This window comes from Suricata suricatta, chromosome 13 (genome assembly GCF_006229205.1).
Source record: "Suricata suricatta isolate VVHF042 chromosome 13, meerkat_22Aug2017_6uvM2_HiC, whole genome shotgun sequence".
Classification (NCBI taxonomy): Eukaryota; Metazoa; Chordata; class Mammalia; order Carnivora; family Herpestidae; genus Suricata; species Suricata suricatta.
The window spans coordinates 21,247,820-21,319,670 of NC_043712.1; the positions used below are offsets into that span (position 1 = coordinate 21,247,820).

General features: G+C 41.7%; 3 protein-coding genes across 8 annotated transcripts in view; 1 reads left to right on the top strand and 2 right to left on the bottom strand.

The window, feature by feature from the left end:
• Window positions 1-731, bottom strand: part of LOC115276189 (dnaJ homolog subfamily C member 25) — a 19,995-nt gene extending 19,264 nt beyond the window's left edge. For both annotated transcript variants that reach the window (XM_029920076.1, XM_029920075.1), the window contains exon 1: window positions 360-731. In XM_029920076.1, the coding sequence (XP_029775936.1) occupies window positions 360-692 (333 nt within the window). In that variant the 5' untranslated portion in view covers window positions 693-731. The remainder of the gene's footprint in view (window positions 1-359) is intronic.
• A 20,089-nt stretch (window positions 732-20,820) lies between these two features.
• Window positions 20,821-47,520, top strand: PTGR1 (prostaglandin reductase 1). Of its 4 annotated transcripts, none has more exons than XM_029920078.1 (10): window positions 20,821-21,270; window positions 23,868-23,983; window positions 25,395-25,440; window positions 27,331-27,387; window positions 31,579-31,746; window positions 35,619-35,736; window positions 36,453-36,608; window positions 39,406-39,514; window positions 43,200-43,318; window positions 47,254-47,520. In XM_029920078.1, exons 2-10 carry the CDS (start codon window positions 23,878-23,880, stop codon window positions 47,362-47,364), a joined length of 990 nt encoding a protein of 329 aa, XP_029775938.1. In that variant the 5' UTR covers window positions 20,821-21,270; window positions 23,868-23,877; the 3' UTR covers window positions 47,365-47,520. The 4 variants fall into 4 exon arrangements, with proteins under 4 accessions (XP_029775938.1, XP_029775937.1, XP_029775940.1 ...); XM_029920077.1 differs by lacking the exon at window positions 20,821-21,270 and adding an exon at window positions 21,684-21,852; XM_029920080.1 differs by lacking the exons at window positions 20,821-21,270; window positions 47,254-47,520 and adding exons at window positions 21,732-21,852; window positions 46,850-47,011.
• A 6,874-nt stretch (window positions 47,521-54,394) lies between these two features.
• The window catches only part of ZNF483 (zinc finger protein 483), a 20,408-nt gene continuing 2,951 nt past the window's right edge, over window positions 54,395-71,851 (bottom strand). For both annotated transcript variants that reach the window (XM_029920073.1, XM_029920074.1), the window contains exons 3-6: window positions 70,635-70,723; window positions 69,537-69,663; window positions 69,060-69,155; window positions 54,395-64,456 (exon numbers count right to left, since the gene is read on the bottom strand). In XM_029920073.1, the coding sequence (XP_029775933.1) occupies window positions 62,907-64,456; window positions 69,060-69,155; window positions 69,537-69,663; window positions 70,635-70,723 (1,862 nt within the window). In that variant the 3' untranslated portion in view covers window positions 54,395-62,906. The remainder of the gene's footprint in view (window positions 64,457-69,059; window positions 69,156-69,536; window positions 69,664-70,634; window positions 70,724-71,851) is intronic.

Here is a 71,851-nt window from a genome sequence, read left to right on the forward strand (position 1 = left end):
GCCATCATAATCATTCAACATTGGAGACTTTCGTGTGTTCTATCACAGATCCTGGTAATAATAATCACCTTGCTTTCCAAGTGTGAGCTGCACGTTTTTAAAGCGCTTTCATTAAATCCTTAGAAGCCCAAAGCTTTGCAAAACTGTCACAAAAAGGAGAGGGCTAACTGCCCCCCAAGGCCCGAAGGGGCTCCTATCTTGTCAGTGAGCCGTATGGGTTCTTCCGCTCAAGGCCACGTAGGAAATCGGGAACATCCTAGATAGGAGTCGTGGCGGTGGCCGCGCCCGAAGTCGGGGTCACCGAGAACCCTGCTCCGCCGGCCAGGACTTCGCTACCCATCCACGCCCCCAGACCTCACCTTAAGTGTCTCGTAGGCGGTCGCCACCAACAAGAAGGCCTCTTCGGCGCCCTGCGGCGTCAGTGCCGGGCCCTCGTCTCCAGGCTCAGGCCGGTAGCGGTCGGGGTGGTAGCGCCGGGCGAGCTGGCGGTAGGCCCGCGCGATCTCCGCCTTGCCCGCCGTGCGGCTCACGCCCAGCACCTCGTAGCAGTCGCGCGTGCCGCAGTAGAGCCCCTCCACCAGGGCCCCCGCGGGCCGCGCCAGCAGCAGCGCCAGCAGCAGGGGCGGTAGCAGCAGTAACCAGCGCCGGCCGGCAGGCCCGGTTCCCCGGCGCGGAGCGAGCGGCGCCGCCATCCCGGCCTCCGCCGCGGCTCCACCACACCAGCACCTCTGCCGCACACCACCGTGCGCCGGGCTCCGCCCCCCCGACCTAGCTCCACATCAGCAGGCACCGCCTCCGCGCAGGCGCACTGGGCACGGCTGCGACAACCCCTTCTTTCGCGACCGTTGCTATGGGAGAAGGACGCCTCATCCGCCGGGCCGTTTCCGGTATGTAGCTGACTGCTTTCCTAGCCTTAGCTGCCGGAGGATTTGTTCTTAGACTTAAAGGATGTCTCAGTGTGGCACGTAACCAGTGTGCGCAGAGCGGTTTACGTAACCTCCACAGTACCCTTCCCACGCTATCTTTTCTACATCATTACTGCACCTGCGTCAATTGGTAGTTTGGCTCTCCGCGTCTCTTAGTTTGTCTCTTACCGTCTGGTTATCCGCGTGAAGATGTGTGTACAGGGTTTTACGGAGTTCCAAGCCCCGAACGCCTTCCTTTCCCTAGTCCCATGCCGTCTTTCCCAAAGGAAGATGAACTTAAAGATTCTATGCCTGTCTGCCTGTGGCGACCCCTAAAGGGTTTTTCAGCCTCCACACTGGTAACATTTTGGACCAGATAATTATTTGCCAAGCAAAGATGGGCCAAAGATCTTGATATCTCACCAAAGCAAGTATATCAAGGGAAAATTAGTATATGAAAAAATGCTCCACATCATATGTCATCCAGGAAATGCAAAATAAAACAACAATGAGCTATCACTACATACCTATTAGAATGGCCAAAATCTGGAACACTGCCAACACCAAATGCTCGCAGGATGTGGAGCAACAGGAGCTCTCAATGCTGGTGGGAATGTAAAATGGTACAGTTGCTTTAGAAGACAGTTTGACAAATTCTTATGAAAGTAAACACACCCTGGGCACTGGCTGGCTCTGTTGGCAGGGCATGCGACTCTTGATCTCAGGCTCATGAGTTTGAGCTCCACACTGGGCACAGAGATTACTTAAAATAAACTGGGGTGCCTGGGTGGCTCAGTTGGTTAAGTGTCCATCTTTGGCTCAGGTCATGATCTCATTGCTTGTGAATCTGAGCCCCTCATTGGGCTCTGTGCTGACAGTTCAGAGCCTGGAACCTGCTTCAGATTCTGTGTCTCCTTCTCTCTCTCTCTCTCTCTCTCTCTCTCTCTCTCTCTCTCTCTGTCCATCCCCCACTTACAATCTCTTTCTCTCTCTCAGAAATAAATACACATTAAAATTTTGTTAAACCCCCCCAAAAACCCCACTAAATATACTCTTACCATGTATTCCAGCAATTGCATTCCTTGGTATTTACCCAAAGGACATGGAAATTTATGTCTATGCAAAAACCTACAAATAGATGTTTATAGAAGCTTTATTCATACTTGCCAAAACCTGGAAGCACCAAGCTGTCCTTCAGCAGGTGAAATGGATAAATTGTAAGTGCCTCCAGACAATGGAATATTACTTAGTATTACAAAGAAATGCGCTGCCAAGACATGAAAAGACATAGAGAAAGCTTAAATGCATATCATTAAGTGATAAAAGCCTATCTTAAAAAAATCACATATTGTGTGATTCCAACTAAATGACATTCTGGAAAAGGCAAAACTATGGAGACAGTAGAAAGATCAGTGGTTGCCAGGGGTTAGAGGGAGGGGTGAAAGGAGAGAACACAGAGAATTTTTAGGGCAGTGAAAATACTCTATATGACACTACAGTACAGGCACATGTTATTATACATTTGTCCAAACAAATAGAATGTAGAACACCAAGAATGAGCACTAGTATAAACTATGGATTTGGGGCGATTATGATGTGTCAGTGTAGGCTCATTGCTTGTAACAAATGTACCACTGTGGTGGAAGATGTTAATAATAGGGGAGGCTATGCATATGTGGGGCCAGGGCCGTATGGGAACTCTCTGGACCTTCCCCTCAGCCTTGCTGTGAACCTAAAATTGCTCTTTAAAAAATGTCTATTAAAGGGGCGCCTGGGTGGCTCAGTTGGTTAAGTGTCCAACTTTGGCTCAGGTCATGATCTCATGGTTCATGAGTTTGAGCCCCGTGTCGGGCTCTGTGCTGACAGCTCAGAGCCTGAACCCTGCTTCAGATTCTGTGTCACACTCTCTGCCTCTCACCTGCTCACACTCTGTCTCTCTCTCTCAAAAATAAACACTAAAAAAAATTTTTAAAGAATTTTTTAAAAGTCTATTTTAAAAAAGCACTAAGGGGACACCTGGGTGGTTCAGTCAGTTAAGCATCTGACTTTGGCTCAGGTCATGATCTCATGGTTCATGAGAGTTCCAGCCCGGCATTCTCTGCCTGGGATTCTCTCTCTCTCCTCTGTCTGCCCGTTCCCCCTCCCCAAATAAAAATTAACTTTAAAAAAAAAACCCACTAAGGCCATGCCTTATAATTCTTTGTATTCTTTTAGTATCTTTATGTAATTAGCATTCAATAAATACATTTCAACTGATGCACAAAATGACTTACCTACCAGGTGAATAATCTGGGTAAAATAATTTAGAGTTGATTGGTTTTTTCAGTGTATCCAATGATGAAGAGGAACGATAAGAAACTGCCCTAACCGTGGATTTTAGCCTAGTGGATCTACACTGTCGAACTAGAGCAGTGGGGTGTTATAATTCACACTCCCAGATGGCTGACATTTGTACCACTATGCTGGGTGACTACTGATCAGTATGATCAAAAGTCATCTGAAGTAAGAGAAAACCTTATAATTTCTGGTATAAGACTTTTAAAGGGTCTTTCCATTCAGATTGAGCATAGTTTGAATTGAATTATACACTTACATTGAATTGCTTGGCTCAAAAGTTGACTTGAATTAAGTGAATAAAAGTTACATCACATCTATATACCCACAAACTAATAAGTGGTTGAAAAACAAGCATTTTATATACAACTTGGGATATTATAGTATTTTAAAATTCTCTCTACTTAGAAGGCAAGGAATTGGTACTATAACATCTTTTTTTTTATTGAAGAATATTATAAAACTAGGAAGAAAAGACTAATTCAAAACCAGCATTGCTCTTTTTTAAATTTTTTATGTTTTATTTATTATTGAGACAGAGAGAAACAGAGCATGAGCGGGGCAGGGTCAGAGAGAGAGGGAGACACAGAATCCGAAGCAGGCTCCAGGCTCTGAGCTGTCAACACAGAGCCTGATGCAGAGCTTGAACTCAAGAACCATGAGATCATGACCTGAGCCAAAGTCGGACACTTAACTGACCGAGCCCCCTAACCTCCCCAAAACTAGCATTGCTCTTGAGCTTCCTTTTCCTTGGTCATATCTATTACCCCAGAGGTCTGGTTGTTTGAGTGCAATTGGAAAACCACTAATTTCATTGCCAAACCCACTTTTAAATTTTCTCAGACTCTTACGAATATAACCTCTCTCCAGCTTTCTTTGTATATGTCTATCTTTTTAAAAGTTAATATGTTTCTTATCTCTTCTACCAGCCATCCACTTGAAGAAGGAAGGGGGGCAGTAGTATCTGACTGTATTAGTTCTTGTTTTGTTTTGTTTTGTTTTGTTTTTCCCCACATCCATTTTCCTTTGAAATGTTCGTACCACTCAGTCACTTCCGTGGAGAAACTCATTTTACAATTCTCCCCTCCCCTGATATTCTTATTTTTTTAATTGTTTTTCTGTTTATTTATTTTTGAGAGACAGAGAGTGAGCAAGGGAGGGTCAGAGAGAGAAGGAGACAGAATCTGAAGCAGGCTCCAAGCTCTGAACAAGCGTTCAGCACAGAGCCCGACACAGAGCTCCAACCCATGAACCATGAGATCATGACCTGAGCCAAAGTCAGACACTTAAACTGACTGAGCCACCCAAGTGCCCCTCTGGTGCTCTTATTGAAGGCAAGGAAAAAAATTACACAACTCACACCCCCCACTCCTACTGGGTTTATATCCTGGACCTGCTAGGTCATCAGGCAGACAGAAGCCAGTTGTTTACTTGCTGACCATCAGAGAACCACAGATAAAATCTTGAGCAGAAATTCTGGAGAGAACTCCACCTGGCCTTGTTTCCAAAGCACCCAACAGAGACTATGCCAGTTCCAAATTGTTTGTCCACCAGAGGGTGCTACCCACTTCTGCACAGTCTGCTATAGATGTCTGATGGATAAACTCTGTAATTTACCATGGTTTCTGTTTTTTAGCCTTCCCTCAGAATTCTTGAATGAAGCACTTTTTAAAACCAAGCATCTAATAAGGGAAAAGAAGCCTGATCGGTTGCATAGACAAAAAGGGAAAGCTAGACATAGTTCCAGTGCCCACTCCCTGGCCGGCTTCATAAGGGATGGCAGTTATGAGGATTTTGCACCAGCCATATAATTTAAACACTGGCGTTGGCTCTGTTTTTAAAGGAAGGAAAAACATTTGCAAAGAAATATCTCCGATGTACAAACATGTATCTATTTACTTTTTTGTTGAAATAATGTGTAAAATTAGGTAAACAGTCATTTCAGAAATATTCTCCATGGCAAGGTTTTACAGAAGGACATATGAATTTACTAATTAGCATAATGCCCACTCAGATCTGTCTGGCTCCTGAGTGGGGGCAGGAGATATACATCAAGAGCCTTTAGTCTTCAGTGGTTTTTGTCTTTTTATTTATTGTGGAAAGTACTCTGGTTGATACAGAAGAGCTTGATTATGCGGGAGAAGAGAAATAACCTAAGTAGCCTAAGAAGGTTAAAAGGGACGCAATCCAAGTTCATCAACCTTCAGTAGAAGGAGAGGACTTCCCCCATCATCAGAGGAAGAAAAGGGGAGATGTGTACGGATGCAGAGAAATGTGTAACTTTGACCATGAAAAGACAAGGTCTCTGATCTAATGGTTTCTATTTTCTCAATGAAGCCCAAGGTAAGATTATCTCTTGATGGCTAAGGCTTGAGAAGAGAAGTGAAAGTATAAAATGGTTATCACACTGTATGAGAAAGCAAATTTGCTGGAGAATGAGTGGGATTGCTGGGTGGGGCTGAGCATGCCAAAATGTTGTTTGTGATCACTGAAGTAAAACTGGTCAGTCTGGTTGTGTGGTTTTCTCTAGTAATGTTCAGCTGCTCATGAGCAGATGTGAAAAAGGCAATCGTTTTTATTCAGGGTTAGTATTATGCCAAGGGGACTGATAAAGGAAGAGAGAAGCAAGGAAGTTGAAGGCATTTGCCAGGCAGTAATTATAGTGAAGCACCTTGGAATCTTACCTGAACTAAATTGGACTAAAATTCATTCCCACTATGGTAACGGTAATGAAAAGCCAGAAAGTCAAAACCAGGGAAAGAAAAGCACATAAATAAAAGAACCCATGTGTTACTAAAATTGAGCTTTATGCCCTGCCAACTCTGCCAGTGCCTCATCCCTTGTTCCCTTCCTGTTAAGAGGCTTTCCGCAGGTCCTGACAAGTGTAGTGAAGGCAGTAGCAAACACCAGCATTGCATTTCAGCCTCAGCCAAAACAAGCATGCTCAGAAGTGTCTAGTTAGAGCCCTCACCCTCTGCTGTGGGACCCAACCAAAAGATGTTTCTTCTCCTAAGCCTTCCAGAAAGATCAAAGATCATAGACATTTTGTTTGTTTGTTTTTAATTTTAGAGAGAGAGTGAACACAAGCAGGGGAGAAGGGCAGAGAAAGAGAAAGAAAGAAAGAGTGAAAGAGAGAGACCCAAGTAGGCTCCATGCTCTAGCCTGATGTGGAGCTCAATCCCATGACCCTGGAATCATGACCTGAATCGAAATCAAGGTCAGAAGCTCAACTGACTGAGCTGCCAGGTGGTCCTATAGACCACTTTCTTACTGCTTCACTTTTTCCTGGCCAAAGTCTTCTAGCTGGACATGTAGAACTCTAGCAGGGAGGTGGGTGCGTGTCGTTAAACCCCACTCCCACACAAGAAGAATTTGGGAGGTCTAACATGGGGCTTGTGAGATGCAGGCAGAATGAGAATACCCCATGGCTGTATGGAGGTGAGGACGCAAAGGTGGAGCGGACAGTTAAGCATCAGGGAGATGATAACGCAGTACAAGATAAGGAGATAGCAATCAGAGACCCCAGAACAGATTATGTGGCTTGAGAATGCCAGACAGGAGTGGGAGACAGTTCTTGGAATGATGGAGCATAGCCCACAAGGATGTGTCAAGAGTAATAGGGGCCACAAGGCCATTTAGATGACAAACACTCTCTCACATTCAGATCATCGTTAACAAAGCAGAGCTTGTGTTTCTGTGGGTTTCCCACATAGAAAGCTTTAACAACACTTTTCAGTCTGTGAAATGTGCACCTGAATCACCCAAGGATCTTGTTGAAAATGTAGTTTCTGAATCAGTAAGTCTGAAGTGGGACCTGAAATTCTGGATTTCCAGCAAACTCATAGCTGGTGCTGATGCTGCTCATCCAGGGATCACATTTGAATGAGCTGGTGATTCATTCCCATGACCATCCTCTGTGGTCGTGGACTTGCCTGGAGTCCAGCCTCTCTGGAATGACATTCTTTTGTTATCTATTCTGTGCCCTCATTAAACCTGGCATGACAAAGAATAGTAAAAGAGTAAATACACTTGATCCAAAGGGCTTTGCCTGACAACTTTCATCATGTAAAAAAATGTTTATTCATTTTGAGAGACAGAAAGAGAGTGCAAGTGGTTGGGGGAGGTGGGAACAGAGAGGGAGGAAGGAAGAGAATCCCAAGCAGGCTCTGCACTGTCAGCACAGAGCCTGACATTGGGCTGAATTTACCAACCGTGAGATTATAACCTGAGCCAAAATCGAGAGTCAGACCCTTAACTGACTGAGCCTCCCAGGTGCCGCCAACTTCCATCATTTTGAGAGACCTCAAGTAACTGTGCTCCCATCTTCAGGCTTGAAGATATGTAAATCATGGTGAAAGAAGCAGGCAGTGTCCACCACTTGGGTTTTCTGTCTGGAGCTAGTACCACTAATCATTGTTCCAATAGTGTTTCTCTCTGTCTCTCTCTCTCTCTCTCTCTCTCACACACACACACACACACACACACACACACACACACACAGTTTCCTAGATGTCCTTCTTGGTGACCTGTATTGCTTTTAGGGATGGGTCAGCCATCAGGATGTCAATGGTACTGAGTGGACTGAGAAGTAACAAGGACAAAACTATAATTTTGCTCTGAAAGTGGGTGTTTGGAAAGAAGATGGTAGGAATTGTGCATCATACACCAGGATCAATGAGTAAGGGGCCAGTTGAGATATTGGAGGGAGTTCAGAAATGCCAATTCTCTTAAAGCACTCTTTACCCCTTGGCCACCGATCAGTGGTTCTGGATAATGGCCAGACAGATTTAGATTCCATGGGTCATTTGTAGTATCTTTCAAACCAGGGGATAAATTGGGGACCATAACTGTATGTGGAAGAGGCTGGATGGTGCCATGGTTGCACAGTAAGATAATTATGAATTGAATCCTTTAAATATTCATTTAGAGATAGGAGTGAAAAATGAAATTACTTTTTATAATCAATTTGGTTGCCATATTGTGCTTCCTTATACATGACTGCATGATTTGTACTTTGTAATTGTCGGGAACTGTGAAGGTGTTGAGATGTTTGCCTTCTTTTGCAAGCTAGCAAGTTAGCCTGCCACAGTTTCACAGATGCTGGAGAAGACACAGACTCCTTGGTCAGAGGAAAAGGACGTTATTACTCGTAGCGCAACAAGCAGCATGAGGTTCATGTTCACGCTGACTCCCCACCTGCACCCCACCCCAGCCCACGGGGGCAACACAGGGAAGCCCAGGTGAATATACTGTGCGTGCAGCGGCTGGTATCACAGCAGAGGAACCCTGAGCTTAGGGAACCCAGCTCCATGCTGAGTGCGGAGACTGCTTGGGATTCTCTCTCTCTGTCTCTCTCTCTCTCTCTCCGTCTCCTCTCTCTCTCCCTACCCATCTACGTTTTGCACCTCTCCTCTGCTTGCATGCTCTCTCTAGAACAAAAGTAAAAAACACATCAAAGGAAATAATCAACACCGTGACAAAGCAGTGTATCAAATGGGAGAAATACTTGCAAATCATATATCTGATAAAGGGTTCATAACTGAAACATATAAAGAATTCCCACAATCAATTTTAAAGGAACAGATACCTGATTCACAAAAGGGCAAAGGGCTTGAATAGACATTTCTCTGAGGAAGCTATACAGATGGCCAACTAGTATACGAATGTTCAATAACACTATCATTGGAGAAATGCAAATTGAAACTAGAAAGAGATATCATCTCACACATATTTGGATGGCCACTATAAAAAAAAAAACCACAAAGAGCACTGGGTGTTATATGGAAACCAACTTGGCAATAAACTATTTAAAAAAAATAAACAATAGTAACAAAAAAACACACAAAAAACCCACAAAATATGTGTTGAGGATATTGGAAGCCTTGTGCACTACTGGTGAGACTATAAAATGGTGAAGCCACTCTGGAAATAAGTATGAAGTTTCCTTAAAAGATTAAAAATAGAATCCAGAAGAACTGAAAGCAGGATCCCAAAGAGACATTTGCATGCCCATGTCCACTGAAACATCATTCACAATAGACAAGAGATGGAAGGAACCCAAAATCTATGGATAGATGAGTGGATAAAGAAAAGTAGTATATACATACAATGACTTATTATTCAGCCTCTAAAAAGAAGGAAATTCTGTCACATGCTACAACACAGATAAATCTTAAGAAAATTATGCTAAGTGGCGTGCCTCGGTGACTCAGTTGGTTAAGTGTCTGACTTTTGCTTTTGGCTCAGGTCGTGATCTCACTGTTTTTGGATTTGAGCCCCCACATTGGGTTCCGTGCTAGTAGCAAAGAGCCTGCTTGGGATTCTCTCTCACTCTCCCTCTCTCTCTGCCCCTCCCGTGCTCAGTGTCTCAAAATAAATAGATGAAAAATTTAAAAACATTTTAAAAAGAAATTGATGCTAAGTGAAATAAGCAAGTCACAAAAAGACAAAAGCTATATGACTTCACTTATAGAAGACATCTAAAGAGGTCAGATTTGCAGAAATAAAAAATTGTGGGTACCAAGGGCTAGGGGGAGATGGCAGTGGGCTGTTGTTGTTTGACGGGTATGGAATTTTAGTTTTCCAAAAACAGTTCTAGAGATCTGTTATACAGTGTGTGAATACAGTTAACACTATGGAACTGTACACTTAAAAATGGTTTAGATGATAAACTTTGTGTTTTTTTCCCATAATTTTTTAAAATGTAAAAAACATTCTTTGCTTGCCAGCCATAGAAAACTTGTAGGCCAGATTTGACCAAAGGGTCGTACACAGTTTGCCAGCTCCTGCTCTAACCAATGTGACACATTCAGATCTCACCGGCTGTTTCAATCATGCACTTAGAGCCATCCTGCAATCTCCATTCCAACCCATTTCCTGACTGCATCTAAGTGTCATGTCTCTTAGCCTTCTTTAATCTAGAAAGTCAGTCTCTCAGGCTTTCTTTGACATCCATGACCTGGATGCTTTTGAAGATCACAAGCTAATTATTTTGTAGAAGGTCTCCTTTCAATTTGAGTTTTCTGTTTCCTCATAGTTAACTCCAGGTATGCATTTCTGTCAGGATACTGCAGAACTGGTGCAGTGTTTTTCTCAATGGATAATGTCAGAAAGAACATGATAACATCTGTCCCATTATTGGTAACGTTAACTTTGATCACTTGCCTGCTAGGTTTTTATACTGTAAAGTTACATTTTCCCCCTTTAATAAATAATGTGTGAAGAGATACTTTTAGGTGTATTCTTTTCTAAAACAAACTTCTACCTATTTATTTTAGTGTACATGATTTTTGTCTGAACCAATGATTAAAACAATGGTTGCAGAATGGTGACATTCTAATTTTGTCATTACAACCACATTTATTTAAAAATTTTTAATGTCTATTTCTTTTTGAGAGAGAGAGAGAGAGAGAGAGAGAGAGAGAGAGAGAGAGAAGAGAGAGAAAGAGAAACAGAGCATGAGTGGGGAGGGGCAGAGAGAGAGAGGAAGACCCAGAATCTGAAGCAGGGTCTAGGCTTTAAGCTGTCTGTGCAGAGCCTGACTTGGGGCTTGAACCCTTGAGCAGTATCATGACCTGAGCCGAAGTCAAACACTCTACCAACTGAACCACCCAGGTGCCCCCAAACCACATATATTAGTTGACATTCCTACTATAAAGAAGATCTGTCTCTTTTTTTTTTTTTAAGTTTATTTATTTATTTTGAGAGAGAGAGGGAGAGAGAGAATCCCAAGCAGGCTCCACGCCATCAGCACAGAACCCAAGGCAGTGTTCAATTCCAGGAACCTCAAGATCATGACCTAAGCAGAAATCATAGTCAGGTGCTTAACCAACTGAGCTGCCCAGGGGCCCCAAAGAAGATCTTTCTTTACCTCTACATTTATAAACTCATGGAAACTTATTTTATGAGTGATAAAATATGTTAATTCCATTAAGGTATTAATTGTTTTTGTTAATCATATAGGTCCTAATCTGTTAATTTCATCACTTGTTTTGATGCTCAAATTGTCTTAGAACTGGCTGAAGGAACTTCTTTGAGCATGTCCCCTGTCCTTTTTTGGTCAAATCATAACTTACGTGTTTTCTTACTTACTGGTTCCAGAAGGTGTTTCCAGTTCATCTTGTGTTTTCTCTGTCTCTGTCCCAGCCACAGCCATTATGAGACAGAAAGGAACTCTGCCCCAGAATTACATTGGACACCAGCCAAGTGTAGAGGAGAGTGGGAAGAGGGACTAAGAGAGGAACCCAAGATGAGAGAGTGACATTCCAAGACATTCAGTGTATTCGTATGTCCAAAATAACATCGCTAATGGTTGTTCAAAGAGATCCCAAAGTGTGATCTTTCCTACGTTTGTTCTTACCTACAAGAGGAACCCGTCTTACCTGTATTGGAAGTTAACATGGAACAGTGAAAAGTACAGGGCTTTGGAGCATGTTAACTCAGATTCAAATCTCAACCCTCCTACTGACTAGCTCTATGAGCTTGTCTAATTGATTTTACCTCTTAGAACTTCAGGTTCCTTAGGCTTCTGAGGAAGATAATAATAATATTTGCTTTCCTGGACTGTTATGAGGATTATAAATGGTAGATACTGGGGTGCCTCTGTGGCTCAGTCAGTTGAGCATCAACTCTTGATTTCAGCTCAGGTCAAGATCCCAGAGTTGTGGAGAATAAACTCAAAATGGGTGAAAAACCTAACTGTGAAACAGGAAACCATAAAAATCCTACAGGAGAAAATAGACAACACCTCTTTGACCTCAGCTGCAACAGCTTTTTACTTGACACATTTCCAAAGGCAAGGGAAATAAAAGCAAAAATGAACTATTGAAACCTCATCAAGATAAAAAGCTTCTGCACAGCAAAGGAAACAATCAATGAAACTAAAAGGCAACTGACAGAATGGGAGAAGATAGTTGCAAATGGCATATTGGATAAAGGGTTAGTATCCAAAAATCTATAAAGAACTTAACAAAATAATAAAAACAAATAATCCAGTGAAGAAATGGGCAGATGACATGAATAGACACTTCTCCAAAGACATCCAGATGGCAACAGACACATGAAAAGATGCTCAACATCACTCATCATCAGGGAAATACAAATCAAAACTACACTGAGATACCACCTCACACCAGTCAGAGTGGGTAAAATGAACAAATCAAGAAACAACAGATGTTGGTGAGGATTGCAGAAAAGGGAACCCTCTTGCACTGTTGGTGGGAATGCAAACTGGTGCAGCCTCTCTGGAAAACAGCGTGGAGATTCCTCAAAAAATTAAAAATAGAATTACCCTATGACCCAGCAATAGCACTACTAGGAATATATCCAAAGGATACAGAAATGCTGATGCATAGGGTCACACGTACCTCAGTGTTCATAGCAGTGCTATCAACAATAGCCAAATTATCGAGAGCCCAGATGTCCATCAATTTATGAATGGATAAAGAAGATGTGGTTTATATATACAATGGAATACTACATGGCAATGAGAAAAAATGAAATCTTGCCATTTGCAACAACGTATATGGAACTGGAGGGTATTATGCTAAGTGAAATGTCAGTCAGAGAAAGACAGATATCATATGTTTTCACTGATATGTGGAATTTGAGAAACTAACAGAAGACCCTGGGGGAAGGGGAGGGAAAAAATAGTTTCAAACAGAGAGGGAGGCAAACCATAAGAGACTCTTAAATACAGAGAACCAACTGGGGGTTGATGGGAGGGGTGATGGGCATTGAGGAAGGCACTTGTTGGGATGAGCACTGGGTGTTTGTTGTATGTAAACAATGTATCATGGGAGTCTACTCCCGAAGCCAAGAGCACACTGTGTACACCGTAAGCTAACTTGACAATAAATTACATTTTAAAAAAAAGATCCCAGGGTTGTGGGACTGAACCCGACATTGGGCTCCCCACTGAGCATGGAGTCTGTCTAAGATTCTCTGTCCCTCTGTCCCTCTCCCCCACTCGTGCTCTCAATATCTGTCTCTATCTCTTTCTCTAAAATACGTTTTTTTATTTTAAAAAAAGAAAGAAGTACTAGATACTAAAGGCTCCTAGTTGGTGCTGCACCAGCCACATCTCATACTGTTGTGTGGGAAGAGGCATAATCGTTCTCTCCCCAAACGTAGTGTCTTATGTGTAGTAAGGGATTCTTTCACTTATGAGACTAATATTACTATCCTGTTTTCTAATTTTTCACAAGCCTTATCTCACCAGACCAATGCAATCAATGGAAGTTGCAGAGAAGAAAGGGAAGACAGGTCTGTCTATTTTTAAAATGCATTGCCACAGAAAGCCATCAGGTGTAATTTCCACGAAACAGATAACAACTTTGCTTTTTATGCCGTACACATCTGTATTATCTGAATTATTTGCCCAGATACATTCTCTTATTATTTGTGTGATTGTATTGTTTCAAGTGGAGTGATTCCTCAGCTCGCTAGATCAGAGCTCTTTGAAACCTAACATCAGAGCACTGAAATGAGTAAGATTTTGTCCTAAAGCAAACTAAGGGGAAATCTTCCTTGACCCTTTAATCCATATATTAACTAACTCTGTGTGATGTTGTAACAGCCTTGATTCAGCTTAGTCATCATGACACTCATTTCTTTCATATGCCTGAGTCACAATGACTGACTGAGAAAGAGATCCTAGTTGGCCTGGTGTAGTCACATCTTAACAATATCTTCCATTTAATGTCAAGCAAGAAAGTGTTCAAGGCAGACTTTGTTCCTGGCACTTTCTTTCTATAACTCTTATTTGCTTTACAAAGACTTTTCATACCTGTGATTTTATTAAGTCTTCCAGTATTCAATACCAAAGAGTGTCTTTCTCATTTTTGAACTCTGATGTACCTGAAAAATGCTTTGTTCACAATAGATGCTCACTAAGTAATTTTTTTACATTAGTTTTATGAGTACAGTTTAGTGATTTGACATGCTTGTATGCCAGAGTCCAGCTCCAGCAGGTCCAGGGTTCCCTGAAGGATGGACGGTGTCAGCACAAGAGAGATGAGAATTGGCGAAAGGGGGAGGGAATGAGAGAGCCACAAGTTTCTTTCTGATCAGCAGGCAAGCATCTCTGCACTGACCAGAGAGTCAGCTTTATTTATTGAAAAAATGGGGTACAAAATAGAAGTCGCAATTTCCTTTGACAATGATTTCTGATGAAAAATTCTTTGGTATGTAAAAATTTCCCTGAACGTAGATTGGTAGAAGACACATGCATAATCTTTATCAACAGTGACTGATGTAGGTGACTTAGATGCTTATCATATGGGGGAGGAAGGTATCTTTAGCATTCAAATACAAGGCAATGTTTTTAGCATAGCAAAGGCAAAAGTTAGTTCTTTTAGTTCTTTGTAGACATCAGGTCGTCTGAAGGTGGAAGCCTTGCAAAACCGGTCTTACCTCACAAGATTTTCTCAACTTCGTGAGTTCAGAAACTGGCTTCCAGCACTTATACATTATGATGTGTTCACTGCAGGTATGATACAATATCATTAACTCTATTCCTTATGCTGTGCTTTGTATTCCCATGACTTATTCATTGCATAACTGGAGGCCTGTATCTCCCACTGTCCTTTACCCATTTTGACCAATTCCCACCTCCCTCCCCTCTAGCAACCATTTATCTGTTCCTCTGTATTTATAGTTCTGATTCTGCTTTTTGTTTGTTTATTCCATTTTTTTACATTCCATTTATGAGTGGAATTATATAGTATTTGTCTTTCTCAGTATGACTTATTTTACTTAGCATAATACCCTCTGGGTCTATCCTTGTTGTCTCAAATGGCACAATCACATCCCTTTTTATGGCTCTGTAATATTCTGGGTGTGTGTGTGTGTGTGTGTGTGTGTGTGTGTGTGTGTGTGTGTGTAACATTTTCCTTATACATTCGTCTATTGATGGACACCTAGGTTGCTTTTATGTCTTGGCTATTATAAATAATGCTGCAGTAAACATAGAGGTGCATCTGTCTTTTCAAGTTAGTGTTTTTATTTTCATAAATGCCCCATAGTCGAATTTTTGGATCATATAATATTGCTATTTTTAATTTTTGAGGAACCTCCATACTGTTTTCCACAGTGGCTGCTCCATTTACATTCTTACCAACAGTGCATGAGGGGTCCTTTTTCTCCACATCCTCGTCCATGCTTGTATTTCTTGTCTTTTTTTTCCTTGTCCTTTATTTTAGCCATTCTAAAAGGTATCGATAAGTATTTTTTAATGGATTTTTTTAAACAACATAGAGAAGAGGGGAGGGAAATGAAGATGTTTTGGAGGCTTGCCACTTGCTGGTACTTTATATCCCATGTCACTATCTTTTCAACCATCCCATTTAATAATGTAGCGAGTTCTGCAGATATCTCCCCCAAATCTACTCCATGTGTGCTGGGTAAGCTTTGGAGATTCTCACCCCACAGGCAGAAGGGGCTTCTTGACCAATTGTCACAATTGTCCTCTCTTTATCTAGAAGAAAAATAACCCTGATAAATCCTCACAAGTCTACGGCGATACCACCCTGAACATGCCCGATCTCGTCTGATCTTGGAAGCTTAGCAGGGTTGGGCATGGTTAGTACTTGGATGGGAGATAAATCCTCACAAGGGGAGTATGGTGGCACAGGCTTATCTTGTTCCATTCCCCTAGATGTCAGGGCTGCTTTCAGTGGTTCCAGAAATCAAAACCACAATGGCTTTAACACTTTCTTTCTTTATTTCTTTTCATGTAACAAGGAGTCCAAAGTAGAAAGTTCAGGGCTCATGCAACTGCTCAGGAAACCAGACACCTTTTCTCTTCTTCTACTACCGTCTATAGTGAAAGGCTTTCTTCCATGGTCACAAAATGTTTGTTGTACTACTGGGCAGTGTCTCCACATTCCAGGCAGGAAGAAAGACCAAGGACAAAAGATTCATATCTGGGGGTACCTGGCTGGCTCAGTCACTAGAGCTTGTGACTCATGATCTTAGGGCTGTGAGTTAAAGCCCCACACTGGGCTTAGAACTTACTAAAGAAAAAAAATCATGTCTATTAAGTTTGTCCCTTTTCATTTTATTTTAGGTTTTAAAATTTTTTATTTTTTTAAAGTTAACATGTGCATAAAAGGAAACTGAAAAACACAAGAAGCAAAGAACAAAGTCATCCATAATCACAAGCAGTTTACAGTTTAACTTCAGGTCCCACGTGTGTATCTACCCAGCTAAGCATTTTAATGCAATTAAGATCATACAGTTATGTGTCATGCTTTTTACACACCATGAATATTTACCATTTCAAAGTCCCCAAACTATGGGTATTTTGATAACCAATAATATGCTACACCAACATCATCTGAAAGAAAAAAATGTCCCTTTTCATTTTAATCAGGAAAGCAATAATTTTGCTAAAAGGCCTACCCATTAGATATTAGAGTTCTGCTTATATCTTTCTGACTAGAACTGTGACAAAACCCCGGCTGCAAAGGAGTCTGAAAAGCAGAGTTCTTTAATTGGGCACACTGCTACCCTGAACAAAATTGGGATATGTTTGTAGGAAAGATGAAGGGAGAAGTGGATATTGGAAAGCCAATACCAAGCATGAAATATTTTTCTAAGTGTTTATATCAGGCTCTCTGCCATCAATTGTACATGCTTGCCACTTTGGTTACTTTGCAGTGTTAGATAATAGAGAAAACCACAAACTCTCTGTGTCCCAAATCAGAAAGGATATGTTGCAATTGGATGTCACCATATGGGCCAAATATTTTAGGTTAAAAAGAGTGACAAAGGTGTCTTTGTCCGTAGAGCTGGACTGTGGCAAAAACTTTCTGTCAACCTGCTAACAAGACAGGGGTCCTGATTTCTTCACTGTTCATATTTGATTTTGGACCTCAGTGCTAGCAGGTTGAGTTCTTCATACTCATCATAATTTATGGTGTATTATCACCACCGGTCTGCCCCAGATTCTCTCTCTCTCATTAATTTATGTACTTAAAAAAAATCCATCTTCTACTCTTCTTCTCCTTCTACTATAGGCAATTATTGTGATGTGTTTAATGTATAATTTGTCTTTTTTTGTAAATGTTCTTGCGTAATGCATACTGGGAGTTATACTTTTACTTATTTTTTATTTTTTTAAGATTTTGTTTTTAAGTAATCTCCAGACCCAATGTGGGACTTGAACTCATAACGCCAAGATCAAGAATTGCATGTTCCATAGACTGAGCCAACCAGGCACCCCTGTGGCATATACTTTTAATTTGTAGAAATGATATTGAGCTAAATGCCCCACTGTGTTGTGTTCTTTTCTGAGGCGGCATTGGGTTTTTAGGATCCATCCACGTTACTTTATGTACATCTAATGCAGTGCTCCTGATTGCTGCATTACACCTCACAGTGTGCATCCATCCACTTTGCACCCATATATTTTGTTATGGGCTGAACTGTTTTCCCCCAAAATTCATATATTGAAGCCCAACCCCAGAACCTAAGAATATAATCATATTTGGAGATAGGATCTTTAAAGAGGTAATTAAAGTTCAATGAAGTCATAAATGAGTGAGCTTTAATCTACATGGTTGTATTTGGAGACAGGACCTCCAAAGAGATGAGTAAATTCAACTGAGACTCTTAAGTGGGGCTCTACTCCAATACGACCTGTGTTCTTAAAAAAGAGAGACACACCAGGGATGTGCACAGAGAAAACCTATGTGAGGACACAGAAAGAAGGTGGCCATCAGCGAGCCAAGAAGCATGGGCTCAGGAGAAACCAAACTTGCCAACACTTTGATATTGGACTTCCAGTCTCCATAACCATGAAAAACTAAATTTCTGTTGTTTGAGCCATGCAACCTATGATATTTTGTTATGGCAGTTCTAGAAATCCAATATATTTTCTCAGAGACACCCAGATTTCTTTCAACTCTTCTGTTGAAAGCCCTTGAAGCCAACAAACAAGCTTTCCTACAAAACTGACAATACTGTGCAGGTAACATCTGATTGCTGCTTACTGCCATTTTGTGTTGAAAACTGAGAACTCTTTCTCTTGGAGTTCTGAATCTTTTGGAGCCTTGTTAATTGAAGGCCTGGCAAAGGAAAAAGAGGAATCCTATCCCTGATGACATATGCTAGGTTTAGGTAACCTAGGCCCAAGCTTTTCAGTCTTTAATTGGCCAGAGATTGATTTAGAGACATTCCAACCAATGAGAGGTAGAGGACTCTTCTAGGAATTTTGTGACATGGATATTTTTCTTTCCTTTAGGTTAGTGGAGCTGCTGCAGCCATTCTGTCACCATGAGAGAAGCAAGCTTTAGGATTATGCTGATACCACAGAAAACAGTAGGTAAGGATGAAATATGCCAGGTCTTGATTTAGACCAACCCTGAAGCCCATTCTACTTCTGCACTTTTCAGTCACATGAGCCAGGAAATTTCCCTTATTTTTTAAACCAATGTGAGTCTTCTGTAAGTTGCAAGAAAAAATACTCTAAATGGTACTACAGGTAGGTGCAAGGGTCCAAATGTGAATAAAGACAGATCTCAGCCATTGGTGGGCATAAACTCATTTGCACTGATCAGATTGGCAAAAAGTGAATGCAACAGTAACACCAGTCCTGATTTTTGGCTTTAGGTAACAGAAGCTCACATCCATCAATGGTAGGAATGTAAATTGCTGGGGCACCTGGGTGAGACTCTTGATTTTGGCTCAGGTCATGATCTCAAAGCCATGAGATCAAACCCTGAGCTGGGTGCTGCACTGAGAGCATGGGGCCTGCTTGGGATTCTCTCTTTCCTCTCTCTCCGTCCCTACCTCATGCTCATGTGCATGTGTGAGCTCTCTCAAAAATAAATAAATAAATAAATAAATAAATAAATAAATAATAGTTTTTTTAAAAAAGAGAGGAATGTAAATTGTTATTTTATTTTGGAAAACAATTTGGTAATACATTAGGCTTAATCTTTTGAAACTGTGATTTCTTTAGGTCACCGTGGTTGAATATCAATAGTTTCATGTGATTCAACTCAATGCGTTAAAAACCCATATTCTTTGGGGCACCTGGGTAGCTCAGTTGGTTGAGCATCCAACTTGGGCTCAGGTCATGATCTCACGGTTCAGGAGTTGGAGTCCGGCATCAGGCTATGTACAGACAGCTCAATTCCTGAAGCCTGCTTCAGATTCTGTCTCCCTCTCTCTCTGCCCCTCCTCTGCTCGCACTCTGTCTCTCTCTCTCTCTCTCTCTCTCTCTCAAAAATAAGTAAAAACATTAAAAAAATTAAAAACACATATTCTTTGACCTAATAATCTCAATTTGGGGAATCTAACCTATAGGAATAAAAGCATTAGAATATAGAACTCTTTGTAGATAGGTATTTATTATGTTTATTTATTTTTGAGAGAGAAAGAGCATGAGTGGGAGAGGGGCAGTGAAAGAGGGAGACACAGAATTTGAAGCAGGCTCCAGGCTCTGAGCTGTCAGCACAGAGCCCAGTACAGGGCTGGAACCAACATATCATGACCTGAGTTGAAGTTGTATGCTTAACCGACTATGTCACCCAGGCACCCCCTGTAGATATGTATTTATTGTAACACTGTTGATAGTGACAAAGCAAAGCAAGATTAGAAACCATCTCAACATTGAGGAATAAATTATCATTCACCCAGACTGTGGAATATTACCTAAGAACTATTTCGTAATGAGTTATATCTGTATCTCTTTGCTTGGAGACAGGCCCCTGATGTTAAATCAGAAAAAAAGATGCAGAAGGAAAAAAAAGAAAAAGGAAAAAAAGATGCAGAGTGCCATGTTGATAATGATCCCAGTGGTTTCAAAATGGGGTAAAAAACCCTTCTCTATGTATATGTCTGAGTGACTACAGAAAACGGAATGAAAGGTAAATACTGCAAAGGTAACATGAGTTACCTTAGGGAGAGGGTAATGGAGGAAATTAAGGGATAGTTTTAAAATTCCTTAAACATCTTTGCATTGTTTCACTATTTACATGACAAGGCTGGCAAGAACTGGGCTAGAAAATGGGGATACATAATGGAATCAAACATAATGTGAGTTCCTGGGACTGACTTAAGGGCCAATGGGGGATGTCCAAAGATTTTGTTGCTGGGAGCTAGGTTTATTGAGTTTACCACATACCTGTACTAATCTAAGCCCTTGATCTTATTAACTCATTTTGTTCTTTAAAAAGACACTTAAGGGGTGCGTGGGTGGCTCTGTCTGTTGAGCTCTGGACTCTTGATGTCCACTTAGGTAATGATCCCAGGGTCACCGGATCAAGCTCCTTTCAGCAAGGGGGGCAGGGGTGCTGCTTGGGATTCTCTCCCCCGCTGGTGAGCTCTCTCTCTAGAAGAAAAAAGAAAAGGGGGGAAAAAGATATTTAATGTCCATAAAGCACTATTCTTTTTCTTTTAATGTCTTATTTATTTTTTAAACACCCAACGTGGGGATGGAACTCAGACCCAAGATCAAGAGTTGCAGGCTTTGCGGGGTGAGCTGAAAGGGGAGCCCCCATAAAGCACTATTCTTATCCCCATTTTGCAGAGCGGTGAATTTAGGCAGGAAGAGGCTAAGGACTCCACGAAAGCTGCATCCCAAGCAAAAGGGAGACACGTGAGCTTTGAATCAGGATAGCCCGAAGCAGCACTTCCGCTTTGGGCACACCCCATCGTCCCTTAGACTACCGCTCCTCCCCGAGTCCCAGAAAGGCCCTGTCAAGGGCTGCATGTTCTGATTCGGAGGGACGCCTCAGTGAAGAGCGCTCACTCCTGCCTGGGGCAATCTGACCACAGCTCACAGACGTTGGCACCCCTGCACAGACTTGGGAAAGGTAAAGTCTGTGTTCATTAGGGAGACTTGGACTGGGCACGAGGTGCAGGTGTGGACGCCAGGCAAGCTGAGTTCTGAAGGACCCTGCAGATCGGATCGGAAGCTGCACTGGGCAAGACCTGGGCTGCGGCCGCTGGAGGACCCTGCGTTTGGGGTCTTTCCTTCCTGAACCGTGGAGGCCAAGGCTTGCCAGTTAGAACGCTGGTGCAGGTACAGTTCACGTGGGCAGGGCTCCGATAGAGGCCTTTATTAAGCACGCCCTACACACACACACACATACACTGCGGGGACTGCTGACTTACACTTACACACACACACTGCGGGGACCGCTGACTTACACACACACACACCACACACACACACACACACACTGCGGGGACCGCTGACTTACACACACACACACACCACACACACACACACACACACACACTGCGGGGACCGCTGACTTACACACACACACACACCACACACACACACACACACACTGCGGGGACCGCTGACTTTCTCACACACTGCGGGGACCACTGACTTTCACACAAACACACACACACACACTCTCTCTCTCTCTCTCTCTCTCTCTCTCTCTCTCTCTCTCTCTCTCTGCGGTGACCGCTGACTTTCCCTCCTTCCGGAGGCCCTCTGCGGCCTGGGCTCCACTACTCTTGCAGGAGCGGCTCCGCCCCTGCGGGAAGCCACACCCGCTCCCGGGACCCGCCTTAAATCCGGCGGTGGGCGCTCCGCCGCACAACCCGAACGCCTTCGGTGCTTAGCTAGTAGAATCCGCGGACTCTCGTAAGTAGGCATCCCCGCCCCACCATTTTTTCCTGCTGATTTTCTAGAATTCCCTATTGTGGAGGTTTGCGCGTTGCGCTCCCTCTCTTCTCGCCGCATAACTTCTGAGCTTTGCACTAAGAGGAAACTAGAAAGCCAGAAGTCAAGATCGGTGCTTCCTGGTCCCAACAAGTTTCTTGGAGAAATCAGAGACCGGCTGGAGGGAACGGCACGGCCTGTCTGCATTCCGGGTGCGCAGCATAGCTGCTTAACCCGGGCGACGGCTGGCCAAGTAACTTGCGGAACAGCGAAACGGGGACAAATGCGGAAGAAGAAAGATAGGGGTCGGAATTCGGTTAGTGGGCACGGGTGTGTGCAGGCCGACGAGGTGGGAGCCGGAAGCGAGCGCGCCCACGAGCGCTGCACCCGGACACCTCCCTCTGGTGGGCGGGACTCTGGTGAACTCTGCGGCCGCTGTGGCCTCTCTCTTTCCGGGGGGCTTCAGGATTGGCAGCGAGTTCAGAATTCACTCTTAGCTGCAGTTTGGGGAAAAGAGACCAGTAGAAGAGTAGGGCTACGGATCCGCCCGCCGGGAACGCTCCCCTGGCAATGCAGAAGTGTCCAGGGCCCTGCTGTTACCCTAAACTGCTGTCGCCTCTTGGTGGGTGTTCAGTCGAAAGCCACAACCAAGCCAAAGAATAGGAAAAGGAAGGATTTTTATTTGCAAGAGTACAGGAGAACACCAGGGATATTTTTCAACGTAGTGTCTCCCTGAACAGGAAAAGTGAGGAGGTTTTAAGCTAAGGGTGTATGCATATTCATGAAGGGGCTCTGCAAAGGCAAGTTCATTATGAATTGGGGCAAAAGTCATCCTAAGTCGACGGCCGTCCAGGTCCAAGTCAGTTGAAGTCTTGAGGGTCAGCAAGGGCATCATCAGTTCTCTGGCTCCAATTAGTCCAGAATTTGAGCGCTCAGAGGGATTCCAGTCTAGCAAAGAACAGCTCCACCATGTCCTTGAGATCAGTCTTTGCATTTGAAACAGCGCTGGGAGTGTTGCCATTGATTTTTCATCTCTGATAAGGTTGGGCTATTTACTGGCTCAGTAAAGATGACTTGTTTCCATAAAATCCTTAACTTTTGAGGTTTTTGCATTCCTTTGTAATTCTAACACCTCCTAGAAACTTCTGCAGGAGGTGTGCTTGGTTAAGTAGTGTCAGGAGGGCTTAGATCACAAGAATAGCTGAGGTCTCAAAAAGACTTCTGTGTCTGGAAAGTTTTGTCTCAGCTTTCCATGTCCTGCGACCCCTAACTCTTTCTGCTTACACCGCTGGGGGACAGGCCTGTCAGCTGGACGTACACACGTGAAGAAGAAAAGACTCTCACGTGATGCGGGGTAGATTGGTCCAAGCAAAATGTCCCGATCCCAAAGCTCAGGGCAGCTGAGCTGCTGGATCAACTCTCTTGGTTTCCTGTGGAGGAGAGTTTAAACCCTGGATTTCCCTTTTGGTGCCAAAGTAAACTCACCACTGAGCAGAGCAGCAGCGCCATGCCGTGGTGTTCAGCAGGATGAGACTGTTTGCCTTAGAATGTTGCTCCGTCTGAAAGATGTGCCTGTTCCTCCCTTCGGTTCTTTGTGTTTGACACTCTTTCTCGGGATTCACTTTATGTGAGGTGAGACACAGAATATTGGCACATGAGGTGGCTGTCACGTGTCCTGGTGAAACCCTAGCAGTAGCTGGGAAGAATTTCTGTGTTAGTTTACATTTTCCCTTGCCTTTGAGATTTCTGAGGAAACCTTAGTTTCCTCATTTTTACTGGCAGTGCCTATCAGGGAATTTATGAGGATAAAATGAGATAATGCATGTGACGTGCTTGGCACAGCAAAAGAAATGTAGTAAATATTTAATAAATGTGGTTGGTGTTAAATGAAGAGAAGTAGAGGTTGGGTAGACCTGTCTGGCCTCAGTTCAATGGCTAGGAAGTCTTAATAATCCAGGCACTTTGTGGTTGCTGACTACATCTTTACTGTGTCCCAGGAACTTCAGGATGGTTCATGCTAAGAGCTGGATCCTGAAGAAGCACTTTGAAGGCAGCCCCACTCATGGTAACTTTGAGTTGAAGACAGTTGAACTCCCACCCTTAAACAATGGAGGTAAGCCATAAGATTTGTGATGGAGAGACTGTCAGTCAGCCCTTGATGCATAACAGAAGTGCCTCAAAATTTAGTGATGTCAAACAACAATCACTATTCGTTCAGTTCTGTGGGTTAGCAGTTTGGGCTGGGTTAATTTGGTGGTAACTCTGCAGGTCTCATCTGCGCTAAATGCTTAAACTAGGATGGGCCCCCGCCTCTCCCATGTGTCTGGTGGTTAGCAAGTTTTCTGCCGAGGTGTGTGCCTCAGTTCTCCTGTATGTGGCCTTTCTGATAGGCTGGTTTGAGCTCTTTCTTTTCACAGTGCACTTGTTGATCTAGAACAGTAGGAGTTGGCAGGCTCCAAAGTACATGTACTTTCATGCCTCTGCTTATATCATGTTTGCTAATATGCAAAGCAAATCACACCTTAGCCAAGTCCAGATTCAAGGATTGAAAAATAGACTTCTTGATGGGAGGAGTGGCAAGGAGTCCCCACATAAAGAGATGGGAGGCATTTGTGACAATTTTGCAATCTGCCACAGAGATTTTTTTCAAGATTTTCTTGTGTGAAGCCTTCATGTCATGTTGGAGGATCCCTCTGGTTTCCTTCCTAATTGAAACTCAAGCTTAGATACATTGCTCATGACTCTGACCAGACTCTAGGGAGGATTTCCTGTCTGTGCTGGCAAGCCTGATGATGGGGTGAGCAAGAGGGGAAAGCAATGCCTAGCAGCTATATGCAGAGCTGTACACAGACAGGAGGGGAAAAGTCTCTTCCTTCATTGAGGAGTCTTCCATCCCCTTGGGGGAAGAGGAAGAACAAGGCAAACCTACGGAAATCTAGGGGAGGGAAATAGCACACGCCATAACGTGTTTGGAGGTTAGCTTTGTAGAGCAAACAATAAAGGGTGTTTACAGGTAGGTAAGCAGGTTTTGGGGAAAGGGCATGTAATCAAATAGCATGGCAAAGTTCAGTCCCATCTAAGTTGGGGTAACCAGGACTCAGATTCAAAATTCCAGAGAATGTGTACATGAGGGTCACTGCAACAACATACAGATTCTTTAATCTGGACGGGGTCTGTTGGTGAAACCTTACGTGAGCGCCGTAACATAGGGATTACGGATGTGGCCCTGAGCAAGTTCCTTAACCTAAGCCTAAATAAAATGGAAATAGGAATAGTTGAGAATATCATAAAATAATTCATGTAAAGCATGGAGTGAGGGTTGAGTAAATAACATGATGATGATGATGATGACGACCACCTGGGCTGGACCGGATGTGACCGCCCCTCGTGTCTCTTCCATAGAAAGTACGGAGGGAAGGGCAACTGGAAGCAGAACGATGGTCTGTGTTTATTTAGAGTGCCAACGTCAAGGAAGGCATCAGGTATTGAGTATCTAATTGTCTATGGAATGCTTTGTTTCGTAGAGGTCCTGCTGGAGGCTTTGTTCCTCACTGTGGATCCTTACATGAGGTATTATTTTCCTCCTAAAAATTCATGTATTCTGTTTGAAGTAGTCCATCTTTTATTTTATTTTATTTTTAAAAAAAGTTTTTAATGTTTATTTTTGAGAGAGAGATAGAATGTGGGCAGGGGAGGGGCAGAGAGAGAGGGAGACGTAGAATCTGCAGCAGGCTCCAGCCTCCAAGCTATCAGCCCAGAGCCTGATGCGGGCTCCAATTCACGAATCATGAGATCATGATCTGACCTGAAGTCAGATACTTAACTGACTAAGCCTCCCGGGTGCCCCTGAAATAGTCCATCTTTTCAAATATCTAACTGATTTTCAGTTCTCCATTGTCCCAGTATAATATCAGTGATAAGATTCATGGATGAGCATCAAAGGTGTGAGAAGTTTGCCAAGGAATTACCCTGGCCTCTTTATTTTACCCTCATCTCCTATCTTGATGTGCACACTTTGCCTCTCATTGCTCATCAGAATTGCTTCCCAAAAAATTAAGACAAATTCCATTTGCCCATTTCATTACTGGCACCTAATTTGGATAGAGGTAGATGCTAAGACTAAGATAAGTTTTCCTTGCTTTCCATTTACTTGTATTCGTATAACTTAATCAAACATGTATACTCAGGACATAATATAGGGAGGGGAGGGAATAAAAGGCCTTTATGGGGCACTAACTTCTTAGTGGTTTTTGCCTCGGTAATTAATATAGTCATCATTCTTTACAATGATTGTTTTCAGAGCTGATCAGTAGAGATTCAAATCTAATGTAAAAAATGTTTCAAAATGTTAACTAGCATTCCTTTTTGTGTGGCTAGGATGATTCTGCAATAATGATTCTAATTTTTAGGTCTCCTCCCCATAATACAATTCTCTGATAACCCCTGGGTGTTCTACAATTCAAGGCAGTTCTGACAGTATCTACAGTATCACATGTGCGAGGACCCACATGTGAAGGAGTCAGCCCTACAAGACTGCCCCCACACACCTTAGATGCCAGTCTCAAGTCCACATTGTTATCTGTACTTAGACATTTCCAATGACCCTTTCCTTGGGTTCAATTAATTTGCTAGGTGGCTCATAGAACTCACAAAACTAGTTTACTCACTAGATTACTGGTTCATTATAAAAGGATATATAACTCAAGGACAGTCACGTGGAAGAGATATATAGGGCAAAGTATGTGGGGAGGGGCAAGAAGCATCCATGCCCTCTCCAAGGGCACCACTCTCCCCAGATCTCCTTGTGTTCACCAGCCCAGAAGCTCTCTGAACCTGGTTTATGAAGGCTCATTACATAGGCATGATTGATTAAGTCATTGACCGTTGGCCACTGATTCGACTTCTAGTCCCTCTCCACTTCCTGAAATCTGGGGAAGGGAAATGAAAGTTACCCTCTAATCACACGGTTGGTTCTGGCAACCAGCTCCCATCCTTAGGTGCTTTCAAATAATCACTTCATTAACATAACAAAAGATACCTTTATCAGTCTCATCAATTAGGAAATCCCAGGAGTTTTAGGAGTTCTGTGCTAGAAACAGGATGTAGACAGAATATATTAATTCTAATTCTAAAGCACAATATCATGGCTTGTGATCTGAGTAACAAGGACCCAGTGGTGTCTTTGTTATGTTTTAAGTCATTGGTAGAAACTCTTCCCCAGTGGAACATGATGGTAAGATTCTCATGTTCATTTCCCAGAAAAATACTATCAGAATGCTTCTTTGGGGTCACAGAGCAGAACTACCTCTAACAGCTCTCCTTCTGCATTTCACCCAGTTATATTTCCTTCATGGATCAGCACACACTTTCCCCCACTGCTTTTCCTTTGACCTGAAACTCAAGATGGTTTTCCCTCAATGCTCTTATATTTAAGAATTTTTGTTTTTGTTTTTTCCCCAGAGTGGCAGCCAAAAGATTGAAGGAGGGTGATATGATGATGGGGCAGCAAGTGGCCAGGTATTTCTGTTTGTCCCAGTGCTTGACAAATAGGTCTCTCTTAACCTCCTGGGGGCCCTGTCTCTGTCCATGGCGCCTATAGCTTCTTCAGCCCGTGTGGTTCACTCACTGACCTTGGAAGCAACTTGGGATATCTTGAGCCTTTCCTGAGGGGGAGAGAAGCCTGTGAGATTGTCATCATTGCAATTTCACTTTGCTAGTCTTGCTTTTAATTTTAAAAAATTGCATTTGTCCGTTTATGACTATTGTAAAAATTCCAATAAATCAAAATTTTATATCTTGGAAACTGAAAGTTCCCTCATTGCCTGAGCCTTAGAGATGACTATTGTTAGTGTATTCTTATTTCAAAGTTGTTCAGTACACAAACCAATATGTATAGATTTTCTTAACCAGCAGTGTTATATGCCCTTCAGCAAATTTCTTTTTCTTATTTAATATGTTATGGATGTCTTTTGTTGATAGTATATAAATATACCTCCTACCTTTGAATGGCTACAAATTTTTCCACTGTTATCTGTCATTTAACTAATCTATTCCTGATAACAACTGTTGCCAATTTTTTCTATTACAAATAGTTTTGCAGGGAGTATCTACATCTTTATGTGTATGTCTGTGTATTCTTTGCCTACTTGGATAAATATTGCTTCACATTAAATTCTCAGAGGTATAAATTCTAGGTCAAAGGAGATGCACATTTTTAATTTGAGGATTTAATGGCAAATTCCTCTTCAAAAATACTATATGAATATCTACTCCCACCAATAGTATTAGAGAACTTTTCTCCCTCATACCAAATGCCATTGCTTACCATCAGTTTTGGAAATCTGAGATGAATTCACGTTGATACTTCATGCTTAGTTTAACTTCCATTTCTTTCATTATTAGTGATGTTTTCTTCTGTAAATTATGTTTATGTCCTTTCCTTTCCTCCTTTAGGTCTTTTTATTTTTTATTAGTAATTTGTACAAGCTTTTTATATGTTATTATGAGTGTTAAATATTTGGGTCTTTGTTTAATTTTATCTTTCCCCTGTGTCAATCATAATTTAAATTTTTATGTGATTAAATTATTAATATTTGTAATTGTGGCTTTTTGGTTTCATTTCATCATTAGAAAGGCATCCTCCCCTCCAAAATGACTAAAATATTTATTTATATTTTCTTCTGGTATTTTATTTTATTTTATTATTTTATTTTATTTTATTTAAATGGGCTGGGTGCTGGCTGATAGCAGAGAGCCCAACTCCAGGCTCGAACCCATGAACCATGAGATCATAACCTGAGCCAAAGTTGGACACCTAACCAACTGAGCCACCCAGGCTCCCCTCTTTTGGTAATTTACATGCTAATTTTTTACAATTAAATCTTCAGGTATTTAATTTTTATTTTGGAATAAGCGGTGAAGTATTTATGTCCAAATGACTAGCCAGTTAGAACATCATTTACTGAAATTGTATTTGGATTTTTGGGATTTCAATGACTTTACAGATTCATTTAGAGGAAACTTGTTATTTTTAGTACATTTCTCTCCAGGCACAAACTATATCTCTCCATTTATCTATCTTTGTGTTGTGGCCCATTAACAGTTTTCTCCATATAAGTCATATACATTTCCTGCTGATAATCAAAGATATGAACAACACATATTTGTGTTTGCTGAATTGGCAAAAGTTGTTTGTTTTTCTTTAAGACAATACTCAGGGATGGAAATGTTATGATATACTTATACACCAAAGGTGGAAGAAAAGTTAGCCTAACCTTCTGGAAAAGAATTTGGCAATATGCAACACGAGTTAACCAATGCATTAGTAGTCTCTGACCTAGTAGCTTCATTTATAGAAATATTGCCTAAGGAAATAATAAATTCATATTTACAAATATTGATTGAAGTATAATTTATAAAATACTGGAAATAACCTAAATGTCTAGTACTGGTATAATAAATTCATTTCAGTTTTTTTTTTTAATTTTATTATTAAGTAATCTTTACACCCAGTGTGGTGTTCCAACTCCTACCTCCAAGGTCAAGAGTTGCTCACTCTGCTGACTGAGCCAGAAGGGCGTCCTGAAATTCATTTCAGTTTTTAAAGGATTCTTACGAACATGAGAAAAAATATACATCATATATGCTAATGTAGAGAGAGAAAAAATGGGCTGCAAAATATAAGGTGATTTTGGTTATGTAAATATATATAATAAACATTTTTAAAAATTCACTTATTTTTACCTGCCTCCTTAGCGCAATAGGCAGCTCATCAGTCTCATAAAATTCACTTATTTTCTTTTTAAATTCCAGTATAATTAATGTACAGTGTTATATTAGTTACAATATAGTGATTCAACAATTTTATACATTACTCATTGCTCATCCCAAATAGTATACTCATTAAAAAAAATTTTTTTTTTTAGTTTATTTATTTCAGGGCGCCTGGATGACTCAGTTGGTTGGGTGCCTGACTTTGGTTCAGGTCATCATCCCACAGGTCGCGGGTTCAAGCCCCATGTCAGACTTTGTGCTGACAGCTTGGAGCCCGGAGTGTGCTTTGGATTCTGTGTCTCCCTCTCTCTCTCTCTGCCCCTCCCCTGCTTGTGCTCTGTCTCTCTCTCTCTCTCAAAAATGAACATTAAAAATTTTTTTTTCTTTATTGTGAGAGAGCAAGCAGGGGAGGGCAGGGAGAGGAAGAGAGAGAATCCTAAGCAGGCCCTGCAGTATTAGTACAGAGCCTGATATGGGGCTTGATCCCATGAATCAGGAGATCATGATCTGAGCCCAAAGTGAGTCAGATGCTTAACTGACTGAGCTACCCAGTCGCCCCAATAAGTGTACTTTTACTCCCCTTCACCTGTTTTACCCATTCCCCACCCCCCTCCCTCCTGGTACCATCAGTTTGTTTTCTATATTTAAGAATCTATTATTTTTATTTGTCTCTTTTTTTCTTTGTTCATTTGCTTTGTTGCTTAAATGCCACACATGAGTGAAATCATATGGTATTTGTCTAACTTATTATTTCACTTACGTTATTCCCTATAGATCTGTCCATGTTGTTGCAAATGGCAAGATTTCATTCTTTTTATGGCTGAGTAATATTCCTGTGTGTGTGTGTGTGTGTGTGTGTGTGTGTATCTTTTTCCATTCCTCTATAGAAGGACACTTGGATTGCTTCCATAGTTTGGCTGTTGTAAACAGTACAGCAGTAAACATAGAGGTGCACATATCTTTTTCAATTAGTGTCTTCATATTCTTTGGGTAAGTACCTAGTAGTATTACTGAATCATATGGTAATTCTATTTTTAATATTTTGAAATTCCATTCTGTTGTCCACAGTGGCTATACCAGTTTGCATTCTTATAATACACCTTTTAAAATATATCATTGATTGCCATAACACACCCCAAAATATTAGCAAGTTATCTTTGTATTATGGAATTAGAACTAATTTTTTGTATCGTATATTACAACTTTTCTAAAATAAATGTGTTACATAACTTTATGATCAAGGGAAAGACAGTAAAAAATGGTAACAGTGGGAGAAGATGGAAGAATAAAAATCAGCAAATGAGACAGCTTGGAGGGAGAGGCAAAAAGTATTCTGAAAGCAGTCTTGTAGAAACCAATGAGGAGGAGTTTGGGTAGCCCAGAGTGTTGAATACAGTAGAAAGGTGAAATCAGCTAATGAGTGAAGAGTGTCTGCTAGATTTTGCAATCAGAAATTGTGACCTTAGTGGAGTAACGGGGGTGGAAACCACATTGCATTGGGTTATCAAGTGATTGGGCAGTGAAGAAGTTGGGATGTAAAAGGGAAAGGGGGCAGTGGAGAGGACAATGTTAAATATTCAGGAGACAGAAGGGGTTAGGGGATGGAGGGAATGGAGGGTGGCCCTTGAAGAACAGAAGAGGCTGATATCCAGGGCACCTTGAACCAGAGGATGCCTACCTCTTGCTTAGAGAAAAGTGGGTGAGGAGAGAGACAGATGTTGAACCAATTTAGAGACTTCCTCTCTAATGGCCTATATATTTTTTTCTCAAGGAAGAGGAGAAACCAATGGCTAGGAATAAGATGGAGAGATGTGGTGGGGTATTCAATTATGGAATATTAATTTCAGTGCCCTTTTAGGAACACTAACCATGCAGCATCCCAACTCCCTTGAAAGAGAAGAAGTTTCCCACATCTTACTGTGCTTTATCTTTCAGAGTTGTGGAAAGCAAAAACTCAGCCTTCCCAACAGGAACTCTGGTAGTGGCTTCTTCAGGCTGGACAACTCACTCCATTTCTGATGGGAAAGATCTGGAAAAACTGCCTGCAGAGTGGCCAGACACATTACCAGTATCTTTGGCTCTGGGAATCGTTGGGATGACAGGGTGAGTTTCGTGGGTATATTTCATTTGTCTGGATATCTGACATTATGGTTTTCCAAAATAGTTTGTCCAGAATGTGGTCAACCAGAAGGGACCCAAGACATTCTAGGCTCAGGAGCTGATTAGAGTAGATGGTGGGACTAAGAAGGGAAGAATATGATTTAGAGGTGGCCTTGGACTGAAGGAAAGAAAGGGAAAAGTCCAGCCAGTCCCTCAGATCCAGAGAGCAATAGTGAGAAGTGGCACGGGGCATGATCCCCTTCTAGCAGCTGGCAAATGGGGACACAAAGGAACTGGCTCCTTTTGCTCCTGGAAGGGTCTTGGCTTCAGGGTCTCTGCCTCCATTTCAGAGTTTAAAAAGAGGAAAAGGATTCAGTCTACCTTGGCTTTTCAGTACTGTCTCTCATTCCTCACCTTTCCTTATGCACGTCTGAATTTCCTGGGGTATAAAGGGATCCAAGGTTTAAATGAGATGAGTCACAGGTATGGTTGCACAGTCAATCGGCTGACACAGACTGGAGCTACACAGGAATCCCTTGGCCTTGTCCCTCAGGAAGACTCCTGGTCAGTTCATCGTATCTCACTTGTACTTTGGACCCCAAATTTCCTTTTATGGCCTGGGGAAGCAAGGTCAAATATATTTCTTTTGGAATCCCCCAAAACATTTTTAGTCTGGAATTCATGTATTTCCTTTCTTTCTCTAAGTTGTATGATCTTTTCTTTCCTTCCTTCCTTCCTTCCTTCCTCCCTTCCTTCCTTCCTTTATTCCTTTATTCCTTTCTTCCTCCCTCCCTCTTTCTTTTTCATACTTTGAAGGACTTCTAAAGAATGAAATGGATATATATACCCCAAATGATCAGCCTCTAGCAAAAACCAGTCCCACACATCCCAAGTTCATATTGCACTCAGATATGAACTTCTTAGAATTGCCATGGCTAAGAGACAATGTTGTGAAATTAGAGGGTGCTTAATAAATACCTTTTTGCTTTCTTTTTTTTTAAGTCTTCTTTTAAAGTTTTTTTGTTTTTTTCTTTGAGAGAGAGAGAACATGAGCAGAGGAGGGGCAGACAGAGAGGGAGAGAGAGAATCCTGATGCAGGACTTGGCCTCACAAACCATGAGATCATGACCTGAGCTGAGATCAAGAGCCAGACGCTTAACTGACGCCCCCTGGGTGCCCCCTTCTTACTTTCAAATAAGCACTAGGTAGAATTATAGCACCTCCGGGTCCTGCCTGCCTGCTCCATACCCTCTGCCAGGGAGGGCTTCTCCCCTCTTGTTATCTCACCTGTCCTTCTTTCTCTCTCAGTTGTGAGCCAGGTATAGGAATGCAGGGGTGAAGGCAGACATGAGGAAACCTTGGAGCAAGTCTCCCATGACTTAGCTGGGGAGAAAGTAATCTGTAAAATATTAGGAGATTTGAATCCTAAAACACAGGATAACTTACTCATTTGCATGTACTTCTCATTCACCCTGTTCCAAGCCCCCAAGGTGTGCATTTTTACTCCATAAGCAATCAACTTCATACCATTGGTTCTCACTGATTGAGGAGGGGGGAGGAGTTAGCCCCTGTTTCTGACTTCTTCTAGTGACACACTGCCCATTCTTTGAGCAGTTCCTGCCATTCTGGACTACTCACCAGTGGGATGGGTTAGCCCTTCAAGATTGCTGGAATTTCTGCTGTAGACCATAAAAGAAGTTGAACTGGGGCGCCTGGGTGGCTTAATGGGTTGAGCATCCAACTCTTGGTTTTGGCTCAGGTCATGATCTCACAATTCATGAGCCTGTGGGGCTCTGTGCTGACAGTGTGGAGCCTGCCTCGGATTCTCGCCCTCTCTCTCTGGCCCTTCCCCACTCTCCCCCACCCCTCACTCCCTCTCTCTCTCAAAATAAATAAACATTATTAAAAAAGAAGTTGAACACTGGGACCTAGGGTGCCTTTCAGCTGTCCAGGCTCCAGAGATTTAACATTCCCCCAGTTTGCATTACTTCCTTCACTGGACCTCTGTTCTCTCAGTTAGGCTGGAGGAGCTCATGTGTCTTGCTCTCCAGACTGTTACATTATGTTAAGTCCCCCCTTAGTCCCAAGTGTGCCTATAATTTTTCCTCTCAGATTTCTTTACCGTTGGCTTCTCCATTTTCTTATAAGAGGAGATGACATTTGAGAGAGGCCTTGTGTCTCCTAGGGCAGTATGTCTAATTGAGAGGTGATTTTAGAATTCCTAGAAGGGTGATCGGGGTTGGGGGATAACGATTGTCATGGGTGGAATGATATAATCAGAAAATGCACCTTCTGCTTCTCTTTTGGGGTTATGCTAGCTCGCCCCGCGTGCTCGGGTTTCAGCATTCATTAAGGTGGTGGTTCTCTGTTGCTTAAATTCATAAGAATCACCTAGTCTGAAAAAATTCAGATGTTCATGTCCCAGTATTTCTGAATCAGTGGGTCTGAGGTGGGACCTGGGAATCTAAATTTTTAATAAAACTCCAAGTGATTCTGAGGCAGGTGTGGTGCTACATCCATCTTTTGAACATTACTGGGATATTATATTTTGGGTCCTCAGAAAGGTATAGATAAACTGTCTTGCCTTTGATGTCCAACTCTAATGGGCCCCCAGATATTGTCAAAGACTAACGTGTAGTTTCTGCTTCTTATAGAAACAACTTTGCATGAATTTGTCTGAAATTTTGCAAGTGGCTTAGCAATCACCATAGTGGATATAGATTTCTTTGGCTCAGACTCAGGGGCACAAAAATAGAATTTAAAATTTTTCTATTGCTGTACTTCCTCTCTGTCTCAATCCTGCATCTTTGCTTGTGTAGTAAAACAGAGCCTCGGTTTAATTTAGTGATTTCTCACATTGCTCAGGTTCAAAATCCAGAATTTCCTTTTTTCTTCTCCCCAGGATTGATGCAAAGCTTCCAGGGCTAACACAGATTCTGTATCAGTTGGGGGAAAACAGCAACTTCTTGATTTTTTTTTTAATTTTTAGAAATGTTTATTTATTTTTGAGAGAGAGAGAGAGACTGAGTGAGAGCAAGGGAGGGGCAGAGAGAGAGAGGGAGACAGAAGATTTGAAGTGGGCTCTGTGCTGACAGCAAAGAGCCTAAGTGGGGCTCAAACTCATGAACTGTGAGATCATAACCTGAGCAGAAGTTGGACGTTTAGCCAACTGAGCCACCCAGGTGCCCCAATAACTTCTTGATCTTGACCTGTCTTAGGTTTATGCTGGTCTCTTGCTTCAAAGTGTAACTTTTCCCACTGAGTCCTCAGTGACATCCCCTTTCCAAGCTGGCCCCCTGAACCGGTGGTTTCTTCACTGGGTTCTTGCCAGTACTGTCTGAGCTGCATCTTTGTAGACACCTCAATTCTTTCTCTGCAAGCTAACTTCAACATCTCACTTAGGAGGAGGTGGGGGATCTCAGAAGCTCTTCCATACCACTTAGGAGCCACGGAAAACTCAAGCTGTTTCTGTCTCAGATCCTCTTCTCTATTCTGTGGCTATGGCACCACGATGACCGGGAGACTTCCCCCATGAGTTTCACCATCTCCCCAGGACCACATAGGAATGAGGCACAAGCTCTCTATTCTAGGACACCCGGAGTCCTGGGATCGTTTTTTGCTCCTGAGACTTGGCCTAGGAATAGACAGGGTGTAGTCCCTTTCCAACCAACTCTCCATTTCTTCTCTAGTTCCCATTATATCTGTTCCTATCTAGGAGCAAGGAAGGTGGTGCTGGTAATGTTCAGTTCCTATATTTCCTGTCTTTTATTGGATCCATGGCACTAGGCTTTTGAGAAGGCCTTCAGGATATATCTGAACAACTCATAAGAGGAAGCCACAAGTCGATCCACATATCTTTAATTTTCTTCCCTCAGGCTAACAGCCTACTTTGGCCTACTTGACATCTGTGGTGCGAAGGGTGGAGAAACAGTGATGGTTAATGCAGCAGCAGGAGCAGTGGGCTCTGCTGTGGGTCAGATAGCTAAGCTCAAGGTAAGTGTCTTCCTCCATTACCAAACATTTACTCAGTACCCACTGTGTGCACTTCGAATTCAACAGTGAACAAACCAGACCTTCTCTGGTCTCAGGGGGTTTCGTTTAGTGGGTCCGAAGATAATTTGGAATAAGAGAGATTTCTGAAGAGCTACTCTCCATGTACCAAGACAGTCTCTAGTCTCCTCGTGAATGCTTTTCAGAATACTCTCCAGTTCCTCTATGATTCTATGATTAGACAGGTTCTGTTTAGTCCAATGCTTGAGCCCAAATCAAAGAATAAGGGGGCCGTCACCAGGAGGAGTGACAAGAGGGCTCATAGTTCCAGAGCTGAGCCCAAATTATAGTCTAAAGAGCCACTGTACCAAAAGATAGGATGCAAGTCACTGCAAGAGAAGCCCCAAAATAAAGAATCGAGAGTCAAATGAATAGGTTGTCAAGCCAGCAAGTTGAAGTTGAAATAACCTGCAAACCACATAAACATAGACCGGAATCTGTTGGTTGGTCAGACACAAACTGAAGTTACAGTTGGATTGTAGGCTGATTCAGGGACTAATTCCACCTATGGGCCTATTGGCCCATCATGGTATCTTCATGTATGTGGTTCAGCACGGAAGAGGGTGTTCTTGGGGAACCTGACCATCCTAAGGCTGGGAGGGTGAGTCAGTCCATAGTTTTGGCTCATAAATGGTTTCCATTTTTTTCTCCCCATTTAGGGCTGCAAAGTTGTTGGAGCAGCAGGGTCTGATGAAAAGGTTGCCTACCTTAAAAAGATTGGATTTGATGTTGCCTTTAACTACAAAACAGTAGAGTCTTTGGAAGAAACTTTGAAAAAAGCCTCTCCTGATGGTTACGATTGTTATTTTGATAATGTAAGCACAACATGGACTTAATATCTTGTTTACTAACAAAGTACTATACAAGGGAATAGCCTTCTAGAGTTTCCACCTAAAATCTATGAAGTACAGGGGCGCCTGGGAGGCTCAGGTGGTTGAGCGTCTGACTTCAGCTCAGGTCATGATCTTGAAGTTGACGAGTGTGAGCCCCGTGTCAGGCTCTGTGCTGACAGCTCAGAGCCTGGATCCTGCTTCGGATTCTGTGTCTGTGTGTGTCTCTCTGCCCCTCCCCCACTCATGCTCTGTCTCTCTCTCTCTCTCTCTCTCTCTCTCTCTCTCTGTCTCAAAACTAAAATAAACAGTAATAAAATTTCAAATATATAAAGTATATATGCCTTTAAAAAAGAGCATTATTGAGATATAATTCACCCATTTTGAAGTGTTGAATTCAGTGGTTTTTAGTATATTCACAAAATTGTACAATCATCACCACAATCAATTTTAGGACATTTTCATTATCCCAGAAAGAAATGCTGTACTCATTAGTAGTTACTCCCCGTTTCCCCCCCAAAGTGGCTTTTATGACTGGCTTTTTACACCATACATTAGCGTGTTTTCAAGGTTCATCCATGTTGTAGTATGTATCAGTACTTCATCCTTTTTTATGGCCGAATAATATTCCATTATATGGATATACCACATTTTATTTATCCATCCATCGAGTGATGAGCATCTAAGTAATTTTCACTTTTTGACTATTACATATAATGCTGCTGTGAATATTCATGATCTTGGGTATATGCTTATAAGTAGAATTGTTAAGTCATGTGATAACTCCATATTTAACATTTTGAGGAACTGACAACCTATTTTGCAAAATGGCTCCACTATTTTACATACCCACCAGCAGTGTATGAGGGCGAGTATGTAATTCCCCTACATCCTCACCAGCACTTACTACCTATCACTTTGATTATGGCTAGACTAGTTGGTTTGAAGTCGTATTTCACTGTGGTTTTGATTTGCATTTCCCTAATTGCTAATGGTATTGGGCATCTTTTCATGTGTTTATTAGCCATTAATATATCTTCTTTGGAGAAATGTCTACTCAAATATTTTGCCCATTTTTCAATTTGTTGAGTTTTAAGAAAGAGTTCTTTATAAGAGTCCTGAGAATACCCTCAGAAATATAGTCAATTCTCAGTATTCCTGGTAGTATTTTCTCCCACAAACAATGAGCACTGCTTCTAGAGCAAGTACGTACATACATGCGCACATTTTACCTCCATTACAATCTTAAATCCTAAAAACCGCTCTTCCTACAGCTTCTCTTTTCTTCATTTTTTAAAAGAGGAAGGGAGGTTCAGAAGTGTTAAGAAGTTTGCCAGAGGCTGCCCCACAGACTGATCCTCCCAGAGCTGGGAATCAGACCCCATCCCACCAGCCCCAGAGCTGGGAATCAGACCCCATCCCACCAGCCCCAGAGCTGGAGTTTTTGAACTACTCTGTACTGCCCCCTTCTGCCTTCCTCCCCTGGTAATGTCTGGGAGAGGTGAAAAATGGAGAGAGAAACTTGGCGTTTTTTTACTTTAGCTGGGAACTTTGTGTATCTTTCACTGCTCCAGGCATGTCAGCAAATGAGCAGGAAAGCTCTGTGAGTGTTGATTTGAGGGTTGTCATAAATAAATGTTAGCAAGTAGTTTCTTAACTACAGAATATACCAATAATGAGGATGGACTGAATATGGTTTACAATAATGTTCTCCTATTCTGTGAGTTGTCTTTCACCTTCTCTTTTTTTCCCTTTCACTTTCTCGATGGTGTCCTTTGAAACATAAAAGTTTTAAATTTTTTTTAATTTTTAAATGTATGTTTATTTGTGAGAGAGAGAGAGTGTGTGTGAGCAGGGGAGGGGCAGAAAGAGAGAGAGACACAGAATCCAAAGCAGGCTCCAGACGCTGAGCTGTCAGTACAGAACCTGATGTGGGGCTCAAACTCACAGACCACGAGATCATGACCTGAACCAAAGTCAGGCACTTAACTGACTAAGCCACCCAGGGACCCCACAAATGCTTTCAATTTTGATGAAGGCTGATTTATTTCTACTTTTGTTGTTTGGGCTTTTGATGTCATGTCTAAGAAGGCTTTGTCTTACCAAGGTCACAAAGAGTTACTCCTATGTTTTCTTCTACGAGCTTCATGGCTTTAGCTTATACATTTAGGCCCATGATATATTTTAAGTTAATTTTTGTGTATTGTGTAAGGAGGGGCCCAATTTCATTCTTTACTGTATCCAGTCATTATGTACCATTTATTGAAAAGACTGTTCTTTCCCCTATTTCATTGTGTTGGGACTCTTGTCAAAAATCAATTGACCATAAAGTTAAGAGTTTATTTCTGGACTCACAGCTTAGCTCTATTGATCCTATATTTCTGCTCCCATGCTGTCTTGATTGATACAGTTTTGTAATAAGTTTTGAAATTGTCAAATGTGAGTCTTCCAACTTTGTTCTTGATGTGGCTTTTGACTATTTTTTCCACGCTTTTAGATAAGGGCAAAGAGATTATTGAAATGGTCAGAGAACTCCAAAATATAATAAAGTAAAATGTATAAGTTATATATGGTATGTTCCTACAGTGAAACAGAAATGTCCAGCCTCTCCTGTCCCTTTCCAACTGCAATTTTCTGCACTGTTGTGCTAATTCAGTCTGATTTTTTAGTTCTAAGACAAATGTTATGAAATGATAATTGTGACTTAATGATTCTCCTGAATCTTCTAGTATTTAGATTACTCAGTGGGTTGTTAATGTTTGGTTTTTTTCATCCTGTTTAGGTAGGTGGAGAGTTTTCAAACATTGTTATCCCCCAGATGAAGAAATTTGGAAGGATTGCTATGTGTGGGGCCATCGCTGTCTATAATGCTACTCGCCCACTTCCCCCAGGTAATGAGTTCATGCACACGACCACAGATGTAGAAAGACTGAGCAAGAAGAAAATTCACAGATATGCTATATAGGCCAGTGACTATCAAAATATTAAAACAACTCCTGATATTCTTTTCTTAAATTTTAAATGTTTATTTATTTTTGAGAGAGAGAAAGACAGGGTGCAAGTAGGGGAGGGACAGAGAGAGAGGGAACAGAATTCAAAGCAGGCTCCCGGTCAGCACAGAGCCCAACGTGGGGCTCAAAGTAACAAACCACGAGATCATAACCTGAGCTGAAGTCGGACACTTAACTGGTTAAGCCACCCAGGTGCCCAAACTTTCTGATATTCTTGATGAAGTAGTGTTTATTAAACTAAAAATATGTTTGTGCTAAATAGCTTATATTAGATTTTGATATAGAGAAATAACAGAATCTGAAAATATGGAAGAAATGTTGATAATTGTCAAAAGTTTTAATTGTTGACCTATCGTTTGGGGCAAAGTTGTGAAAAGACAGCCATGATTTGATTTAGAGACAGAACACCTTGGTCTTGCTGGTGCAGTACTAGAGTTGGTTAGGATATTCAGGACATTGCTGGAGGGATGGGGATGGGAGGGGATGACCTGATGTGGGGAAGGAAACACCAGGCGCCCTTTCCTTCTGACAGTAGTGGGCAGGGCCTCCTAGAGCTGCAGACACGGGCTCCCCCAGACTGACAGTTTCCATGGAAAGGGAAAGGAGCATGCATTTCCCCTCCGTTCCTGGATTGTCCTTGTTTTGTTTCTTTCGTGCCTCCATCTCCCCACTTCTCCACTCTTCTCTGCTGAAACTCCCTCCTGCCATCTCCACCCAGAGGTCCAAAAGCAGTATCAGCTAGAGAACTCTATTTGTTAAGTCCTAATTCTCTGAGAGACGTTGCACAGGCCTCTTGTTTTGTGAATGGGGAGGGCACAGGCTCTTTATATCCTATTAGCAAGAGACTCAAAGACAGGTCTTCTGCACTCCTTGTACAGAGAGTCCTTTTCTACTACAACACATTGATGAGATTACACATTGACCTGTGGCCCCCAAAAAAGGAGGAAAAAAAGAGCAAAAAGGAATCTTGGAGATTTTCGTCAGGATCTAGGATGATAGCCATAAATAAATCGGGTATTCATTCTATGCTGGGCTTCACTCATGGGAATGAAACCCTGCAGCCCTGCTAGTTGACAACCCCACAACTGCCCTGAGACAGGCGAGCGAGAGTGGAAGGGATGACGAAGGACAGCTTGCACACTCCTTCGTGGGCTGGGAAGGGTCAGATACTCCCGTCTCCAAGAAGACTCCAGGTGCACTTGGCAGTCTTATTGCTACAGACTTTCCCCCCTCGGTTTTTCTAACTGAAGCTAAGCTAGAATCCTGGGAAATCTTCTGCCTGCCCATTGAGCAGAGTGCCAGGATGCATTTTCTTGACCATAATCCAATAAGGTACAGCCAAATATTTTGGGTCCAGTAACTTGATCTCGTCCTTTTAGCAATTAGAGTTTGGAAAGTTGAGCTGCTCAGATAGGTCTCTGAGACATCAGCTGTCCATGTCTATTCATTTTAGATGACATCCTGCCCTGCCTCTGCGCTCCAGAAATTCTAACATATTTCACGGTCAAGATAGCGCAGAGGTAATTATTTGCCCCGGCTTTCATACCACATTCAAATGCCACATTCTTATAGCTCCCAATAAAGAACCCATATTCCCGTCAGGGTGGATAAGCCCAGAAATGACATTTCATCCTCTTCCAAGATGAGGAAATGAGGATTCCAGTTCTAAACCTAAAGAGAAATATGGTTGGTGTGCATGTCCTGAGGAAGCACCCTTCCTGCAAGAGCGTCCTGGCCTTCGGCCATGCAGCTGTCTGTGTCCCTCTCACATCTGACTCCTCTTGCACCACTTTCTTTTAGTTCAGGACAAGGCCCTATTCTTCTGACTGCTAATGTGACGTTCTCCAGAGTAGGGAGTGGGGACTTTCAGCTTGAGCGATGCCAGTCATCGAGGATGCCGCAAATAAATTCTGCCAGTCACCTCGGCTCTTCTGGTGCTGAGGTTTCCCAGGCATGTTCACCTGACTTCCTGGAACTTTTAAGACTATGCTCATTCCCTCTGTTTCTGGTCACTCGGGATCCTTGGGAAAATACAGGCAACCAACACAACCTTTCTCTCTCACATAGAAGAGTACTACCTTTTTTTTTTTAATTTTTTAAAATATTTATTTTTGAGAGAGAAAGAGACACAGAGTGTGAGTAAGGGAGAGGCAGAGAGAGAGGGAGACACAGAATCCAAAGCAGGCTCCAGGCTGTCAGCACAGAGTCTGATGTAGGGCTCAAACCCATGTACTGTGAAATCATGACCTTAACTGAAGTCGGGTGCCCAACCAACTGAGCCACCCAGGTGCCCTGAGTACTGCCTTCTTGATAGGCCACAGGGTAGCCTGTTGCCTTCTCTAGGCTGGTGGTTCTCAAAATGTGGGCCCAAGACCAACAGCTTCACCATCTCCTGAGAACTTGTTAGAAATATAGATTCCTGGGACCCATTCCATATCTACAATCAGAAATTGGGGGAGGGGCCAGCAATCTCTTTGCACAAGCCTTCCACATGATTCCGCAAAAGAACATTCTAAGGGGGTGCCTGGGTGGCTCAGTCGGTTAAGCTTCCGACTTCGGCTCAGGTCAGATCTCACGTTCGTGGGTTCAAGCCCTGCATCGGGCTCTGTGCTGACCGCTAGCTCAGAGCCTGGAGCCTACTTCCATCCAGTTCTGTGTCTCCTTCTCTCCTGCTCCTCCCCCTCAATGCTCTGTCTCTCTCTGTATCAAAAATAAATAAAACATTAAAAAAAATTAAAAAAAGAAAAAAGAACATTCTAAGTATCGGGAATATCAGGTATTTATGCTTGATTAGCACAGGAACATTTCCACATTATCTTCAGGACCTCCTTCTGTTCCAGAGGACTGATTGGGAGTTTCAGGGAGCTTGCTTCTGGCGCGTGCAGGCTGAACATCCCTGGCTGCCTGGCCTATGCAAGGATTCCAAGTGTGTTAGTCTCCTATTGCTGCTGTAACAAATTATCACAAAATGAGTGGCTTAAAACAACACAGATCTATTGCCTTATAATTCTAGAGATCAAAAGTCTAACATGGGTCAGCAGGGCTGAATTCTTTCTGAAGGCTCAAGAGGAGAGTCTGTTTCCTTGCCTTTTCCAGCCTCCAGATGCTGCCTGCACTCTGTGGCCCATGGCCCCTGCCTCCATCTTCCAAGACAGCAGCACAGAATCTTCCAATGTCTGTCTTTCTCTCTCTTGCACTTCGATCTGAGCTTCCATCATCAGATATTTTTTGCTCACTCTGACTTTTCTGCATCCCTTACCAGGACCCTGTGATCATATTGGGCCCAGCTGTATAATACAGAATAATCTCCTCATCTAAAGGCTCTTAATGTCATCATGCCTGCCAAGTCCCTGTTGCCGTGTAAGGAAGCACATGCACAGGTCCGGGGGGTTAAGATATGGCCATCTTGAGGGACCACTATTCCACCTACCACAGAGGACAGCTCCATGGATCAGAAGAGAGTGCAGAAATCTAGGAGAACAGTGATGGGACTTGCACTGCTTGTGTTTTCACCACGGCCACCTCCCTGGGCCCTGTCACCTAAATTTGTCTTCCTCTTTCACAGGCCCACCCCCAGAGACTGTTATCTACCAGCAACTCCGCATGGAAGGGTTCCTCGTCACCCGCTGGCAAGGAGATGTCCGCCAGAAGGCTCTGAAAGACTTGCTGAAGTGGGTCCTAGAGGTAAGGGGCTCCAGAGCCGCTCCCCCACCTGTACACTGGATCCCATTCCCTTCTGACACAATAGGCTTCGTTTCCACTGCAAATACAGGTCCATCTCACTGCCCCCCCTTCTAGAACAAAATACCAGGAAGTGGGTCTTTTTTTAAATTTTTTGAGAGAGAGACAGAGTGTGAACAGGGGAGGGGCAGAGACAGAGGGAGACCCAGAATCCTAAGCAGGCTCCAGGCTCCACATTATCAGCACAGAGCCTGATGAAGGACTAGAACTCAGGAACCACGAGATCATGACGTGAGCCCAAGTTGGACACTTAACTAGCGGAGCCACCCAGGCGCCCCAGGAAGTGGTAACACTCAGTGTCTGCGGCTCCTCTCCGTTCTCTCTTAAACCCGTGTCTCAGGCGTTTACACTCTTGCCTTTCCACCATAATTGCTTTTGTCAGAGTTGATGTTGGCCTCAGGTTGTGAACTGCAGTGGTCAGTTCTTAGCATCACTTGGCTCTGGGGGTGTTTGACAGAGATGATCACACTGTCCTTGGTAAACTTCCCTCCCTTCCCTTCTCTTGGCTCTTGATTTTCCTTCTAGATTTGTTGTCCTCTGGTAGTTTCTTTTTCTCTCTCCAGATTAATAATAGAGTGTCCAAAGATACGGTCACTGGGCTTCTTTTCTTCTCTGCCCACAGCCTACCTATCCCTTACTTACCTAATCCGGGCTCTGGGCTTTAAATATCGTTGGTATGCTGACAGCTCCGGAATGTCTGTCTCCAGCCTGGATCTCTCCCCTGGGCCCTGGGCAACTCAACAGCTGCTCTTAGATGTGTAATACACATCTTCGACTCAACACGTCAAAAACTAAATATGTCCTGATCTTTTCTGCCAAATCCATTCCATATACAGACCTCACCATTTCAGTGATGGCAATTCTATCCCCCGCCACCACCACCCCCTAGTTGCTTAATCCAAAAACCTTGAAACCATCTTTGATTCCTTTCTTTCTCTCATATCTACATTTAATTTTTTTATGTTTTTTATTTTATTTTTAGAGAGAGACAGTGTGAGCAGGGGAGGGGTAGAGAGAGAGGGAGACCCAGAATCCGAAGCAGGCTCCAGGCTCTGAGCTGGTAGCACAGAGCCTGACGCGGGGCTGGAACCCACAAACCATGAGCTCATGACCTGAGCTGAAGTCAGACGCTCAACCGACTGAGCCACCCAGGCGCCCCTCTCATATCCACATTTAATATGTTGGGAAATTCTGGTGGCTCAGCCTTCAAAATATACACAGAATCTTTCCAGCTCTCCCACCTCCACTGCTACCACCCTGGTCCAGGCCGCCATCTTGTCTAGCCTGGATGTTGCAGTAGCCTCTGTCTGGCCTCCCAACTTTGTGCCCCAACAGACAATTCCCAACACAGCTGCCAGTGTGATCTTTTAAAGCATAAATCAGACCATGTCATTCTTATGCTCAAAACTCTGCAAAGCTCCCCATTTCACTTAGAATAAAACCTACAAGGCTGTACATGATCTGGTCTCCACTGCCTCTCTAATTTTTTTTCTCAGTGTTCACCCCTTGCTTACTTTGCCATCCCTCCCCACTTCCCTCTGTCCCTCTGTAACTGCTTCCTTAACTCACTCATCTCCTTCAAGTCATTGCTAAAAATTACCCTCTGAATCAAACAACTTTTAAAATGGCCCTATTTTATTTTTTTATTATTTTTAAAATATTTATTTATTAAGCATTAATAAGAGTAAGAGACAGAGTGCAAGCAGGGAAGGGGTTAGAGAGGGAGACACAGAATCTGAAGCAGGCCCCAGGCTCTGCAGTATCAGCACAGAGCTGGATGCAGAGCTCAAACTCACAAACCATGAGATCATGACCTGATCCAAAGTCGGACACTTAACCAACTAAGCCACCCAGGTGCCCCAGAATGCCCCTATTTTAAATTGCAGTCCCATGGGGCGCCTGGGCGGCTCAGTCGGTTAAGCATCCGGCTTTGGCTCAGGTCATGATCTCACAGTTCGTGGGTTCGAGCCCTGCGTCAGGCTCTGTGCTGACAGCTAGCTCAGAGCCTGGAACCTGTTTCAGATTCTGTGTCTCCCTCTCTCTCTGACCCTCCCCTGCTCGCACTGTCTCTCTCTGTGTCTCAAAAAAAACCAAAAACTTAAATTGCAGTCCCCCTCCATTCTTGAGCCTCCTTGTCTTTTACTCACAGCAAGCATCATCTTTTAACATGATTACTATAATTATATTCATTGCCCATCGCCCTCCCATAAGAATGTAACCTCCATGAAGGCAGCCACGTTCATGCATTTTATTTTCTGACATAGTCCCACCACCTCGAATAGTGTCTGAATCAGTGTAAACATGAGATAAACATTGTTGGATAAATGTTGGAGGGGCGTCTGTTTGGGGCTGTGTCTCTTCCAGGTCCTAGATTGGCATCTTCCTATAGCTGTGGCTTGCGATCCACAGGAGGAAGCCAGTCTTGTCCTGTGTTGTGATACTTTCCCACCTTCCACAATTTGGAGTTTTAGTCGGCAGAACCCTGAATAACCAAAGGGGCATTATTTTAGTTAGAGGGGAAGAGTGGTATCACACTTCTAAACTCTTGGCTTTATCATCATTTCCCAATTCAAAGAAATAGATTGCTCCTCTGGCAGCCACTGGAGCTTGGTATTTTTCCCAGCCCAACGCTTGGAGTGCAGAGCTGGGCTCTTTCCAGGGAGCCGGGAAGAGCTGAATGATTTTCGGGTTCCCAGTGTGGAGCCTCTTTGTCCCTGTTGGTGAAACCTGATCTCGCTGTCCCATGATGGCAGCTGACCACAAGAAACCACTGTGCTGGCTTCCTAGTGCCGCCTCCTAACAGAGCGGACCTCATTACAGTCCTGTTTTCAGTCACTAGTGAATTGGCCCAGTTTCTCTCTCATCTACTCCCTTTTTTTTCTCATCTTCTCTACTTGAAAATATACTTTTCTTTTACAGTAGTTTTAGATTTATAGAAAAATTACAAAGATAGTACAAAGGATTTCCATAGGCCTTGAATTCTGCACCTTAATTTGCCATATTATTATCACCTATAGATTAGTATTCATCCTCTACTTTTAACTTGTAAACTTATGATTATAGCGTTTGCTCCTTCACAGGTTCTCTGCCTCCTTTAAGAACAGGAAAGAGCTGGGCTTTCTCATCAAGGGTTCTTCAAATCCCAGCCTCTCTACATATTAATTAGTTGAGTGACCCCAAGCAAATCATCTCTCCATAAATCCATGAAGGGTGCTAAGCCCTCACTGGAATACATTAGGAAAATAAGCGGTATCAGGTCACTCCAGTCTCCAGGAAGACCCCTTATAAAAACCTTGAAAATGTAAATTAGTTCCGCTGAGTAGACTGCCTTGTAGCAGAGAAATGAAAAACCCTCACTAAATGAACCCTTCCCTCCCATATTCCTAAGTGAATGTTCAACACATATTGAAAGAATCTGGGCTTGAAGGGAGGATGGATTATTAGACTGCCGTGGTATTTACAATTCCGGAACAGGCCCTGCCGCTTCGGAGGTCAGAGGAAGGTGATGCTGCTGCGTCATGAAGCTACTGGAAGGACTAAAGCAGCTAAACTCTGGAAGGGGCCCCTTTCCCATCTTCTTCCACCTCTTCTGAGATCATTACATTATTAAACTTTTCCGTATGATTTACTTAGAAATTGCTTAATCACTTCCTGCGACATTTCTCCTATTGTTATAGTGCGACCTAACGCCTGTTACCAAATCATTGTGTACTCTGTGGCGCATGCCCCCAGGTTGACTACACGTTCACGGCGGACTGGGCCTTCCTCTTAGATGCCCAAGATAATGATGTTCCTGATAAATTTGTTGCTATGATGAGAAAAGCATATCATTCAGAATATGAAATTAATTTGTTATATTTATTGTTGTTTTGATACAGGGTAAAATCCAGTATCATGAGTTCATCACTGAAGGGTTTGAAAACATGCCAGCCGCATTTATGGGAATGCTGAAAGGTGAAAATTTGGGGAAAACAATAGTGAAAGCATGAAAAAAAAAAGACACATGGAATTTAGAACTCATTTGGATGATTACTACATGTCTTTTTAACCATTTAGTAAAAATATATACTACCTTCAATATCTAAGAAATTGTAATGAGTTTGATCTATCTAATAAAACACATTCAAGTGGTATGTAATTAGCAACAGAGAGTGAAAATTTCATGGTGAACAACAGCCAATCACGACACGGCTTCCTACAGCTCCTACTGGGTTATGGGAGAAAATAATGGCTGGAGGCCTAAAGTTTACTGCCTCTGTGACTTTGGAGTTCTGATTTTTTTTCCTGATCTGTAAAGTGAGGATAGTAACATCTGATTTATATACATATTATAAATTTATTGAAAATGTCAGCCTAATGCCTGGTCTGTGTTAGGTACCCAGTAAGTGTTAGTTATCTCCCTGCAGAAATCAGTGAATTTGAAGTCACAAGATTGCCACCTTTATTGCTTATGATTACACGAGAAGAAACCATCACTGCTCACGTATGGGGATCTCAGGGCAGCCCGCACTGGTTCTCTGCAGCTGAGTCTAATAATATGGCAGGCCAAGGAAGGCATTTATCATTCCCAACAGCTACAGAAAGATAGCACATTGGGATATAAGCCTACAAAAATGTTTGGGATTTATATGAAGAACACTTTCAAGCTTTTGTTTTTTTTTTTTTAATATACTTTCTACACCCAACATGGACTTGAACTCATGACCCTGAGATCAGGAGTCAGAAGCTCTATTGACTGAACCAGCCAGGTGCCCACCCACGAACACTTTAAAGCTTTAAAGCATTACTGAGGAACACAAAAGACTTACACATTTGGAGAGGCACCATGCTTTTGGATAGGGAGATTCGGAATTATGAAGATGTCACTTCTGCCTCCAAATAGGGTAAGCGTTAAATCAGACCAGAGTGAAAAATGGATGTGAAAAAATGGAGGAGTGTGTGTGTGTGTGTGTGTGTGTGTGTGTGTGTGTGTGTGAGAGAGAGAGAGAGAGAGAGAGTGAGCAAGAGAGAGCGCTCTATTAGGATGTAATAAACTATTGATAATATGATTTGTCTCCAGGGAGGAGAACTGGGGAGTGAGTGCCTGAAGGGCAAGGGCTAAGAAAGAAACTTTACACTGTATAACCTTTTGTACTTTTTTAATCCTAAGTCTTACAAATTACCCACTATTAAAAATACAATTAAAACATTAAAATCTTTGCCCTTCTGGGTCCCCCATACAGGGATGAGCTAAAACTCAAGCAAGTGTGGGGGTACCCCCAAGATGGGCACACCTGTTGTTGTTTTGTTTTTTTTTTTTAACTCTCAAAGATCCAGACTGAGCCTCCAATAATTCCTCAGTTACCGTTTATGTTTTCCTGCCTGGGACTCCTGGTACCCATGGAGATTTGTGCTCTTGGGCTTTGACTCCAGTAACATGATTCTTTGTATTGATGACTCTCTAACTTTGGGGCCAGCAATTTGTGACCTCAGTTCTCTGCTCTATCTAAAGAGAGTTGATTTTTCAGTTTCCTCAACTTATTATTTCATGTTAGGACAAAGTGATGACTTCTAAATGCAACACAGGCTGGCCCAGAAACTGGAAGTCAAGAACATTGGTTTTTAATTTTGATAATACTTATCTTTCTTTTCCTTTATAGTTACTGATTTTATTTTATTTTAAAGTTTATATATTTATTTTGAGAGAGACAGAGACAGGGTGAACGGGGGAGGGGCGGAGAGCAAGGGGACCCCAGCCGGCTCTGGCTCTGGACTGCCAGCACAGAGCAATGCAGGGCTCAAACCCACGAACCGCGAGAGATCCTGACCTGACCCGGAACCAAGAGCTGGGCGCTTAACAGGCTGAGCCACCCAGGTGCCTCAATGGTTACTGATTTTAGTTTCTCACCTAAGAAATCTTTGCCTAGCTCAAGGTCATGAAATTTTTCTCCCATACTTTTTTCTGTAAGTTTTGCAGTTTTAGCTGTTAGTTTAGATCTGTGACAGCAGAGAATAGGGGGTTGAGATTGCAAAGAAGCAATAGAGAATTATCTGGGGGTGATTTCAGTGTTCTGCTGGGGTGAGGATTACATAAAGGGAGACATTTGTCAAAACTCATGAAGTGGTACATTTAAATGTGCATTTTATTGTATATAAATTATACCTTAATACAGTTAATTTTTAAAAAGAAGAAAAATATGTCCAGTACAAAAGGCAGGCCACAAGATAGGAGCTTGCTTGCTACCAAACTGCTGTGGACTCCTGACATACTTGCAGGGAGAAAGAAATACAATAGACCACCAACTTAAGGCCAAAGTCTGTAAGATCTACAACCACAAGGTACATACTTTGTGGGAAAGCCTCCCGAGTGGGAATTAATATTTTCAACTTAGGAGGAGGCCTTCATGTTTCCCCCACTCCCATCTACCTCTCTTTCTGGAATTTATCTTGGTCCGCATTGTAAGGTACATATCCCTCTTTATGTTTCCAACTTCGGAGCCAGTTTTTGCCACATCATTTATTGATTACTCCATCTGTCCTTCGCTGATCTGAATACATCTTTTACTGTGTTTTCTATTCATAGGTATTTGGTTTGTAGCTCAACTAACCCGCTCAACTGATCTTTGTATTTCATTATTTTGTCACTAATGGGAATAGGATTTTTTCCTATTGAATTTTTTAGTTGTTGCTAGAGCTTGGGAAAGTTTTTCTTTTTTAAGTATTTATGAATTTATTTTGAGAGAGTGCAAGCAGTGGAGGGACAGAGAGAGCGAGAGACCGAGACTCCCAAGCAGGTTCCATGCTGCCAGTGCAGAGCCCGATACAAGGCTTGAACCCACAAAATCGTGAGATCATGACCTGAGCTAAAACCAAGAGTCAGATGCTCAACCAACTGAGCCACCAGGCACCCCGAAAAGAGTGCTCTTTTTAATACAGTACTTCAGATGACCTCATTTAAAACAATCACTACAGTGTTTTAGGCAGATGCTGACGGAATAATCCAGAACTGCTTCTAGGTGACTAGTTGGACTTGATATGATACAAATGATCACATCAAAAAATGTGATTTTTGCCAGCATGTCATATGTCCTGGGAACTTGTGTATAGCCCAGGAATTTCAATAGTAAAGTGACAGACATTTCTAGATGAAGAACCAGGCAGGACATCACCACTGACAGCATACTATTAGCCCAACGGAAAGGTTGTAACAAGATCTATATGGCTTCGAATTGGAAAGGCGTAAAGAATTCTGCCTGCTTCTCTGGAAAATCATCCAAAACAACGTAAGGCGTAGGAGCCAAAAATACAAACTCCAGGGGCGCCCAGGCGGCTCAGTTAAGCATTCAACTCTTGATCTCAGCTCAGGCCTCGGTCTCTGAGTTCTGAGTTCAAGCCCCAAATTTGGCTCTGTGCTGGGCATGAAGCCTACTTAAAAAAAAATACAAACTCCATTTAAGAAAAATAAAGAGGAACCAGTAGGATTTTTGTAACCAACTGTTACAAAAAAGACAGGCAATAACAAATGATAGCAAAGAGGGGAAAAATTGATTTTAGTCGTACTCATACATTGCTGTTGGGGATGTAAAACAATGTGGCTGCTTTGAGAAACAGTTCAGCAGTTCTTCAAAATGCTAAACAGAGTTGCCCCGTGAACCATTAATGTCACTCACGGATGTTCACCAAAGAGAACCGAAAATAATATGTTAACATAAAAACTTGTACACAAATGTTCATAGTGGCATTATTCATAATAGCCCAAAGAAGAAACAATCCTATTTCCATCAAATGATGAATGGCTATAATGTGGCATATCCACAATGGAATAGAATTCAGCCATAAAAAGGAATGAAGTACTAATACATGTTACAACCTAAACAGATCTTGAAAACCTTAGGCTAGGGGTACCTGGGTGGCTCAGTCAGTTAAGCGTCCAGCTTCAGCTCAGGTCATGATCTCACGGTTCATGGGTTCAAACCCCACGTCAGGCTCTGTGCTGACAGCTCAGAGCCTGGAGCCTGCCTCGGATTCTGTCTCTCTCTGACTCTCCCCTGCTCGCACTCTCTCTCTCTCTCTCTCTCTCTCTCTCTCTCCCAAAAATAAATAAAAAACATAAAAAAAAACCTTAGGCTAAAGTGAAAGAAGACAGACACAAAAGGCCATTCACTGTATGATTCTATTGATATAAAATGTCCAGAACAAACAGGCAAATTTAGAGACAGAAAGTAGATTTAGTAACTGGACAGACGGGGCAGGGAGGAATAGAAAGTGATGACTAATAGGTATGGAATTTATTTTGCAAGAAATAAAAATATTCTTGGATTATATAGTGGTGATGGTTGCACATCTTTGTGACTATACTAAACACCACTAAATCGTACACTTAAATAAATTTTTGCAGCATTATTCAGGAGAGCCAAGGTATGCAAACAACTCAAGTGTTTGTATTCATATGAGTGATAAAGTATCCATATGAATGGATAAATACACACGAATATCCTTCAGCCATAGAAAAGGAAATTCTGTCATTTACAACAGCATGGATGAAACTGGAGGCCATTATACTAAGTGAAATAAGCCAGTCAGAACAATACAAATACTGTGTGGCATCACTTATATGTGGAGTCTAAAAAAAGAGAGAAAAAAGTCAAACTTTTAAGTTTATTTATTTTTATAGAGAAAGCACGTCAGGGAGGGGCAGAGAGAGGGTGAGAGAGAATCCCAAGTAGGTTCCACACTGTCAGCACAGAGCCTGACGTGGGGCTTGAACCCATGAGTCACGAGATCATGACCTGAGCCAAAGCCAGACACTTAACCAACTCAGCCACCCAGGCACCCCAGAAGTTCTGAGAACCCAGTGTATAATAATGATGAGTATAGTTGATAACACTGTTATTATAGAATTGAAATTTGCTAGGAGAGCACAACCTAAATGTTCCCATCAAAAAGTGGTACATATGGGGGCGCCTGGGTGGCTCAGTTGATTAAGTGGCCGACTTCAGCTCAGGTCATGATCTCATGGTTTGTGGTTTCAAGCCCCACGTCAGGCTCTGTGCTGACCATTTGCTCAGAGCCTGGAGCCTGCTTCTGATTCTGTGTCTCCCTCTCTCTCTGACTGTCCCCCACTCACGCTCTGTGTCTCTCTCAAAAATAAACGTTTAAATAAATGGTACACATGTAAAGTGATGGATATGCTAATTAACTTAATGCATGGTGGTGGGCGGGGATAACGTCACAGTGTATATATGCACATCAAATCATCACTTTGTATCCTTTAAATATAATTTTGATTTTTACCTCTATAAACCTGAAAAAAGGTGAAATTTTGATGTGAATTATATCTCATTAGAGCTGTTATAAGAAATTATACACATGTAACTGCAAACAATATTACATGAAGACACATTGTTTAGAGGAACTTTTATTGTCAGCACAGAAAAAAAAGCACACCTGCCTTTTATTAGTTTTTTTATTAAAAAGTTTTTTTTTTAATGTTTGAGAGAATGTGTGAGTGGGGGAAGAGCAGAGAGAGAGGGAGACACAGAATCTGAAGCAGGCTCCGGGTCCTGAACTGTCAGCCCAGAGACTGATGGGGGGTCTGAACTGATGAACCACAAGACCACGCTGGGGAGGCGCAGAGCAAATGGGACAGAATCCCAAGCGGGCTCCATGTCGTCAGCACAGAGCCCGATGCAGGGCTGGATCTCACCAACCGTGAATAACCCGAGCTGAAATCAAGAGTTTGATGCTTAACTGATTTGAGCCACGCAGGTTCCCCAAGGCCTGCTTTCTTTCAAAGGGTACTGGTGAAATCTACACAAATTTGGGAGGTGAAGGCATCAGGTACTCTGGAAGAGGAGAGGCAATCGAGGGCTAAGAAATAAGCTAGTGGTTGAAAATATGTGTCAAGAGCAGTTCAAGCCCACAACGCCACTCCTACCTCGCCAGGCTGCAAGCAAACTAAGTGGAAGTCTGTATAAGGGGGGTAAACACTCAACTCCCATCACACAATGCAACATTTCTTCTTCCTATTACCTAATAGCCAGGTGGATAGCCCCTGGCAGATTAGCTCCTTCTCTGGAAAAACTAGATCCTTACAGAGAAATTACACTGTTCCAAGATTGACAGACAGACACTGACATTCAGGGTCCCCGAGGCAAAATCTAAGCGAACACCCAATCACCCTTCTTTGAAGCCTACATATTGACCTGCTGCTCCCAGGTACGCAAGCTTCTAACCAAGAGATCCTGGGCTTCAAGGTGGAAACACTGACCAACATTTTGGACTGTCTCCCTTGAGGAAAGGAGGTATGCACTGGGTGGGGGTGGAGGGTGGGCAGGGAGAATGAAAGGATATAGTGATCAGGACAAGTAATGGCAGAAGCAATTCATCTACTCACAATGAGGGGAGGACAATTTCCCAGCCTCCTTTGTAGTTAGTGTCATGTGACTGATTTCTGGCCAATGGGGGAGCACAGAAGTGATTTCTAAGCTACATGTTCCCAAAGTTTCTTGTTTAGAGCATTCTTAGCATCACAATAATCTTTTTACAGTGCCTCTGGACACAAGAAATACCAAACTGTTCCATTTGCTAAATAAGTTTCAAACAATAAAATAGTAGCAGCTGGCTATACCCAATAGTTATAGCTGTGTTTCCCTAAAATTTAAAATATCCTGGAATCCCCTACGAATTCTCTACAGTGACCCGGGACACCTTGGCACCCATCTGGGACCCATGGTTCTAAGCCATTCCCAGGATAGTGCTTAAATACATTGTAGAATGTTCCCCATTCTGCCTTTCTCTGCTTCAGACCTCCAGATGGCATACTTACAGAACGCTGGAATGCAAGAAAATGTAGGACGCCTGCCTGGGAAATGAACTGTTTGTTATTTAGTTAAGCCACTTCGCTCTGTTGGGTTCTCTGTGGCTAGCGCTGCTCACTCCGACCCTGGACTGTCCAATATGGTAGCTGCTGAAGGCGCCTGAGGACTGCAAATATGGATAGTGCCACATTCTGAGACTCAAAAAACGAAGCAGAGTCCATGTTTTCCACTGAACACAACTTTATTGTTTTTGTAGAACTACAATTCACTTTAACTGTTGCATCGCATAGGATGTGGTTGTACTGTAATGCTTGTACAGGAACGTGCATTATTTCTAGTATTACAGATAAACACTTCACCAATCTAGACAGTGATCAACAGATTGATTCAGTTCAGATGATTTTCTTGTATGCACTGAAGTAGCATCACAATGTATTTACTTGGGTATCTTGTGTAGCTAGCGCACGGTAAAGCGTACCTATGCAGACAGCACAGTGACGACACCTATGCAAACCCTAACCACCGACCGAGATACTATTTTAATTATAACTATTTTCTAGATAAAAAAATAGGGGAAAATATTTAAATTTTAAAATGAAGGCATGTTATTGAGGCAGAATTCAGTGCAATACAGAAGCTAGTACTACAACTAGTACAGTAAAGACAGAAGGGGAAGAGGGTATAGTGCACATTCAATGATGAATGGCCACTGCAACTTACAGCAGGCACAGCAAAATGAAAAGGCTGTTCGTTGTATACAAATGTGTTAGATACAGTAGACAGTATTTACGATAATAGCTAATATTTGTCATTTTCAGCAACAATCTGGTGAGTTTGATTAAGTATTCTAACAGTAAAAAAATCCACAAAATTAGTTATATGAAATGAGCACTTTTCATCAAAAAAAATGGAAACAGTTTTCAACAAGATTTTGAACTGGTAAACTTGGCCGGCTATACAATAGTTGAATTCTTTAACACATACACGAAGAATCTTAGATGGAGAGACGATAAAAAGAAATTGTTAGTTATGGTAATTTAGATAGAAAACTATGAGAAAGACTTAAAAAGACATTTACAAAAATTGAAATTTCAATTAACTTTCTAAACAAAGTTGCTCATAGAATACAAGAACTGTCTAATACTATCAAAGATCAATTGATTTAAAGTTTGAAAAGTTCCAAGTATTTACTTTTAGCTTTGGATGAGTCGTGTAGTATAAGACAGTGCCCGTTGAAAATCTGGTACATTCTGTCTCAAAGAACATCCAAATTTACAAAGAAATGTCGATTCACAGCCTAAAAACTCAAACTCGTGACAGGTATTTTTGACATTTTTCTATCTGTCAAAGAAGAGTTTCAGTTGGAGATAGAAAAATGAGTTCTATCATAAGAATGAGACTCCAGTTATGTTAAGTAAAAAGACGAGCTGTATTAGAGTTTTAAAGCAAGAGAATGATGTTTCCTCATTGCTTTGTTCCATTGCCAGATAACTATTGAAAATATTTGTGTTCAGTTTTCTCAAGCAGACTCTGAAAAGAGTCAAGAATACAGATGTTAAAATTCTTCAGTATATAATGTGCAAATACTATAAAATTATCATTGCCAGGTTATGGAATTGATGAGGATAATGTTTTTAATGATCTTGTGTTCTCTACCAACGTTCCTTGGTTGAGTTAGATAATAATTTTTACAAAGACTTCCTGTATTAGGAATTCCAATTTAAGATTTCTTAAAATGAAAGGAATGCTCCATACTCAATAATCACGGACAAAAAGTGGCAGTGTGATTCATATTTCTCCTTAACAGAACACTGCATGTGAATAAGCTAAATCTGAAGCTCCTTAGAACAGGAAGAAGTTGTACCTACGTAGGTAAAATAATTTAGTTAAAATTGAAACATTTCATAATACAAATAAAAAATGACAATTTTACACATTTTTCTAACATTGGTCAATATGTAAATTTTAAATGTAATCAATAGTATTTTGTATCAGCTGACTGCCAAAAAACAAAAGACAAATGTGAAGAATGGTTTGTTGATTGCATAAATTTAGTTTTGTTTCCATTTTATACAATATTTTGCCAAATTTGATGTTAGTAATACTGAGTGGACACAAGATCTACAAATTCATAAGTAATGAATTTACTTAAGTAATTTTCAAAATGATATGCTTGTGCTTCAAAATCAAATCAATCCTTCCAATAAAATGATGAACAGTTTCATCAATGTGGATGCAAATATCAAAGTAATTTTTTTGATATTTGATCCAGTTATTAGAAAACTTTAAGTACATTTATATTAACAAGATAATGTTTGGAAGAAGTAGGTGAATCTACTCTTCAAGTTTTATAAATCTAAATATGGATCAAGTACTTCAAAGGAAAATTTAGTATATGAATCAAGATGTCCTGCAACTTTTATACAATATACATTGGCTTCTGGAGACAATGCAAAAAATAGTATGTCTCTAAAATATATTGTTCACCTCATCTGCTTTGCTTTTTAGAAGTAGCTATGAGAAAATTTGAAATTATGTATGTGGCTCACAGTATGCTACTGGACAGTGCTGCACTAAATGAAGTAACTTCCAGTCAGCTCTTTAGAGCCGTCTTCTTAAATGTGAATAGACAGTCAAAGCTGGCCAGACATTTGAGGAAAGCCTCCAATGTGAAAGAGAGAGAACAGGGAAAAAACAACTCAGAGGAAAGACAGATAAGGCAGGAAGCAGAAGAACATGGAATAAAGACACTATATTAGCATTCTCCGAGAAAAAAAAATTCACCCATGAAATAATAAAGGGACAGAGAATCAGAAAATGCAGTTAGAATTATAAATGTGACAACAGAAATAAAGCATTCAAAACATTCAGTAGTAGAGTTGGAAGATAAAACTAAAAAAAATTTCCAGAAAGCAAGATGAAGATCAAAGGCATGATGCAAGTGATATGAGGGAAGATGGCGGAGAAGAGCCAGGAATCAATCTCTCCATGTAAACAACAATTGTACTGGGAGAAGATATCAAGAGATTATTCTGGAATAGAGCAAGTCTGTTTTAAAACATGGCCCCCAGGGGAACTCTTGACTGGTAAACGGCAATGATTAGTGGTAGATTCTGGCTTTCGGGACAGTAGGAGCCACTCACTCTCTACTGGCCAGCCCAGGGGTAGGCAGCTGTGGAGACGAAACCCACATCTGTAGCTGGGCTTGGTGGGGCCAGAGAAAGCAATAGAAACCTCTGTCTCTAAATATTGAAGTTCTGGGTTCTGACCGTGGGTGGCCGCTTCTGATCGCGAAGGAAGAGCACAGAAGTCAACCACCATTCTCCCCACCCCTGCGGGCTCGAGCAGCTTTCAGACGATTAAGCGACAGGATCTGGGTTGTTTTTTTGGACACTGACCAAAACAACTGATACATGGGAGAACGTAGAATACCACAGACTCGGCCCAGGGAAACACAAGTCAAGAGAGAGCTGAGAAAAGTTTGAGCATTCACCACAGACTCTTCCCCAGCACAGGGGCACACTGAAACAACTCTGAAAAGAGGGAAAGCCTGGTTTCCAGGGCGACCATACCATCAGATTCAAATGCTGAGTTTTCAACAACAACAAAAAAATCACAAGGCATACAAAGGACCAAAAAAGTACGATCCATTCAAAGGAATAAAACAAACCAACAGAAAATGTACCTCAGGAAGCCCTGAGGTCACACTTGCTAGACAAAACCTTTAGAACAACGGCCTTAAAGACGTTTTGGGATCTAAAGAAAGGTTCTGATGAGGCTGGCAAATCCAGTGAGAAAAATGAAGATTCTTCAAAGAGAAAAAGTCAAGGACTACGCATCCAATTAATAACTACTTTAGAGGTGAATGCTCTCCTTGGTCCCATTTTATAGGAGACACCTTGACTAACATCTTGAACACCAATGACACCCCCCCCCCAAAGAGCTACAGATATTTACCAAAGCTTGTAAATTATTAGGACCACTCTACAGGGAGAGACACCTGAGGACTCTAACCTGAAAGAATCTCTCAACCTTAGAACCTGTGAGAGAGCCCAGCAGGGAGATCTCACCAATGTTCTCAGGTAGAAAATATTGGAAAAAATTACTTTGCTAGTAATTTGCAACTTACTAAGCATCAGATTAACTCAGGAGAGACATTTCACAAGTGCCCTGGTTTGGGAAAAAGTTCCCTTAGATCTACAGAGACATCCATATTTCTCATAGGGAGAGACCCTACGAATGTGCTATCCTTTACGGACAACAATTTGACAGTGTATTTTCAGAATCTTAAAATGTTTCTCTTTGTGTCAAGCAGTTCCACACTGGAGAAACAATTCTGAGGAAAACACAAAACAAAAACACAGCAAAAATAGAATTTCTCTATTAGCAAACACGCACACGTGAAGAGCCTCCAATAGTTCTGCACTGCCCTGGTAACAAAACACAAACTCCTTACCAGGGCTGGAAAAAAAGGTCTTTACAATTCAGGGCCTGCACTGTGGCAGCAAGGCGCACACGAGACTCCTATGCCCAAGCGTCAGCGCCACCTTCCTGGGCGCTCCCACATGCTCTGTTTAGTACTGAACACAATTCCTTTTTGTTGTTAATTGCAACCACACTGTTGACGTGCATCCTACCTCCCCTCCAACACCCATCAGTCTTACACACGACTGGATTTCTGCAGGAATATTCTGGCGAATATTTATTATTCATCTCATCTCTTAAAGTGCACTGTATATATGAAGCATTAATAAATGTAGCATTTGTGAAAATGAACCTAGGCGTATCTCATTTAATTGTGCCTCACAGATAGCATGTGGTGTTTTTTGTTTGTTGGTTTTACAGACTGAAGGTCTGTGGCAACCTTGTGTTGAGCGAGTCTACTGACACCATTTTTCCAACAGCATTTGCTTTGGCACTTTATGTGCCACATTTTGGGAAATCTCACAAAATTGTAAACCTTCCCATGATTATTATAGCTGTTATGGTATAAACTATGTTCAGTGATCCTTGATGTTACTAATACAATTGTCCTGGGGTGCCACAAACCACACCCACATAAGACAACAAACTCAAATGATAAACGTGCCTGTTTCTGACTGCTCTATCGACCCCCCGGCCCCCTCCCTCTCCTCCAGCCTCCTTATTCCCTGAGACACAACAATACTGAAATTAGGCCAATGAATAACCCTCTAGTGACTTGTAAGTGCTCAACTGAAAGGAAGAGTCACACATTTCTCACTTTCCATCAAGAGCTAGGCCTCTTGCACCGGGCAGCCAAGTTGTGAATGCAATGGAAACGTTTCTGAAGGAAATGAAAAGCCCTGCTCCTGTGAGTATGTGAATGATCAGAAAGCAAGGCGGCTTTATTGCGATTTGGAGATCAAACCAATCACATTCCTTTGAGCCAAAGCCTAATCCAGAGCAAGGCCCTAAGTCCCCTCAATTCTCTGAAAGCTGAGTTCTTTCACTTAGCACGTTTTTGAGATTCGTGATACAGTATGTGTCACTGAATAATACTCCATTGTATGGATGTGCTATATTTTGTTTATTCGTCCATCCACAGACATTTGGGTTGTTTCCACCATTTTGACTCTTGTTAGTGATGTGAAATAGAGTCCCTACTGTCAGTTCTCCCCAGATGTTCTTAATGGCATCCAGAATTGTGGCTCCTTCGCTCTCTGACCCTCCCCTGCTCATGCTGTCTCTCTCTACCTCAAAAATAAATAAAAACATTAAAAACAGAAACAAAAAAAAGGACACTGTAACAAGGGTTATGAGGATGTAGAGGTACCTGTCAGACCTCAGGGCTTTTGCTGCCTCATCAGTTACAAATTATTATTCAGACTCTGCCAATGAAATTCTTAAGAAAGAAATCCACTAATATCTACACACTCTATTCCTCTGAAGTGTAATTTCACAAAGAAAACTTAACTGAAGAGTTACTCTATATGATGTTTACATTCTTTTCCTAAATTTTACTGTCAATCTCTTTAGATTTTAGGATCTATATTTCCCAGATTATAGGGGACCATACAGTGCTGCTCAGAATGTAACATTATGTACTTACTTGAGAAAACAATTTGGCAATTTCTTATAAAAAAAACAAAAAACTTACCAGATGAGTCAGTCACTCAGGCATCTAGAAAACATGTCCACAGAAAGTCTTACACATCAATGTTCAAAGCAGCATTATTTTTAACAGCCAAAAATTGTAAACAACCCAAATGTCCTTCAACTGGTGAATGGACAAAATAGGGTGTACCCATAAAATAGGGTTTATTTAATAATAAAAATAACAGGCTGATATACTATAATATAAAATCAGAAACATGTTAATGGAAAACAAAAGACTGCATACGACCTCATTTGTATAAAATGTCCAGAAAAATCAATTCTATACAAACAGCGTACACTGATGACCGGCTGCCTGGGGCTAAGGGCAGGGACAGGGATTAACTGCAAGTGGGCACGAGGGAGCCAAGGTTATAAAATGTTCTAAAAATGGATTATGGTGATGATTGCACAACTCAGCGAATCTGCCAAAGCTCACTCAATTGTACCCTTGAAATTTTTAGATGTAACTTACACCCCAATAAACTTGTTAAAAAAAACTATGTCCCAGATTCCCAACTAATAATGCTATAAAACATCCTCTTATGAATGCTGGAGAATGCACTAGTAAACATTTTGAAACAACCCTCTTCTCAAGATTTTTACATACTTCCCTTTACACATTGTATCTTTCTGAAAAAAGAAACCAGGGTTTATCCATCTTCACAAAAAAAACGTTTAGACCATGATGAATGTTTCTCATAAACGATATTCCTTTCATGGCTAGAATGTCTCTGGTTGGTCCACTGAGCAACAAATTATGCAGATCAATTCACCATTCAACAGTATCTGAACTACAAGCTTGGGGGTGGGGAGAGTTGGGGTACAGGAAGAAATCAAAAGAATTATCCAGAGGTAGCAATGCTAACCCACACCCATTAAATCACAGCAAATATTGCTGAGTCTCCAATAAGCATGAAAGATCTTCCATAAGCCGTTAAGTTTTCTGGTTTCATTCTCTTTCATGTAACAGCTGCCTCAAATTTCAACTTGAGGAACTTTTTGGTGCCACTGTTCAATCAGTAGGGCACCTGCAGAACCCTATCACTTGAGACCTAACTCAGTAACTGACTTAGGGTGTTGCTTTTTCAGTTAGAAATTCTTCTTCACACTCCACCAATGAAATTTCTAAAGAATGATCAACTAATATCTGCACACTCTATTTCTTTCAGGTCTAATTTCAACAAAAAAATGTAACTGAAAAGATATTTTGTGGGATTTCTACATTCTTTTCTTGAGTTCAAGACTCAATAGAGTCCCTTTAGATGTTAGAATATGCGTTTTCCAGATGGTAGGGGAACATAACATCATGTTCCTATATGGAGGAAGTCAGGTCCTATCAATGAGAGAACTTGACAAGTAGAAGAGTGGATTCCCCATGTAAAGGCAGCAAGCTGACTACTCCCACTGAAACATGGGCCAGTGTGGTCAGCCCTTGCAATTTTTCAAGGCAAGCATTTTCTTAAAAATATAAAATCTAAATTTTAAATGGGGACAACTCCACAAACACACATACACACACCTCTTACTGTGCAGGTCAACTAAAACATATCAAATGGCCCATTCTTAGCTTGCGACCTTTGCCATACACAATGTTTGCACTCCAATTACAAGGAGCTGTACTTACTTTGAGCAAACTTTTAAAAAAATATAATTCTATTTTGCAAAAGACAATTCATCCAGAATAGCTCTGCTTTCAGCACCCGTTTCCTTTCCTACCCCCCCCCCCCCCAGCCCCAACCTATTTTCCTAGGACTCCCTTGGCTGAGATGGCTCCAATGAACGTCCTCAAGATTCCTAAGCCCCTTACGCAAAGCCCAGAGGAAAAAACAGGTTGGGGTACTTTGTCCAATTAAAGCACTTCCTGAAGACACACTTGTGTGAGCTTCACTGACTTGTTCCTGCAGATAATCGGGATTCGGCGTCAAATATTCAACGAGTAGATTTCATTCTCACTAAGCTAGAAGCTAGATCTTAAGTGAGTAATTTCCTAGCACAGAAACTTGAAAATTCCAATGTATTCAAGTATTCAAAGAGTGTACTTCATTCTCACTAAGCTAGAAGCTCAGGATCTTAAGTGAGTAATCCTACCACAGAAACTTGAAAATTCCAATGAATCAAGTGTTAAGCTTATTCCCACAGCTTCAGACAGGATTACAGGTAAACTTAGAAATCATGAAACCCAGTCCATTCATTTTACCAATAAAGAAACAAATTAAGAAAGGGCAAATGATGCGCCCCACGGTGACATAGCAAACTGGTTGACAAACTGAAACAGAACTCAACCAGTTCTTGCTAGAACCTAAGAGAGAGAAACTTCTTGGGGAAAAAAAAAGTGGGTCCCGTGCACCTCTTCTTTTTACATTTACATTTGGCCTTTTAGAATTATTAGTCATGTTGTCCTGCGTTCTTCACTTTCAGTGTGACTTTACCAACCCCAATTATGATTTGCTAAAGAAGTGTGCATGGGAAAAAGTATTTTCCTAGCTGCCAACCCATCAAAGTTGTGGCTGCAGATCAATGCTGTGGTAGTTTACACCCCAGATTTATAATAAGGGATAATTTCGTGAGATTCCACCCCCCTCGCCTCCCCCCACCCCCTTACAGTATTTCAAGAATTACTCTCCAGAGTGAAATCCCCGATGTCTGATGAGGCCTGAGTTACTCTTAAATGTCTTTTCACATTCGTTACATTCATATTCTCTCCTTCCGGTATGGATCTTTAGATGTTCCACCAGGATTGAGCTCCGGCTGAAGGTTGCTCCGCAGTAGTCACATTCATAGGGCTTCTCTCCAGTATGAATTCGATGATGTTCATTGAGAGATGAACTCTGACTGAATGATTTTCCACACTCTTTACACTTATAAGGTTTTACGCCAGTATGAATTCTCTGATGACGACTGAGGAGCGAATGGGTAGGGAAGGCTTTCTCACACTGGGTACACTTGTAGGGTTTCTCTCCCGAATGAAGCCTCTGATGATAAATGACAGATGTAAAATGGCTGAAAGTCATCCCACAGTCATTGCACAAATAGGGTTTTTCTCCAGTGTGGATTCTCTGATGTCGAGTAAGGCAAGAATTCTGTCTAAAGGCTTTTCCACATTCACCACATTTATAGGGTTTCTCTCCAGTATGAATCCTCTGATGCTTGGAAAGGGATGAGCTGTGACTGAAGGACTTTCCACAATTGTTACACGTGTAGGGTTTTTCTCCAGTATGAATTCGCTGATGTTGAATAAGAGATGAACTGTCGCTGAAGGGTCTCCCACATTCTTTACATTTGTAGGGTTTTTCTCCAGTATGAACTCTCTGGTGTTTAATGAGGTGGGCACTCAGGGTGAAAGTTTTTCCACAATCATCACATTTGTAGGGTTTCTCTCCACTATGAGTTCTATGATGTGGCGTGAGGGATGAACTGTCACTGAAAGCTTTTCCACATTCGTTGCACATATAGGGTTTTTCCCCTGTGTGAATTCGACTATGTTTGGTGAGGGAGGCACTATAGCCGAAGGCTTTTCCACATTTGCTACATTTGTGGGTTTTCTCTCCCACCTCAGCTGCCTCATCTTTATCTGAGGTTGCATCTTGATGTAAATTTTTCCAACATTTTTCACATATACTGCACTTTCTTTTCCTATAAAGGGACAAGCATCGTGTAAAGGCTATCCCACAGTTACTGCATTTCTGGGCCTTCCTCCCCAAATTCTTCCCTATTTTCTGATGTTTTGGATGTTCAGTAAGAGATGAAGAGTGACCTAGGCCTTTCCTGCCTTCATTACATTTCCGGGGCTTTTCTCCAGTGTGTTCTTTGCGGTTCATAAGGTCTGAATGAAAACTGAAGGGTTTCTTGCATTCATTATACTTCCGAGATTTCTTCCTTAAGTAGACTCTCAGATGTTTAATGATGTCTGAAGTTTGTCTGAAATTACTTCCAAATGGGCTCTTTTCTGGGTCAAATTCCTCACCCTTACTGCCTCTCCCATGAGTTTTCTTTTGTGTGACTGCGACTTGTGAATGTTCCTTACTGCTACGCTTCCGGGATTCTCCCGTCAAGCCATGATCCCCACCCATTAGGCATCTTTCTATTATTTTATTTAAAGTTGATTCATCCAGGAGAGTATCTTGATTTCCAAAGGATTCCTTCAATTCACCTCTAGGTTCACACTCTAAAAGAAATAATAAATAGGGTATGTCCTGTTGCAATAAAGGAAGCTACCATACTCGGGACTGAAACAGGAACAGAGTTAGTAATGACTATGAACAGTAGGAGCATGGTTTGGATGGTTCTCAGAATCTTACAAAACAGAGAAGAAAAAAGTAATATACGGAAACTAGGTAAATAAAGGGTTAGGGAAAATACTGAGGAAAATGAAGAGTTTGTACTTTATAGTTAGAATAAAGATGCATGTTCTCACCCTCATTTCAAATTTCTATAACAGGTCCAACCTTACTCTCTCTAGTTCTAATCTACCTCTTTCCAAACAATGACAGTGCAAACATTTATTGAATACTTAGTAAATGCCAGGTCCCACATCAGGCACTTGTATTTCACTTAATCTTCACAACAACCCTATAAAGTGGGTCCTGTGATTATCCCTGTTTTGTGGATGTGACAACCTATTCACATGGAATGTAAGGAGCTTACCCAAAGTCACATGTATTGTCAGTGGCAGATTTTAATCTAGTCTGGCCCCAAAGCAGGTAATTTATTAATCATTTTATTTTTTTTAATGTTTATTCATCAAAGCCCATACTTTTGATCCCTCTACCATACTGCTTCTCAAAGCAGCTAAATAGCACTAAGTTCATAGAAAATATTAATCACATCATAGACACACAATGTCAACTACGCTAGACTTTCACAGCTTACCACAGTCTGGCCCATCAATCTTATGGATACACTCTACTCAGGCATCCATTCTGTCTCTACCACACTATGGTGTTCTCAATCCTATTCTCTCAGTCTTCATACTACCTCAAATGCAATTCCAAGCATTCACTATTCACTATTACAAGCACATAAATTTGACAGGGCCTTGGGTTCAAGTCCCACAGTCTCTACAGCCTTCTCTAATACCATATTCTATTTACTCTTCTCAGTACTTTGGATTCATTTACTAGCCATTATAATTCAACTTGGCTCTTAATCATGAGATCACCCTGTCACTTTTATAAAACTATTATTATTATTATTTTAATGTTTGAGTGAGAGAGAGGGTGAACACAGTTGGGGGAGGGGCAGAGAGAGAAAGAGAGCGAGAGTAGCCCAAGCTGGATGAAGGGTTCAAATTCACAAACCATGAGATCACAACCTGAGCCAAAACCAAGAGTCAGATGCCTTAACTGACAAAGCCATACACATGCCCCTCATGAAACTATTTTTTAAAGAGTTAACTTTACCCAGAAACTAACCACTGTTAAAAACTCTGTGTACTTTTTAAATAAAATTTTCTCTATATTTTAGAATAAAACTTGGGGCACCTGGCTTTATTAAGTTAAAGTGGTTAATCGCCAACTTCAGCTCAGGTCAGAATCTCACAGCTCCTGAGTTCAAGCCCCCGCATCAGGCTCTGTGCTGACAGCTCAGAGCCTGGAGCCTGCTTTAGATTCTGTGTGTCCATCTCTCTGCCCCTCCCCTGTTCATGCTCTGTCTCTCAAAAATAAATAAATGTTTTTAAACAAGGCTTTCCTATACATTTAAACATAAAACCATGTATAACATGTAGTGTTATTTTCATTCATAATTCCTTCCCATCGCACTGATAAGTCTTCATAAGAATAATCTGAACCAGTAATAATTCATCATTTAGATGCATTACAGTTGAGTCTTTCCCATACTGAAGGTTTATCATATGATTAATATTTCCTCAGAAAATAGTCATAAAAATGGAGTTACTGAACCAAGGGTAGAAAAGTTTTACCACCATATGAGACAGGATGAACATAAGTACCCGAGTACTCCTCTCTGATCAAATGATCTTTCTTGTTTTCTTTCTTTCTTTTTCTAGCTTTATTTTTTTAATTAGTTTATTACCAAGTTGGTTTCCATATAACACCCAGTGCTCTTCCCCACAAGTGCCCCTCTCCATGACCATCACCCGCTTTCCCCTTCCCCCCTCCCTCTTTAGCCCTGTTTGTTTTCAGTATTCAAGAGTCTCCCATGATTTGCCTCCCTCCCTCTCCCTAACTTTTTTTCCACTCCTTTCCCTTCCCATGGTCCCGTTAGGTTTCTCCTGTTAGACCTATGAGTGCAAACATATGGTTTCTGTCCTTCTCTGCCTGACTTATTTCGCTCAGCATGACACCCTCCAGGTCCCTCCACTTTGCTACAAATGGCCAGATTTCATGCTTTCTCATTGCCATGTAGTGCTCCATTGTGTGTATATATACACCACATCTTCTTCATCCATTCAAAATGATCTTTCTTTAAATCTTTACAAACTTGACGGATAATAATTAGATCTGCTGCTTTAAATGTATATTTCACTACTGACCATTGACTTGGAACTTTTTTTCAGGTTTGCAACCTTGTACATTTCAGCTTTGTCAGTTATTTTTAATTTGTCACCTATCCGCTCAAGTTCTTCACCCACTTTTCTAACAGACTCAGCATTAGAACAATCAGTTCCTTGCTGATTTGCTGAGGTATTTTATAAGTTATTAGCTACTGACTCTGCTTTGTCCATCAAAGTTTTTTCTTCTGTCTGTTGTATGTAACTTTTTAAACAAAGTGGAATCTACATAATTCTGGGGCAGAGGGGCACATATTTATACCATTTATATTAAACATAATAATCTTTATTCATGTATCTATACCGAAAAGAGCCAATAGGTTGACTTTGGTTAAGATGGAGTAGAGATGGGGCACCCGAGTGGCTCAGTCGGTGAGGCGCAGGACTTCAGCTCAGGTCGTGATCTCACAGTTTGTGGGTTTGTGCCCTGTGTCGGACTCTGTGCCGACAGCTTGTAGCCTGGGGCCTCCTTTGGATTCTGTGTCTCCCTCTCTCTCTACCCCTTCCCTGCTCATGCTGTCTCTCTCTCTCTCTTTGAAAATTAAATAAAAATATGAAAAATAAAATAAAAATTTAAAAGATGGAATAGACCTTGGGTAGCTTAGTTGGTTAAGCATCCAATTCTTCATTTTGGTTCAGGCCACTCTCACGGTTTCGTGAGTTTGAGCCCCATGTCAGGCTCTGTGCTGCCCCTGTGGACCCTCCTCAGGATTCTCTCTCTCTTTGCCCCTCGCCACCTCATGATGTCTCTCTCAAAGTAAATGAACTTTATAAAAAATTATTTATATAAAAGGTGGAATAAAGCTAAGTGAATTTTTTTTCTTTAAAATAAAAAATTTAATAAACTTTTAAAATGTAAATTTAATATATTGTTTTTAATTTTTTAATGTTTTCTTTATTTTTGAGAGAGAGAGATACAGTGTGAGCAGGAGAAGGTCAGAAAGAGAGGGAGACACAGAATCCAAAGATAGCCTCCAGGCTCTGAGCTAGCTGTCAGCACAGAGCCTGATGCGGGGCTCAAACCCACAAACCATGAAATCAAGCCGAAGTCAAGACGTTTTGAGCCAATTGAGCCACCAAGGCGCCTCTATTTATTGTTAAATATAAAAGAAGGACAAAGAAAAAAATGTAATCTCTCAGAGATAACCAAAGTGAACACAAAAGTTCTCCAGACGTTAAAAAAAAATGTATATCTACATATTTAAATATATATCTGTACATGTAATTTTTTTCAACAAAAAAGAGATTATATGCTACATATTGTCCACTGGATAAATTCCTACTTATCCTTCAAGATCCAACTTAAATGAGAAATAAACCATTGCTCCTGTATTTCCCATTGTCCTTATATGCGTTATTATGCCACACTTCCCATTACTAACACCTTTTGTTCTGACACCCGTATCGTAGCACCCACAGCAAGGCACTTCGCAGATCTCCAACTCTGCGGCGCTCGCTTCCTAGCCCCTGCAGCTGCCCTGAATCTCCGCCACCGCTTTCACGCCATGGCCACTTTCCCGTAAGCTGCTCCCAGTCCACGGCACGTGCAGCAGGGACACTTGGGCAGGCCCATTTTTCATGAGACTCCGCATTCTGACAGGCAGGTGATTCCAGATTTTGCCCTTGCCGTTAACTTTTTAAAGTTTATTTGCTTTGTTTATTTTGAGAGAGAGCATAAGTGGGGTAAGAACAGAGAGAGAGAGAGAGAGAGAGAGAGAGAGAGAGAGAGAGAGAGAGAGAGAGAGACCCAAGCAGCCTCCATGCTGTCAGCACAGAGCCCGAGCCCGATACGGGACTCAAGCTCACAAATGGTGAAATCATGACCTGACCCAAAATCAAGAGTTGGATGCTCAACCAATTGAGCCATCCAGGCACCCCGTTGCCAAAGCTTTCTTAAGCAGCACTTCAGTCTCAGACGACCCCTACCCAAGGTTTCTCCCTTCCCTCGCTCATTCACAGGCGTTACGCTCACATCATCTCCGACAGCTCCCCAGCCTCTTCCAGTGAGCCCCATTTTCCTTCACTGGAATTCTCCCCCGTAAGTCTCTGGCACAGCCAATCATGTCTTGGCATCTGCTTCTCAGAGGACCCACACTAACAGTCTCCGCACTAACATGAATATTCCAGGAAGGCGGGGGCTATCTTCTAATCACCTGTCCATTTTAGCCTCTAGCCCACCCAACATTTCAAAGGCTCTTCACAAAGGGCTTGGTTAAACAACTGTTTTAATTTCTTTGTCTGCTTTTCACCAACTCACCTGGTCTGGAGCCTTTTGAGACTTCTTTTTCCAGCAGCCATGGCAGTTCAACCCACTTAAATTGGGAAATCAAATCTAATGTGGAAACTGCAAAGCCTGCTCAGAGAGAAAAGAATAGCAAATGACTGTTTTCTGCATAGAACAAAGATGTTCCAACATCCACACACAGCCTTGGTTCTCCAGGGAAGAGAAGAGGTTTTAACACACAGACATGAGCACTGGAACACGAGGCGAAAACCAGGGAAGGGACGTCCTTGATGACAGCACAGCGATACTCAACATCTCCAACCCAATGAAGCAGAAACTCTTTTTTTGGAGAAAACAATGCAGAACAGTACATTTTCAGAACCTACTTTTAGGATCAGTCATGATCAGCCCAGAATGCCCAGCCAAAACAGTTCATAGCATTTACCTTTCAGTAACAGTGAACAAAATGACATGCAGCTTATAAGTTATATGATGAAGAGATATCTTTACCCAGAAATTCTAGGTTCCTAAAGTTTTCCAGTAGCACTTCCTTAAAGAGCTCCTTCTGAAAAGGCTCCAGTCTCCTCCACTCTCCTCTGGAAAAGCTCACAGCCACATCCTTGAATGTTATGGATTCCTAACAAACACAAGAAATAGAGTTTTTTGCACTGGCTTAACTTTCACCGGTTCCAGGGATTTAAGAACTGGACATACTTTTGGAAGCCATTATCAGTATTTTAGCAGTATTATTTACTACTGTAAAAAATTCTTATTTACAACCAGTAATGATTGGTCTACAGGAAGCTTATTGATTTGTAACCAGCCACTTTTCCCAACTATTATGAGTTTTAGTACTTATTCAGTTGATTCTCAGAGGCTTACAAATAGACCATGTTATCTGCAAATAACACACATTTGTCACTTTCACACCAATACTTACCTCATTTCCTTTTTATCTTACTGCACTGGCTAGAATATTCAAGAAATACTCATCAACAGTAGCATGATTAGACATCCATATCTTTTCATAGGCATTTTGAGAGTTGCTTTTTATTTCCCAACACTGTTCAGCTGGAGATTTTTTGTGTTAAGAAAATATAACCTTATTTCCACTTGACTAATTTTGCCAAAATACTTTTAGAATTTTAGTAAATTTTTTAATTTTTTTATAATTAAAAAAATGTTTATTTCTGAGAGAGAGAGAGAGAGAGAGAGAGAGCGAGCGAGCGCACGAGCAGGGGGGGCAGACACACACACACACACACACACACACACACACACACACAGAATCCAAAGCAGTCTCTACGCTCTGAGCTGTCAGCACAGAGCCCAACGTGGGGCTCGAACTCAAGAGCAGCGAGATCATGACCTGAGCTGAAGTCCCATGCTTAACCAACTGAGCCACCCAGGTGCCCCACAGAGCTATTATTTTTATTAGCATCAGACCTGTGACAAATTCTGGTACTGAAATAAAATAGCATCTGAAGAAAGAGCTGAAAGAATGTGAAGAAAAAGAGGTTGTCTTCTTTCCTCTAGTATTTGTATACTTCTCCGTAGGAGCTCACTAAGTATTCACCTAAGAATGAAAACCAGTGAAGGGAAGCTTACCCGGGACTCAGCGCTTGGAAGGACAGAAACCATTTTATTTTCTTCCGGGTTCTCTTCTTGGGAAACAACAGACTCTTGAGAAGCTGGATCTAGGAAGGGGGAAAAAGAACACTCTAATCTTTCAAATGCATTCCTCAGACTAGAAATCCTTAGAGGTCTCTTTGGAGAAAAATTTCAGAACAAAGAGTTTCCCCCCCACTCTTTAAAACAGAGATAAAAGCCACAGATACACTCTCCTTTTAAAACTCAAGCTCTTTTCCCTACCCCATTAAATAGTCTGGTTCAATTCCGAAGCTCACAATAACGGATTCCATTCAATCCATACACCTATAGTTTTAATGAATTTAAATGGCATACTAATCTTTTAAAAATACTCATAGGATGTTTTAAGGTAAAACAGCATTTTGTTTTATGTGTTAATTTGTTTTCTTTATAGTCCTAGCACAATGCCGTGTAAAGAGTCATTAACTGAATGAAAGAACAAAGCTGGCCTCAGGAACAGACTTCTCTTCTGAGGTCACCAGCACATTCCTAAAGACAGAAATCAGGAATCTGAACATATCAACTAACTATATTACATACCTGGAGATGTCAACAGCCCTTCTAATAAGAGAAAAGCATTTAGGCAGCATGTAGATTAGACAATCAACAGAAATTAAGAATCAGAATTATATAATCAAAGAGAAAGAAGGGACTATTTTAAGGAAACTTCTTACAAAAGGCTAAAACAATCAATTCACGAACTTCTTTATGCAGAGGCTTCCATATAGGCCCTAATTTTGGAGAAGCACCACACTGCAATGACAGACAAGTCAGAGAAAAGTCAGGAACCTTTAGCTGTACAAGCACAATTCAAGTCTGTGGTGGCAAATGCCATTTCCCTACCCTGGAACTCTGGGTAGAATACAAACCCTTGTGCGTATGTATTGGGAGCCTTATGGTAATTCATATGCTACGTATATTGGAACACTGTAGGATATTAGAAAGACTTTATAAAAGCTGAACCACGTACCTTCAAAGGGCTATCCATCCTAGAAGTGTTTTTATGAATATCGTACAATGATAAGTTATAATTCATAGTTTACATTTTATACATTTATAAGAATGTAGTTATATAAATGTAAGTCAACTGTTCCTCTCCTAAGGCTGCGGAACTGTACTATCCAATAGGGTAGCTGCTCACCACGTATGGCTATTTGAATTTAATTTGAGATTCA

Excerpts from the sequence above, each read along its gene's own strand:
- PTGR1 (XM_029920078.1), top strand. The coding sequence starts at position 23,878 with ATGGTTCATGCTAAGAGCTGGATCCTGAAGAAGCACTTTGAAGGCAGC. Across the intron at positions 27,388-31,578 it reads ATGGGGCAGCAAGTGGCCAG|AGTTGTGGAAAGCAAAAACT; the intron begins GTATTTCTGTTT and ends TTTATCTTTCAG. Across the intron at positions 39,515-43,199 it reads TACTCGCCCACTTCCCCCAG|GCCCACCCCCAGAGACTGTT; the intron begins GTAATGAGTTCA and ends CCTCTTTCACAG.